This window comes from Pollicipes pollicipes, unplaced genomic scaffold (assembly GCF_011947565.3).
Source record: "Pollicipes pollicipes isolate AB1234 unplaced genomic scaffold, Ppol_2.1 Scaffold_7231;HRSCAF=8579_pilon_pilon_pilon, whole genome shotgun sequence".
Classification (NCBI taxonomy): domain Eukaryota; kingdom Metazoa; phylum Arthropoda; class Thecostraca; order Pollicipedomorpha; family Pollicipedidae; genus Pollicipes; species Pollicipes pollicipes.
This window is the reverse complement of record NW_023597034.1, coordinates 46656112-46727132: the sequence shown is the minus strand read 5'-3', so window position 1 is coordinate 46727132 and position 71021 is coordinate 46656112. Positions and strand designations below refer to the sequence as shown.

Below are 71021 nucleotides of genomic sequence, written 5' to 3'. Positions count from 1 at the left end.
ATCTAATAATCATTTAGCGATGACCTGCGCGTGCAATCCCGAACAGCATGGACGCATTTATTGCATTTTGAGTACTACACTCGCCTAGGCGTATAGCCTTCCACACTGCATAATTTCGGTATGCCTGCATCTTTCTAGCCTGAGTGAAGCCTAGAATAGCGCGGTTGATTATGTTATAATCATATTAGCAGTACTAATATCTACAGTTATATAACGATTTCCAGGGCCCAATACCGTGCGGACGGCGAAGACTGACCGGAAGTAACGGCCGCGGCGGACGACAGCCAGACGAGATACGAGCCGACGGTTTTCAAGGAAGGCTGTCTGCCGATGGACCCGAGACGCGCAAACATACGGATGAGTGGACGGATGCTGCGTAGATGAGAACATGTATTGGGGCTGGATGGAACTATACACATGGGGATTGCGGTGGGGATGGTCGGGCATGGAGTTGGACGCTAACTTCTAGCATCACCGTCTCCGTAGGGATGTCCCCGCTTCGAGCCCCAACGGAGGCAGGTTAGACTGATAGAAGAAGAGGGATGGTGGCATTAGCTTACCGGGAAGCAGGAAAGCCAACCACGCTCCGAAGCACGAAGCAATCTTTCCGAAAGAGAAACTGTTCCTGTGAAAATTGCTTACTTCCGGGAGCAGGCATCACGTTTACCTATCAATATATGTTAGAACACATTAGTTACCACGTTAGAACCACTCCGCTAGATCAGGCCCAACGCAAACGCTCACGTTAATATTTCAAGATGATCACGTTGCACCGCTGCGCTGCGCAAGACCCATGCTCATGTCGTGCCGACCTGTCTCACCTGTCGTCGACGCGCCAGCTGAGGAGGCTGGCGCCAGGGGTGAGCCCGCCACCGCGTGTCCCCGCCGACCGTCTGCGACCGCGCCAGGACCCGCCGACTGGCCGCGTCGCCCTGAACCGGCCAGAGCCCAGCGCGACCCCCCGCCGCCCCCCGGGGCGGGCCGTGGGGCGGTCAGCGTGCCAACGAACGACACAAAAGTAGCTGCAGCCCAGCCGCCGCCTCCCACGGTGTTTGAATGACAACGACCAGCGCGGCATAACGAGGTGGCTTTTGAGTCCAGCACGCGTTCCTGTCCCCATCAACGCGCTGGTTCGGAAAATGACAGAAATGGAGACAACTGGAGCACACAGCTTGAAGCAAGCAGTCAGTTCAGCCAAAAAACACTTTCGTTAATAATTTTTAACTAAATTTTTCCCACAGGAAAGCACACGTAACGTAAGTCGACTACAGATACCAGGTTGCGGATATTGACAGACGACCGATTTATATCTGTATTTACGCGCAAGTGAACCGCGGCAGACGGATGCTCGAACCGGAGGAAATCTTGCTCGACTCGAAATGCCTGATGGTAATTAAATCGATCTAGTATTGCTTTTATATTTTGCGATGTCTTTTTCTCTTTGTTTGTTATTCACATATGTGCCATGCGTTACAGAAGTATATGCGAGTTATAGCGACCAGCGGTGGTGTGCTCCTTCCTGAATGCACTAAAGCTGTCTCCAGAAACCTGCCCAAAGCTGATGTTTTGATAGCTATGACATCCTCCAATGTTAGCAGCTTTATTGCCATCGCTGGGTAGAGCAGTGAACCATCTAAACCAGAGAACCCATATGACCTTGTTGCCGGGTGCACTAATCATTGCCCCTTAACGCCAAATCAGAACTTGGAATGAGATAGTGAGCTTATTTAAGAGACCATGTTTTATGGGATAAAATCTACGAACCGGTGAAAACATAGACAGTGTTTTTGTTGTGCAACTTGTCAGCTAAGCATTCTTCTCACTACAATTACACAACTGCATCTGCAAATGAATGCCAGAAACAAGATTGCTTTTGTGAAGCAAACGTTCCACTTTGTTGAACTAAATGGTGCAAAAACATTTAAGACAAATCAGCTTTGCTCCAAATAGCATCAGCCAGCTGGTTTTGCACCTCATCTGAAAGCCACGGGCAGCTTATCACATTCCAACGATGTGAGCTAAGTCTCTACAAAATTAATGGTAGACACTAGGATCTAACCGAAGAGTTAACCATCACTCGAACGTATACTGCAGTTCCTGTGCTAGCACATATCACACAATCTTTACACAGCTCCGACGTGCTGTTTTGTCCGCCGCATGGCTCAGTCGGTCAAAGCGTCTGCCTTTAACCATACTCATGAATGGGCGTGCGTTCTCGAGTTGTCTGGGCGCTCGCTCTTTGCTCCTGGCTGAGATGTCCTGCTTGTGGTGGTAGCTGCCGCTCAAGACAGGCAGTTAAGTGCCCTTTCCAGTGTTCCGGTTGACCTGTTTGGCAGTGGTTTGTAACCAAAATGGGCGTATGTACACTACATATATTTCGTCACATTTTGGGTTGATTTTTTGGCGGAGGGAACAGCTCAAGGTAATGACCACTTTTGGGTTTTTCTCACTTCTTTATTTTGTATTCGTTTTCCTTTATTTTGCACACTTTCTTATCTAATCCTCACTGAATACCATGCGACTCATTACAAAGATAGAAGATGTTTACAAACTATTGTAACTAATCCACGCCAAACGCATGGGTTTTTACTATTTGTGCACACATGATATGGGCAATTGCGCGCAGGTTTGTGTGTTACTAAGAAACAAAAACATTTCAGGCAGACAAAAATCCGCCAAAACAGAAGCCGCATCCTATAACGTGACCTACATGTCCTGCCGAGGGCGTGACCACATGATACAGAGTAGCAAGGCCCAGCGAAACAGTACGCAGCTAATCCCGACAATGTAAACGAACGCTGCCAAATGGGATGCAGACAAGGCAGACAGACGCATCTAAACAGGGTGAGCTCAAAGGAAAGAACCTGAATGCATCGCAATTAAATACATCGCGGCTAAACACAATATATCTAGACAAGATGTGTACTATAAACAATTCGCAGCCAGATGCCCAGCCTCGCACAAAGTCCCATGCAACAACGCGCACCACCACGCCCTCCGCAACGTTCTGCCACACGCACTGGCCCCCGCGCTCCCTGAAAATGCAACAAAGCCACCAAGCAAATGTCAACGACAAAAAGTATGCTAACAACAAAACCTGACGACCATGAGTTTGTCTTAGGGCAACGTGCAACGCAAAGTGACACGACAAGCCCCAACAGTCATGGTGCATAATGACAACAAATCCAATGCAATCCAATGCCATTAGATCAGCGCTCATGCTTTGGAAAGCATAACGGTTTAGCTTTGTTCCTCAACGAAATGAAACCGCGATAGATGCATGAAAAATCCAAAGCTGGCAACTTCTTGGTAGTAAGATTTCGGTGTACCAATTAAGGATTATCTTGCACACAAGGCTGAAACAGTTAAATTTCGCCACGTCCTGACCACACAATTCCCTATTAAAAGGTGCTTCACAACGCCAGCGTAGTACCAGACGTCAACAAAATGCATATTATTGTGCTCCACCCTTCATTTTTCAATGGACCGAAATATATCCACCCATGGCCCACTCTTCAGTTCCTCCATGACTGAAAAATCCCTCCACGGCCCACCCTTAATTACCTCGAAGGACAGAATCACATCCCATGATGGGTCTACTTCACATCTTCCAGGGACTGCACTATGACTCTACTTTTACATATTTGCCAGTATTTCTTGTCTTTTTGTTTTTACGTAAGTCTCGTCTCTGAAAGCTAACCCAGCCATGCCATGTCCCTAAACGCGTCACCACCGCTTACTCAGGTGTCTGTTATCCAGAGCGGGTCATACCTGGCAATACCGGTCTAGGTTACGGTGTCGCTTACGACCCCAACGAAGTCGATGCCATGGACCAGAGGGACAGACACCGCCATTCGGGGCAAGAATTTTCTCAAGTCCGCCCCATACACTTCAACATGGTGTGTGCGGCAGGTACTGGTGACGGCGTACGGTAACGGTACGCAGCGCAGTACGTACGCAGTGTACGGTAACGCAGCGGTGAGCGTGCGAAACACTGTGCTAGGATCGGCCCCGTGGATGCCTCATCAATTTTATGAAATCGATCAGCAAGCGTATGCTTGAAGGACTGACGTCTCAGCATTAACACGCGTCCGGGTGGCCGGCTAGATGCCCTTCGATCGGGTGTGGGGGGGGGGGGTCAATTTGACCCCCATCTGAGATCTGGGGAGCTAAGAAAGCTAGAAACACAAAGTTTGGAGTGTGTTGAACTCTGCGTGAACTCGCTTAGGCCAAAGTTTGAGGTTCCTAGATCATGACCTTCAGGTCAAATAGGGTCAAGAAAGATAAAATTATAGGATGGTCTCCAAAGTACCCCCAGAACCTAGATAACCGTTTCTGAGCATAAGGTCACAAACTAATTTAAGGTCAGTGACGTTATTTGACCTTTTTAAGATCATAGTGACAAAATCATACAAGACTGCTCCGAGTTTTGCATTTGAATAAGCGACAAATATTACGCTAGGCAGCATGCTCCTAAAAACAGCATGTCAACCTCAGTCATCTTGGGTCAAAAACCTATTCTGACCTCTCACAAGTCATTGAAAGATTTTAATGCGGTTCCTGCTATCGATAAATTCAAAATGAGCACCAGAAACTGTCCCATGCCGCAAGCCCTAGAGTAATAAAGCAGGTTGGTTTTGACCTCGGTATGACCTTCATGCCTGACCTTAGGTCAACGCAATTTTATCATTCAATGCTTGTTTTGCCTAAGAAAGCATCTCAGGGATGTGTGGCTTCGCCAAACATCCCGTTGTTGCATCAGATTGAAAGATTCTCGAGAAATTGCCTTTGCTGAAATCATGGCCCGACTTTGACCTGTCATGGGTCAGCGACCTTAAAGGGTGCATCTAAATTTGTTGTGTCGAACGATCCGCTATTCAATTGTCCACAATATGCAAAATTTGGCACGGCTACGCGGCGCCGTTCGGAAACCATTTTGGAAAAACCTTTGCTCGAAGGTTCGCTTCGCTTCGCTTCCTTTGCTCCGGGTCGCTCGAAAAGCTACTACTACCATACTGAAACCTGACGCCGCAGCTGTGAAGGGACGTGCAGTCCAGTGTTCTGTGTTCAGTGTTCAGATTTTTGGTATTTTCAATGTGACGGAAGAGGCACTGCTTCTTTGCCAGCCCACGCACGGGGTTCTGAGACAGGACCCGGTCACCCACAGCCACTTGTATGCCAGACCGCTCTGAACTCTTAATTGAACGATCTGAGGTGGTGACTTCCGCAGTCGGGGTTCTGAGACACGAACCGGTCACCCACAGCCGCTTGTATGCCAGACCGCTCTGAACTCTTCATTGAACGATCTGAGGTGGTGACTTCCGCAGTCGCAGCTAAATGAATTTGAAGGGGGCTTCCGGGAACTAGCCTCTCACCAGGTCTACGTTATAGTATGGCCCAGATTGGAGCCATTCATCACACCACGGCGATTAAAACCTGCGCAGCTCAGTGCTGGAAATGATACTCGATGTCTGCACGCGAGTTGTCTCTAATACCTTTGCTCCCCGGAACAATATCATGTTGGTCTGAGTTGCCGGAGGTGCCGACAACGATCGCGATCTGCGAACAGTCATCTGATTCATATTCTGCCAGCGTGATGTACAGGATTGCAGATGTGCACAAAAGCTTTTTGGTCTCAAAGCCGAGAAGGCATACGCCACACAGCAACTTCCTCCAGTGAGCTCCAGAGCTATTTACGTTGCTTTTATTTTTCAGAAGGCGTACTAGATAATCGTTGCACTATTTTTGTGAACTGGATGCCCCCTAAACTGATAAGTGGCAAGTGTAGGTGTGATGCACTTAGTCTGGAGTCTGAAAATGTTAAAGTGCTAGTGTCCTTAGGCTACTAAAACACGAAACGATGTTGGTCCCGCGGTATGGTGATTCCATAAAATTTTTGTTCATTTAATGTGATATGATTTATAAGAGGATGAGCACTGTTTGATTTGAGCTTCATGCAAAGTTGCATCACCAGCAGGCAATAAGCTATGTTAAATATCTTGGCTCTTACTGGTTCACAACAACTCGTTGGATATTTTCCTGGATAGAAATTAGCGAACTGAAAGTTGAGACGCTTAAGTCGAACTCGACCGGATTGGCTTGGTTAATCTGGGAAAAGTGGATTGGCGAGTGAATTGGATCTGGACTAGCCGGACTAGACTGGACCGGATCATGACCATTCAGTCCGTAAAGCGATCTGCGACCTAGTGAGTTGCGATCTCGGGTCGATGCGGGCGGTGGGCGGCAACTGACGATGCCCTGAAGGCACCCGGCGGGCCGACATTGCTACATAATTGGAGCAATGCATCATAAATATGCGACCGAAACACATCGCAGAGTACACCATAGTATACAGCCATTGCATAAATGACACGCCTGAGTGGATTTTATGTCGCTGCAAGGCATACTTTCGTAGAACTAGGCCGTAAAGTTGAAACATGTGCGATTTTCAGGAACATTTGACCTTTGTCTAGCATAATGGGAGCAACGATTAAATTATGGACCTAGCGGCATACGACGCAATCAATTGCGAGATCTCGTTACGACCAAGCGACCGATCTGTTTGGCTATGCCTATCGTTCACAGTTTGGAAACGGCAGAGAGAGTTGCATCGACTCTCCATCAGTCTGCGCTGTGAAAAACGGCAATCGGGGCAAGGGTAAAAAACGTGCTTGGGTACGGGGAGGTGGAAATTGAACCCCCGAAGCTTTTACAAAGCAATTTTGTAACGGCGCAGTGTAGCAGCTTCAAACCTTGCACATATGCAGGAAATTAAAGATTTTGAGCTTTATGTAGAAAAATCATATGTACCTTGTGAGTTCACTGGCCCATGATAGGTGCAAGTTAGGCCGTGGCTGTCAGCAAAGGTAATTTTACGAAATCGTTTAATACGATGCGACGACCTGCTCGTTGGACGGAGCCAAACATCTCTGAGAAGGTTGCTTAGACAATCAAGCAATCAATTTAATTGGCCTAACATCAGGTGCAAGGTGAGACCGGTGTCAAAACCAACTTGTGTTGGAGAGCGTTCTATAGGGGTAGTTTCTTAAGCATATATATGATTCTTGATGACAGCGATCGCAACAGACACCTTCAAGAGACACCTTAAAGTTAAGAGTAGGTCACTGACTTAACAACCCAGTCAACCCTTGTTTCTGAGGAACGTAGCAGCCAGCGTAATCCATAACTCCTACTCAAATTGATAAATAAAAGCAGCCTCTTAGGTTTTTGGTCACCACGACCTTCTGATGGTCAAACAAGGGCACTGACCCAGAATGACCACCAGTGACCTTTTGCTTAGAACAGGTATTCAGGTTCAAGGCAGTTACATGGGAAGGCCTGGGGCCACATAAGACACCAATATTTTGTTTGACCTTGTTTGATTTTGCTTGACTTGACATAGGCTGGGACTTCATGGCCTAGGTATCTCAAGTTATGACGCAAGCGAATGAACGTGCAGGCCAATCCACATTGTCAGTTTGGTGTCTTTAGCCCCTCCAGGTTTTGACATCTTGGAGAGTCGAGTTTGTCCTCCACCCACACCCAAATGAAAGGTATATAGCTGACCACCTGGGCACGTCAACAGAACAGTACTAACGTTTATATTACTGGAACGATGCGCCGGAGTTACTAGAGATGGGACAGCCCCCTCAAAATCCTCCGAATTCTGTCGGCCAGATCAGCAACAGGTCAGCGAGTGGGCGACTTGAAAAATAGCACTCATGCTTCGCAGCTGTTGGCGCAGCATATACGTATGGGCTGGACCGTGGAGTTGTAATCTATCCAGGCTCCCAAGAGCGGGGAAGTGTTTCAAATCTGCACTCGCGAACATGCCTGGATTTTGATATTCGATCGTCGCAGGAAAGACGAGCTGTCTCGCCATCGAGGCCGAGCGATACTGTTCACTTCATTCCCGGGCTTTTCGTCGAGATGTTGATTCTCGCCTTCTATTTAAGAATAAGGCTCAGTTTTCAGGGCCATCTCGCGGCTAGTCAACCAGTTGATCCTGATGATACTGCTCCATCTACCGTGTTTCTTCTCTCTCTGCTGGTAAACACATAAGTAGCATGCTGAAAGCAGAGGAGCGGGCGCCACAACCCAAGCTGTGCACAGGCATGTATCCAAAAATATATGACAAAATTCGCCACATTTGGTACCATATTTTTCCCACATGTTTCGTGATGATTTTGCTGCTCATGACTTTTATGACAAAGACTGTTGGTTAGTTAAACTAGCCGAGCATTATGCTGGGTCATGCTTTCATAAGGCATGATACAAGTGGAGGTGAAACGGTGGAAAATTTGTCTTCCTGTTATTTTTTTCGCATGTCATGTAAAAAAGTGGTAATTTGCATGCAACGTTTGCTTCTTGTGTAGTTGCCTTGTCCTTTGCGTCACACCGTCATACTGACGTGTTAACTATAACTGAGGCGCACGAACCCGCACCTGACTGAGGGCCTACTGCCATGCACAAACAGATGGCGAAACGTAAATTGATTCCTCCGTCTAATTCACGAGCCATTAGTTCCAGGGCGAAGTGTTCAGTAAAGCTGCAAACATTCAACTGCTTTTATTGATATTTAATCATACCATAGCCTTAAAGGTCACAGCGGAATTGCTTCCAGCGATTGCACTTTGCCAGCACTGGCCTGATGGGGAAGACTTGACTAAAGCGTGCCGACTCTGAGTCGTGAAGCTGTGCTTTCTGTACCACTGTCAGTCAAACATGTTCTGGACATGTTCTTTATCTATCACATCTTAAAAAAACTTTCAAATGCATGGTGTTCACTCAAAATGCATCATTTCATAAAAACGGGGAATAATTTTTCGACCATTAGATCACTTGACCAGTACTAGAGTGATCACTTGAAATGCAACGGGGCTTTTAAGGACTGAAAAGTTGTCAACGTGTTCAAGGAAAAGGTTCTGAAAATGTTGCCACCCACATGCATCGTTTTATTTTCCAGCCACATTGGAAAACCCTGAGGGATTCATAGATGTCCTTCCCCCGGTTGGGTAGCGGTTAGAAATGTGCACCTACTTACACTGCGCAACAGGTTAGCATGCCTTTCGTTTTAATTTCTTTACATCGTAACATTTCGCTGAAATAATCCGAGGAGGATCCATCTCATCCATTTCTTTCTTATCTTCAAGCTCATAGGATGATGTGCCTGGTCGCGCAGAGGCTACGGGTACCGACCCCAGGGAGGCATCCAGTAGCGGAGTCACCAGGGGCAAGGGGGCAGCCGCGTCCCTGTCGTTTGCCAAGTAGAAACGTGTCTTTTAGGCCCCATAAGATTAAAAAACGGTTTGTCATACCGACAGCAGCCATGCCAGCAGTAGCCCACCATTGACCAGGACATACATTGTGCGCTTGGATGGCTTAGATTATTGTGTACACTGTGTTGAGAAGATCATTCGAGGTTGTGATAGGATATTCCAACCGGTGCTGCAGTGCGTGACACGGGGGAAAATTGCGTATAATGAGTATTTGCGGGAACGCAACTTACAAAACACATGATTTCCCACCCATTTTTGCTCAAGCATCGCAGTGAGGTGTGTTTGATCTGAAGTGTGTCCCTCTTCCTCACACACACATACCTTTAAAAAATAGTGGTGTTGCCTCTGCGATAGTGTATATTTAAAGATCAAACGACACGCGTGTATGCAAACGAATTCAAGCAAAAAGGAGCATCATGCATGCATGCAAACGATGCTAAATAAACACGAATCACTCATGCATGCAAATGATTTTAAGCTGGCACACAATACGCATTAAGGCACTATGCACCTTCACATAATCGGTCATGATGAGCCGATGGAAAGCCTGACAGGCTGAGTCTGACATTGCAACAGGACGTCACATCGGGTGCTTCGATTTTGACAATCGTACAGGGTGGCCCGTCGAGCGTTACGAGTGTGATACTGGTACAGGGCGGTACATCGGTCGCTACGAGTCTGACATTGTTATAAGCACATTTGATGCTATTGCTGGTGATGTAGCTGATATTACTATAAGGGTAGTACAGCAGATGTTACAAGTCCGATATTGCTACATGGAGCTGTACATCAGACACTACTAATCAGATATTGCTATGGAGCCCACATCGAGCGCTATCAGCCTGCCAAAGAGCGTACCACAGCTTTTGCGGCCCCAAGTGCCTGAGCCGTCTGGAGAAGGGCTGAGGTTACACACAGCTTGGGGAAAACCGAAAGGTGAATATGCTGCGAAAGCCATTGGTTACAAAACGAGCAGGGCAGTTCAAAATGGCCGCGGCAGAGAGTGCAAGTTCAAAAATAGCTTAGACCAAACTGTGTTTCTTCCACAAAGATGTCGCATGGTTCTTTAGAGAAGAGTAGCAAACAGATACTTTGCACCAACTTAACCATCGATAAGTAAAACCAAGGCCGTGTAATACAAGTAAAAACAACCGAGCCTGCAGTAGTAACACAAATCGAACTTCATTCGGCGTAGTTGAACAGAGTGGACCACAAGCAGGTATAACGCATGAATTTCATTTGCTCTGCTTGCACGTGGCATGCAAAAGCCACACGTCCTCATGGCTTTACATATTCCAGTGCAGTCGAGGGCAGCTGGAGGCCACCCGTGAGTCAGCTGCTGCCCGACTCTCGTCGCCACCGTCGCAGCTTCTGTATACACGGGTTGAGGGCCATGAAGGCTCTAGACCGTGTCTGATCCTACGGTAAACACTGCGAGCCGCCCTTGGCACGAGCGTCGCGTCGCGTCCGGCTCCAGTTGTGCCGCGTCCTCGGACCGTGCTGCACCATGCTGCTGCCGCTGCTGGTGACGCTGCTTCTCGGCCAGGCCTGGGCTGACCCGTCGCCCGCCCCGGCCACGGACAACACCTCGTTGGACCAGGTGATCGCAGAGCTGGCCATGTTCTACGAGTCCACCGTGAGAGCGGCCACGGCCGCGGCCCACCAGAGCTCGACCCAAGACATGAACCACATCAAGCAGACCCTGGTGGCCCTCGTCTCCCGGCTGGACTCCCTGCAAGAGGTCCAGAGCTCGGTCTCCTCAAGGCTGGACTCGGTACAAGAGGTCCAGAACTCGGTCTCCTCAAGGCTAGACTCCCTGCAGAAGGCCCAGAGCTCTGTTTCCTCAAGATTGGACTCCCTGCAAGAGGCCCAGAGCTCGGTCTCCTCAAAGCTGGACTCGGTGCAGGAGACCCAGAGCTCGGTCTCCTCAAGGCTGGACTCGGTGCAAGAGACCCAGAGCTCGGTCTCCTCAAGACTGGACTCGGTACAAGAGGTCCAGAGCTCGGTTTCCTCAAGGCTGGACTCGGTACAAGAGGTCCAGAGCTCGGTCTCCTCAAGGCTGGACTCGGTACAAGAGGTCCAGAGCTCGGTTTCCTCAAGGCTGGACTCGGTACAAGAGGTCCAGAGTTCAGTCTCCTCAAGGCTTGACTCGGTACAAGAGGTCCAGAGCTCGGTCTCCTCAAGGCTGGACTCCCTGCAGGAGGCCCAGAGCTCGGTCTCCTCAAGGCTGGACTCGGTGCAAGAGACCCAGAGTTCTGTGTCATCTCGACTTGGAGCTGTTCAGGTGTCACAAAATTCCGTCTTCACCCGGCTCGACGCCGTGCAGGGGTCTGTCTCAGCGGTATCCTGCAGGCCGGAGGCATTCTTGGACAGTCTGATGAACGTCCAAACCGCTGTCAACCGTCTGCCATGTGAGAGACGTCGAGCAACGGTTTGTATGCCTAATCGGCCAGGGAAATTTCAATGACTGGCTCTAATGAATATCGGTATGTGATTTAAGTTTAATTTTAACTAAAACATGCATAACAATGATCAATTCTGTGTGAGATTTTCTGAGACTATATTTTCTTCCTTTTGTCTAGAGGAAAGTTTACTAGCAGCTTCCGTTCGTTTCGTTTGTGGGGTCACACGGCCAGATCAAAACCCGTGTCAGGTCTTAATTTCTGGCGTTTAGTGTTGGAATGCCTAAGCCATGCTTTTGTCATTTTGCATTTGAACACACACACACACACGCACACACGCACGCACGCACGCACGCACGCACGCACGCACGCACGCACGCACACACACGCGCGCACGCACACACACACACACACACTCATATATATATATATATATATATATATATATATATATATATATATATATATATATGTGTGTGTGTGTGTGTGTGTGTGTGGGTGTGTGGGTGTGTGCATATGCGTATGTATATATAATATATGTACGTATATCATAATATGTACATGTACATAGATGGATAGATAGATCACGTTCTAAAAGGCTCTTTATTAGATCATATTCCAGCTACTACTTTGGCTAACTTATTGTTGAAGGATTTACAATGCTGCGTCTAATGGTTAATGTTCGAGCATATCATTACATTTTTGTGTGGTTTTGTAACGACCAAACCAACCAGTCGCAGTCGTTTTTGCTTTTGTTCTGTGTGGACAACGCCACACACCTCAGGCCAGCACGACCGAAAAGAGACCAAAAGCCCAAACTATTTCGATGAAATAGAAGTGACCTATCTGCTGCCACTTCAGGACTGCTTGCTGTTGGCAGGGAGGGTGCTGGGTGACGCGTGCGAGATCAACAGGGACTGCTTCAGGGCAGTACTCGGCTCAGAGTGTGGCGGCGATGGCGTCTGCACGTGCGCTGACGGCCTTAGGCAGATATCCAGCAGCGAGTGCCGAGCCCGTCTGCTGTCGGAGCCGTGCACGACAACCAGCGAGTGCCTGGTAAGCGGGGGCCGTGTGTGATGCCGGTCGTGGTGACGTAAACTGACCACTCCCACCGACCCGTTTTGACAGCGTATTTCTTACATGATGCGTAGAAACAATCGCCATCATTTCACTATACAGTAAAGGTGTTCCGCTGACGTGAAAACTCGGGCTGTTTGGCAGTTGACAAGCTGACAGCTGACAGCAACTGACCTTGAGATGACCTGAGCTAGCAATCTGTGAACTGAAGGTCTTTATAGTCGGCAGCAAGCAGCGTCCGTAGTGGTTGAAATCCTTCCCAAAGTTGACCTGTTAAACACGCATGCGTTGTCACGCTGCCATCCTTGGAGCGGTGGGCGACGCCCTAAACACATGACATGTCTGCATTTCGCACTCCTATACTGGTTGGGTATTTTGCATCACTGAGTGTTCCTAGCATGCGTTTCCCTCGAAATTTAACAGTGCATCCATTACAGGCTTTCCATTACAGACTGTTTTAGCTTCGAATACGTACAATAAAGAGCCATGACAGAATGTCAATGCATGGAGACATACACATATCATGCCTTATAGCACAGGTAGCATAAATAATGTTAGGTGAATGCTAAAGCATAATCAGTAAAGTAAGTATAAACGATGCTCTACGTAATGATGGGGCCATGCAGTACTGTCAATAATGGAAAACCAAACCATAATGTGAATAATGAAACGCTGACATATTCGCCATGTTGCAAAAATACTTCATTCTGCCTTAATCACTGCAGATAATAGGATATCATCATGTCGGACTTGTGCATTCCCACACGTTCGAGGAACTTTAGGTTATGTCCGGGTTGTTCTGGTCGTCTTTTCGTAAATTGTTTAATGCTGTATCTGTTGGTTACGTTCGTATCTATGTGGATATGTCGGTCCTGCAAGTGATTTTGTGTGCGACCTAAACGCGACGGCAAATAGAGCGCATGAAGCTGAGAGGACGCAGACCACTCAGTCGGCCTCCCTGATGTCCGCAAGTTAAGCTAATCAGCCCCAGCACTTGCCACGTCCTGCCAGTTCGTTGGAAGTATGGAGTGCCACTCTCTCATCCTACCGCTGAGTGTGCTTGTTTACCGTTGCAGAATGTGACGGCACATTCGCAGTGTACGAACGGCGCATGCGCCTGTGAGTCAGGATACTGGAACCGAAATAACGACGAATGCCGCCCAGGTTAGAGCCGAACGACCAACGGCGCCGCGGACACCAGTGTGGGACGCGCCGCGCGTGCTGGGCGTCTTGCGCACCTCCAGAAAACAGTTATTTTAAGCACGGCGTCAGAGGTCTTCCTAACCTAGGAACTAATGGACGGTTGGTCAGATCAGCTTGAAAGCATGAGCACAGTTCGCACCACTGGACTGAGATCACACTGAAGAATAATAATGAGGGCTTGGGATGCAGCACACCAAGGACTGAGACATTGGTTCCAATCCTGCGAATTGAGTAAATCCCCACATTTTCACAAAGCTTCCGAGATGCGTACGCGTGAAATGTCGTTATTAACCCACGACATTGAGAGGCGTGGTACTGATCCATATATCTTTACAGGTCTAAGCGCCGGCCAGGTATGCAGTTTCGATCAGGACTGCTCTACACTTCTCTCCAACTTTACGTGCAACATGGGCATATGCTCGGAACGCGTGTGTCCTGGCGTCGTGCGTGAAGGCTGTAAGTGGAAAACTATATGCGTAACGTTACGCCATGATGTACATAACCAATGGTAAAATTTATATTTGCAAGAGAAAAGCAACAGCTTTTCTCGCTCTTAAGGTAAAGATATAAACGATGCGAGTGAACTGCGCGGGATGACTTCAAGTTTTTGTCCTGCGTCCGGCCGGGGGTCTGACGCAAACGCGCCCGGCTGGGGGAGTTGACTCCCCTGGGATCTCCAACTTCCAGGCGACGTACGAGAAAGACAAATGTACCGTCGTAAAGGTGTCGTCAAATCATGAAGAATGCATACAAAATATTTAACCTTAAGTCAAATGTGAGGTTACCAGAGGCCAAGCAGGGTAAAGCACGGTCGTTCTGATAGTTGCAGTTCAAATACATGTTAGCACGCCAAGGCGGATATTGATGGTATAAGTAAGCATTAAAGGGAATGTTTTACAGCTGAAGGCATTAAAGCAAGCATCAGACATGATGAAATAAGCTCACTTATAACTTCTGGTATCCTTTAAGTGGAAAATAAAGTTCAAGAAAACTCAATTTCTCTGCTTATTAAATATGCTCCTCAATGCATCATTGTTTGATTACGCCACCATGCCCTGCACAACATTGGTTGAGCGCCAGCTGACGGCCGTTGTATCTGGAAATCGCGTCAGATGTTAACGACTCGACCACTATGTTTGTCTTGGCCTTGATCGGCGCATGGCTTATGAAATAGCAGAATCTAAATGACGTTATTATGACCTGACGTTTGCCAAGGTAACTTTGAAATACTGTCCCCGAAATATTATTCCATTTTCGCGGGTTTGTAGCTCAGAAACTAGAGGGGATTAGGTCTCAAGAAGGATACGGCTGTGAACTGCACCAAATGGGCCTCAAGTTGGCTATTCCAGCTCAAAACCCCCAAAAATGAGGAACACACCCGTTAAAGGAACTGTTCCACATTTGAAGGTCATGAAGCAAGCTTCACATGTGATGAAATAAGCTTACTTGTAACTATTGGCATATTTTAATGCGGAAAAGGCTGGTCAAGACAACACAGATCTCCGGTTGGTAAATATGCTTCATCAATGCGTCATTGTTTGATTACATTATCGTGCCTTGCACAACTCTGATTGAGAGCCAATTGACGATCACTATAAGTGGGAATCGTGCACACCAACGCCAGATGTAAACGACTCGATTATTATATTTGTATCGGCCTTGATTGCCGCATAGTTAATGAAATGGTAGGGTTTGAATGACGTCATTGTGGCATCATGGATTCCTTGGTGACCTGGAAATAGCCCCCTCCCCCCTGCCCCCAAATAGTCTGCACATCTTTTCGGGCGTGAAGTTCAGAATTGGAATGGCTTAGATCTTCAGAATCGCTGGGCTGTGAACTGCACCGAATGACCACCAAAATGGCTATTTCGATTCAAAACCACATAAAAATGCGGAACACTATCTTTAAGATTGTGGGGAGTCCATTCCAACCATTTTTGTTCACTCACAAGGGTCAGGAAAGGTCAGGTCACCGTTCAAGATTGGCCAGCCAGTAGCATATCTATTTCTGTGATCAGAAACAGTGTGATGTACATTTACAGGCGCTAAAGATCGCATGGCTTTTGTATGCAGTATACATAGCACCTTCGACGTTTAGCAACATAATTGCAACAAACTGAGAACAGGCACGTTGGTACATGAAATTATGCATCATCAGCTTCAAAAATACGATATGGGGGTGGTGATTCAAGTCGTACTCGTTCAAGCCTCTTTAGCACCGATGATAGAGGTTACTGACTTTGGATGACCTCATATGACTTTGTATGCCCTCATGTGACCGACCTATTCCTCATTTTGCTTTATAATAACATCACATGTTTCCGGCGGACTACTGGAATGAATTCTACGCTCAAAATTGCTTAAAGAAGCTGACGATTTTTAACTCGCCATGTTTCGCAGAAGGAACCAATAGAGGTAGGTCCTGACTTTGACCAAGGTCATGTGCTTGGCCCAAGTTAACGTGCGCCTGAGGACTCTCCGGTGGCCGAGCGTCAAGCCGAACGCACCTACGACGGAAAGTCGGCGAGACGCTGCCTGCAAAACTTCCTCTGTGTGTGTGTGTGTGTGTGTGTGTGTGTGTGTGTGTGTGCGTGCGTGCGTGCGTGCGTGCGTGCGTGCGTGCGTGCGTGCGTGCGTGCGTGCGTGCGTGCGTGCGTGCGTGCGTGCGTGCGTGTGTGTGTGTGTGTGTGTGTGTGTGTGTGCGTGCGTGCGTGCGTGCGTGCGTGCGTGCGTGCGTGCGTGCGTGCGTGTGTGTGTGTGTGTGTGTGTGTGTGTGTGTGTGTGTGTGTGTGTGTGTGTGTGTGTGTGTGTGTGTGTGTGTGTGTGTGTGTGTGTGTGTGTGTGTGTGTGTGTGTGTGTGTGTGTGTGTGTGTGTGTGTGTGAAATGGACTTATCCATGTGAACTTAACGTCATCGTTTGGACCCAACAGCCAGTGAGCGATCTCCCTGACTTTCTTCCTTTGTGGCCACGTATTTCACTTCTGCAGCAGGTGATCTAAAAAAGTCCATCAGCCGGAGCAATTATCCGGATTTTCAATAGTATGCTCACCGATTACACGTCTGCCGCGCTGCATTCGATGACTGCTACGACTAGCAGCCGATGCGTTCAAAACGGATTCCGCGTTTCCGCCATTCTATGAAAGCACGTGGGCTATGGGGTCTTGAGCTTTCAGCATTCTCGCCGCAAGCTTCACGTCAGAGCATTTCGTACAAGGCAGTCTGCGAGTGGGCGCTGTTCCACATATATTTTTTAATCGCTTACAAGCTTTCACTCGCTCCTGAAAAGCCTAAAAAAAACACTGACACCAATGATCGGCACGTTATGGCAGATTTATGTCTCTGAGTGTGTGCCTGTCCTTGTAAAAGCAGAACAGTCAGCTACACGTGACGTATATGATGAGAACCTGAAAATCCCTACGCAATGAGGGCTTTCATTAGTGAATATAAGAAAGAGAAGGCCATTGAACGGCGCCGTGCTTGCTCCCATCCAAAAGTGGAAATTCATGACACGTCATTACTGATGACCTTTCAGACGAGTACCGGCTGGCTGGAGGTGATTCCTGTAAGCAAGGTCGGGTTGAACTCAGGCCTGTCGGTGGTACCTGGGGCTATGTCTGTGACGACGACTGGCGGAATGTGGATGCCTCAGTTCTTTGCCGAACATTAGGATTTAGGTGCGTATTTTGGAGCGTTTTGTTGTCTAAGCTGCCGGCACGTTATAGACCTTTGTCTTGCAGAACTTTACGCTGCATGTAATGTCCATCGCTATTAAGCGTCGAAAACTTCGCTTCGATCACATCGGGGAGCAACGATGCCGCTGTCATTATTTCCATGCATTTGTTGTTACCAAGTTTTGAGAAGCATTGTGACGGGGGCAAACGCCTGTTTCCATGTAGTTTCGATAAACTTAAGATCCTCGCGGTAGGTTTTCTATCATTTTCAACATTGTGTTGAACAGGTTGTAAATCACCCATATCTATTGACTGATCTGAGTTAGAAACAATGCATTAACTATTCACGTCTTCAGATGTTCCATATACTCCACCTCTAAAATACATAACTCTGGCAATGTGTTTCCTCATCGCGAGGGCTTCTGGAATAAAAGATCACCAATGTGTTTTTTTCAGCGCTGGGAGAGCACAGTGCTGCTCCGCATACGGCGCTGGAGGACGCGAAAACTTCTACATGGATGACGTCAGCTGCCGTGGCTCCGAAAGCCATTTGAAGAGTTGCGGACACAACACCCAGGATAACTGCAGCCGAGGGGAGGTGGCGGCGGTGACCTGCGTCGATTGACAGCGCGATGGCCGAGCCTGAGGATAGAGGCTAAGGGCCATCATTACCGGCCTGGCGTGCGCCGGAATCAACAAGAAATATGTCTGATACTCATCTGACCAAGGCTGCTGCATCTGACAGCGAGCCCGGTGTCAGTCTGTAATTTGAAAGAGCGGTCAGGAGTGGGAGGAGTGGTCATCTATAATTTGAAAGAGTGGTCAGGAGTGGGAGGAGTGGTCATCTATAATTTGAAAGAGTGGTCAGGAGTGGGAGGAGTGGTCATCTATAATTTGAAAGAGCGGTCAGGAGTGGGGGGAGTGGTCATCTATAATTTGAAAGAGTGGTCAGGAGTGGGAGGAGTGGTCATCTATAATTTGAAAGAGCGGTAATGATCGGTAGTCATTCAGAATATTTGACCTGAGCCTGGCCGGGGTTCTGAGATAACCTCGCCAGGCGGGGGAACTTGATTTCCCCCTGGGATCTCCACCTTCCGAGCACTGTAAGAGAAAGGCAAAGATATCGTTGTGAAGGTTTCGTCAAGTCAGGAAGAATACACACCGCACTTGCTGCCCAGTTTTGTCCGTTTGAAAACTATCACCAGCCGGACAGTGGAGGTGAGACTCCGTGTTTGAGGGCGAACAAACCTGTACGGGAGACACCCGGTCATGGTGCCTAACCGGACCTACTATAATAATAGGTCCTACTATACTAGTAGATCCGGACCTAACCGGACCTACTGTTCGGCCGATAAGCCGGTCACCCGCTTCACCCCAGCCATATGGCTCACACGTTAGTGTTGATGTCGGGTGTACCAGAGTCACAACGTGCCGAGCCGTGCGCGTAGCATCATCTGGCTCGTATGCTGGCCTGTGGTCTTCTCGGTATAGAGTCGCTCTTGTGGGGAGGTGTAATGGCGGTAGCGTGCGCCGCACGCCATCCACCAGCGGCAGCCAGCGCAACGCACGTCCACCACCACCAGAACTCCCACCCCCCCCCCCCCCCCCCTCTCACGCACACTCCTATACTTCATAAGGGCATCAAAAATGTACAAATTTGAAACGCCAGCGGTGATCTCAGATGTGTTCAGAAGGAGCATGGAAGCGCAACTCATTGGCAGCAGTGAATGTCGCCCCAAAATATGGTGTTGTTATTGGGACTTTACGGTGCGCCCAGCTGCTGGGGCTTTACGGCGTCGCCTGCCTCTCACCCTGGCAGGAACGGCGGGCACCGCGGGCAATCGAACTCCGTGTCTCTGATTTCCCCGACGCGCAGTAGCTAACATAGACGCGCAACCACTGCACTACTGGCACCACTCGCCCTTAAATACAGGATGGGTCCGATGGTAAGTAAAAGCCCTTTTCCAGACATCCAAACGAACTTGAAACCTTCACAAGCAATCCAGATCAAGCGGCTAGTGGAGTTCAGGTGCCAGCAATGATCTATCCTCATCAGAGCTGGCAGCGTCAGCTGATGTGGAACACACGCTGGCACATCAACTCCCGCACGTGTGAACAGAGCGAGTTTACGCATGCTCACAACTGAAATGAATGAAATTAAACGACGGAATCCTGGTCTGAGACTAGGAACTGCGTTCAGAACCGCAGCTAAAAACTGAAACTCGTCAGCTCAGCGTGACTCGTCGGCCAAGTGATGTCGGACTTAGAGCGCTGACTGAAATACTAGACCAGCGTATCAGAAGGATGATGGCGGATAGAAGATCAGGTGAGTGTCTCAAGTTGTCAAATTTATGTCACCATAAAAGCTAGAACAAAAATTAATCTCAGCGTGCATTCAAACGCTGTGGTAGCGCATGACAATGCAGTTGTCGCGCCTGCGCGATTGGTATGCATGTAATCAGCTCCGAAGTTAAGAATTTGTTTGTAATGCACTTGTCCATGTTTTTCACTTAACTAACTTATATATATATATATATATATATATACAACTTATAAACACTTGTCCATGACAAGTGTTTATAATGCACTTGTCCATGTTCATGCGTAATCATTGCCGGGCTGGTCCGTCGCCAAGTTCGTGTCGATCGTCCCTGTCACTGTGCTACGCTGCTGGGTGAGATACGTCCCTGCACCGGCTCACCTGGCCAGGTATATCCCTGTTCTGTTCCGGCCCACCTGCCTGGACATGTCCCTGTACCGACTCACCTGGTGAAGTACGTCCCTGTGCCGTCTCACCTGGGAAGATGCGTTCCTGTCCCAGTTCACGTGATGAGACTCCCTATCGCCTCTGATGTGGTGAGGCTCGCCTCTGTCCCTGTTCACCTGGCGAAGTACGTCCCTGTCCTTGTCTCGGCCGCTTAGGCAAGGAATAGCTCTGTACCGATCCACCTGGTGAGGTATGCCCCTGTTCCCAATCACCTGGTAAGGCATGTCCCTGTCCTGATCTCCTGATAAGCGTAGGACTGCGTGCGGCGTCGCTCCTTTCGTTAGTCCCAGATCGGAGCCAGACGTGGGTGGCGCCCCGAGTTTGGGGCTGTCCTGAGTTTGAGATGTACTGAGTTTGAGAAGCCCTGATCTTGAGGCGCCCTTAGTTTGAGGCGCAGTGAGTTTGAGATGCCCTGAGTTCACCATGCTGTCACGGCGGGATGGCCCGCGGTTTGTTTGGCGAGTGCCGCGGGCGACCGGCAGCTTATCTTGCGGGCACCCAGGGACAATCTGCGGTTTGCTCGTCAGGCACAGTAGGGTGATCTGTAATAACATCGGCGAATGACCTGAGCTCTAGCAAGAACACTTTCATTTGTTATTCTCCACTTTTTCTTTCAAAGGGGAGCAATGCGAAAACACTGTGTTTTGGGGAAGGTTGCTGGCTGCATAGATAAAAATATGGTTTGGTCCGGATGAAGTGCCCTGGCTGCATGGATAAAAATATGGTTTGGTCCAGATGAGGTGCCAGGCTCCATTGATGCCTCGTTAATCCTGGTAGATTTCCTGAACCACTTGTAGACGGTGGTTTTACTATCATTTCACACTAGGCGTGTGGGTGTGGGTGGGGGGCGGGGACTGCAGGGCTGTCTGTTGGGGGTGCTTTGGCCGTTATGTATTGTTATGATAGCGATCGGTTGGGGTTTTCTCCGCTCGCCTAACTTTTCAACAATACATCAGAGAAGCACCTGAGCGATGCCAGCGTGCAGTCCGGTTTATTGTGGTCACAATGACACTGGTTGATCGCTACAGATCAGCTGGTGGCTCAAGTGGCAGTAAAGAGGGGAGCAGCTTCCCTCGGTTTCTATGGCGCATGAGGTACATAGGTGGCTTTCATCGTGAACTCCTATTGGAGTGTGCTGCACAAGATTTCCCGATGTCGGCCTGTCGAAGTGGTTGTCCCCTTGTGAACTGGTGCCCAAGTCACCGAATGACCAACGTTCTACAATCGCCAAAAATATGATCTGAAATCGATGACGTCACGTGACCATCAGAAGACGAGCTAATTGTTCAACTGTGACATTACTGCTGAGGTCATCACTGAAAACTCTACATCACACTTGAACAAAAATGGACCTGAGGGGATAATTTTCGGGGCTATTAGTGCCCTAGGTTGCAGCTATCTGGAAGCCTAGCTATTTTCCGACTACATAAATCGGTCACTTTGGCGACCTCGGCCTGTTCAATGAAATGCTCCTGCTGCTTAGGTATGCATATGCAACGTTGGATACCGATTAGGTCTACCGTTTTGACAATGTTTAGAAAGTACGTCGAATCGCAAGGGGATGGTGGCAACAACGGCCCATAACAACTCGTCTTGACAGGAATGGGCGATCGATGCGACGGCCCCAAAGGTTTTCTGACGATACCTCCCTGACATGTCGTGCAATTGCGCCCAAATTTTTAGCGGCCCCTGGGGCACTCATTGCACGTGTTACGACATAAAAACGTGCTCTTAGTACCTTTGCTTTCGGAGTAGCAGCCGTTTTGAGGGACACTGCACGGTGATCTACAGCCGGCGCGGGCAGCGGACAACCAACGATTCTACTGAACCCCGCGACGGGCCGACATTGTTCCATTAACGAAGCCATGCCAAATACATATATTCTCAAAGCACATAAAAGTACGTACCATTGTACTCAGAACTGAATGTGTAATACGTCAATTTAGGTTCTGTGTTGTTACGAGGCATGGTTTTGAATGTGTGAGCATGCAAATCTAGACAAGATCTATTTTTGGGAAAATTTGACCTTTTACATAGTATAATGCGGCCAATTATTGTCCCAACAATATACAGCGTATTATAAATCACAAGCCAAATCTTGTCGAGACTAATCCACATGGTCTTTTCTGAGCTTTAATTTCTAAGTTTGGAAACGGTATGGAAGGGGGTCGCAGCCTCCCTCCCCCTCCTCAGCACCTTTAAGGCCGTGTCTTGAAAAAGGCAAATCAGGGCGAGGGTTAAGGCCCTACATAACACGGAACGCATCACGTGTGGTCAGATACGAGCATTGAGGTAGGTTATCGAAGTCAAGGAGAGGTGGACTGCCGTCACGTCAAAATGCTGTTTGCTTACATCATAAATGCCCATAAGTTTCGACATTTCTAGCACGTGACGGTCATGAGACGGGACTCCAATTGTAATTATACGGTTATTCCCGCACTGTAGATTGTTTTTCCATCAGTGCACCCATGCCAGCAGTGGCCAGTGCAAAGCAGCGCCTGAAACGATGACGCGTTCCCGATGCTCAAAGCACCTCTCTGGTCAAATTGCACGCTGTCCACGGGTAAATCGGCAGCAAACGTGCGAGGCGACCACGGCTGCGGAGCCCAAACGCAGACCGGCGCCGGTTAGAACAGACAAGTCACCTCCACCTGTCGAGGCGACGCCGGTGCCGGCCGCCTTCTCCGACGAGGCTCCTCGCGCCGCAGGGTGGCGGCGGGCGGCGCCGCGCTGCCGACCTCGGACGGATCCGGCTCGGGCGGCGACTCGGTTCTGTCCAGAGGCACGTGGCGCCTGGTGGCGGCTGGAACAGGGGCGACCTCCTCAGTGGCCGCATGGGTCGCACGGCCGGCTCGCGCGCTCCTGCTGCGCGTCGACCGTACGAGAGCGATGTGTCCGCCTCGGTGCGGATGATGTCGCGGCCGGTGTTGCCTGTGGACGCAACCTGTGTGGCAGCCACCGACGTTAGCTACAACCAAAGACAAACAAGTACTGCACTTCGGCAGGTTCTAAGGTGGAAAAAGTTGCAAGCATGGTCTAACCTGTACTGACACCCGTCCGTAAAGCAACCGTCTTCACATCCGCCAAATTCAGCGAGCCGGTCGTGAACCGCCGGCACTGAGGCGTCAGTCCCGGCGTTCACTAGTTCAACAGTCATGCTTGCACGGTGTGTTTATTTGAACACTGAGAGAATTGCGGCCGAACTTCCCCAGCTCTGGCCACTGGGGCTCGAGTGCGAATATACAGAGCTGCTACGTCGTTCTAGAAGACGGCTCGGGGGTTCCCTGTCTATCGTCGGTGTGAAAACAAACGCCATAACCTAGGTAAACAAAACGTCGGGGCGCAGACCTCGCTTGGCATGTGGAACGCAGAGTTCACATCTCCTGCTGGAAAAAAAAACGCGGCATTCGCAAGGCGCTTAGTCCGGGACGAGCTGTTTGCTCTGAAGCCCTCCGGCATCGTCTGAACAGAGCAGCACAGGGATCGAGGGATATTCCGGATTGGGGGCTCGCGAAGAGAGACGTTTGTCCTTACACTCAAGCCTGAACAGCACCTTTGGAAACATGCTGAGCCTGTCTCGCTTTAGTTTGTTTTCTCGCGAGAAGTCTCCCAGAGGATTTTCCTTGGCCCCCGCAGGGGCCAAAGGGGCGTAACCACACGCTTGAGGCTGCTAAAGCCCATTCTGTCTTAAGGCTGTTGATATTGCCAAGCCACAAAAAAATCCCGGATTCTCTACTGCCGCTAGATTCAGGCCCCAACAACCCCGGTGTCAGTTGCACCCAAGTGCGGTGAGTCATTGTATGTCATGCAATATGCGTCGCCCTGTACGTCGCATAAAGGGCATGTCGTGCTGAGTCAACACTGGCACTTATTTCAGTCCTTTCTGTCAGTCGGTGGCATATTTGTTCCGATGTCTGGAAAACACCTTTTCCACTTTATATGACGGCGGCATTTGATTTCTATAGACAAATTGATAGGCTGGATTCTTGACGAGTGGTTTCAGGTCTTGTCAATTCAAGGTGGGCCCAATCTCTTGGTCAATTGCGCCGCTTGAAAAGGCGTTGTTGACGAGCAATTACTCGTGCCATTCAAGTTCGTGGTTCGTGCTGGACCAGCTGGAGCAATATTTTAGGGCACGTCGTACAAACGAATGGATGACAGCCGTGCGGTAACGCTCCGGTCATTCGCTAGCCGCGCTTCATACATTTGCCGGCTTCGGTAGGTTTACGGTAAACTTTCGTCATAAAGATCTATTTCTCGCATTCACATTGATGTCAAGAAATGGTAGAAGTGGTAAACGGTTGCCTATATTAAAAAAAGATTAAGGAGTGCTTCGGCTCTCGCAGCACCAAATGTGGCATCGACATATCCGTAGTACGTATGTGGGGTAAGGCTCAGATTTTTGAGGACATGGTTCCCAAGCCATGACATAAACGTATCCGCAAACAAGCATCCGGGCGGTGACTCCATTGCGACACGATCTATTTGCCGGTAGTTTTCCATTTGGACAGCGGCGGGGTGCCTCTGTGGTGCAGCATCGAAACTTTTTTCAGAGATGGATCGTGACAGTTTTAGTGGTGGCAGGGTACAGTGATTGTGGGTGTAGTACATCATAATCTGGATTACATCATTAACAGACACGTCTGCGAAAAATACCAGGCACGCAGGCACAGCCTTGGTAAAGGGGAGGGGGCACAGGGTTCACAAAGGGCCTCTGATAGTGAAGGCCCACCGCCCAAAAAATCGCTGGGTATGGCCCATTTGTTAATGAGGAAAACTTCGTTTTCGGTATGCTTTTCATTGCTGCCCTCGTTCATTGGGATTTAAGCCACAAGCTGCCGCGATAATAAGTTCTGCTAAATTTTGCAGTCATTTATTTGAACAAATCATGAGTTTAATGGTTGCATGCTTAAACGACCTTGAAGGACTTCGTCGGGACTCTTCATTTTACAATGGCCCAGCGGCCTCTTTCTAGACCGATAAAACTCAGAAGCTTTGTCAGAATTTATATCGAGGCTATAGCAAAATAATATACTTTCTAGACCGATAAAACTCAGAAGCTTTGTCAGAATTTATATCGAGGCTACAGCAAAATAATATAAGCCCCGCGAAAGTAGAATGCAAACCAAAATAAGTCCACAATTTGTATTCACGCGCTCACGTGGTGGTCAATTTGCCCCCCCCCCCGAAGTTTTTTCGGAATTTTTTCCGACCATCGCGGCGCAGCCGCGCCAAATTTTGCATAGACGTAGACAATTGAATAGCGGATCGTTTGATATAGAAAATAGGTATACCTTATAACGTCGCTGACCTCTGTTAGATCAAAATCAAGCCATGTTTTCAGCACAGTCAATTTGTAGGAAATCATTCAATTTAATACAACAGTGAATTGCTAGACGAAACAGTATATCTCTGAGATATTTTATTAGGCAACACAACAAATGAATGACCAAATTTCATTGATCTAGGGTCAGGTATGAACGTCAGACCAAGGTCACAATCAGCCTGTCCTAGTACTTTAGGGTTTGCTGTATGGGGTAGATTCTGGTGCTCATTTTGAATTGATTGCTAACAGGAACCGCATTTTACATGTTCCATGAACTTCTTAAAGGTCAAAACAGTTCACTGACCTAAAATGACCCAGGTTAACATTTTTGTTTTAGAAAAATGCCAGCAGGAGAGATCTTCGTTGCTTATTCAAATGCAAAACTTAAAGCAGTCTTGTATGATTTTGGTCATCATGACCTTCAAAAGGTCAAAAAAAATTCACTGATTTTAACTGAGCACGCGGCGACCTGCTAAGAATAGGTATGTAGGTTCTGAGAGCACTTTGGAGACCAGCCTGGAGTTCGGCCTTGTTTGATCTTATTTGTCCCAAAGGACATGGTCTAGGAACCTCAAACTTTGACCTAAGTGGGTCCACGTACAGACCAGCGCACACTATGAATTTGATGTCTCTAGCTCTCTTAGTTCCTGAGATCTCAGGCGGGGGGTCAAATTGACCCCCACCCGAGCGAAGGGTATCCAACCGGCTACCCGGTTGCGCGTTAGCATGGTTAAGGGCCTTGGGTTAAACCATGTTTGTCTGGAAATATTCAACACTCAGTCAGAATCGATAACTGATACGAATTATGTAACGCAGTTTTAAACATGCGTCCTCGTAAATCTTAGAAACAAAGACCTCAACGCCAGGTGTCGCAAACTCCATATGCCGCGCTGCGTCGGCGCCGCGGCTAACACTAAGCCGTGGCCAAGGGGTAAACAAAATTGATGGCGTATCTGACAAATTCTCTCTAAACGCTTTAGGACATTGCAAAATATCCCATCATTTTCGATGTTCTCATGCCATATTTGGCTACATGACGCCTTTTCAGAGAAAATGGAACTTGTCGCTGAATAAATTGCTGAATACATCGCCACAGTTCGAGACTTAGTTTGATCTTGAAGGATAATCTCGAGAGGCCAGGACTTTTTGACGGACGCTAGTTCTTTCTGCCATGATAATTCTAGGGCTTATAAGCAAAAAATGGGCGGTAATTTATTTGTATCATCGAGTTCTCCGCTTTTTCAGCTTAGTTTGACTTAAAAGGGTAACCACCAGAAGTAAGAAGCTTCAACACGTGCTCGGGTGGGGGTCAAATTATCTCCCCCACCCCCTCCTCCCGAGGATTTTTCCGCAGTGGTTTCCGCACAGAGCGGCAAAGTCGCGCCAAATTTTGCACAGCTATAGAAACTTCAATACCGGGTCGTGTGGTATCAAAAAAATAGTTGTACCTTATAAGGTCGGTGATCTTCGGCAAGTAAAAGTCAAGCCATGGATTCAGCAAAGCCAATTTCTAGGGAATCGTTCAATCTGGTGGATCCTTCGAGTATTAAACGGAACCAACATCTCTTAGATACTTTATTCGGCAATACAACACTCGAATGACCAAATTCCATTGACCTAGGATCAGGTATGAAGGTCAGACCAAGGTCAAAACCAACCTATTTTATTACTCTAGGGCTTGCTGTGTGGATAGTTTCTGGTGCTGATTTAGAATTTCTTGATAACAGCAGCCGCATCAGACATCTTCCAAGGAATTATTAAAGCTCAGGCTTGATCATTGATCTGATTTGACCCAGCGAACATTTCTGTTTTGAGAACGTATTACCTAGCGCAATATTTGGCTTATTCCACTGCAAAACTCAAAGCAGTTTTGTATGATTTGGGCCACAATGACCTTCGAAAATTCAAACAAGGTCGAGTGGTCTTAAATGAGCATGTGACCTTTTCCTTAGAACCAATATGTAGGTTCCTGGGACGCTGGAGACCAGCTTAAAGTTTAACCTTGCTTGGCCTTACTTGACCTGAAGGCTAAGGTATAAGAACCTCGAACTTCGAGCTAAGTGAGTTTGCGTACAGGCCAACACGCTCTGTGAGGTTGGTGTTTCTAGCTGAATTGGCTCCTGAGATCTCGGGGGGGTAAAATCTGTTCCCCACCCAAGCGAAGGGCATCCAACCGGCCACTCCGGGCGCGTGTTAAATGGACGGTAGTTCCTGCGCTTGTGAATATTTTGATGTCAAAAGATTCAAAATCGATCGGTAAGTTTTTGGTGATATCGAGTACCTCGTCTTTTGGCGCTGCTTTTGACCTTGAAGGTTGCATGATGTGCCGAATAAACAAATATTTTGATGTTCTGCCTTAATCGACCATGTGACGGGTTTTCAGAGAAATTGGAACTCGCCCCAGAATAAATTGCTGAATATGTCGTCAGAATGCAAGGCTTAGCTTGACCATGAAGGATAACAGCGAGAGGTCAGGACTTTAAGACAGACGCTGGTTCTTTTTGTGATGAATATTCTGGTGTTTGCAAGTTTAAAATCAGGCGGTAGTTGTTAGGTGGTTTTAGTTCTCCGTCCTTATCCTGCTTTTTACTTTGAAGGTCATATGATTTTGCGCTACTAACATCATATTCGATGTTTTCGTGCCATAAGTGACCATATGGCGCATTTTTAAAATGAAATCAGAGCTCGTCGCTGAGTAGATTGATGAATAAATCGTCGAACTTTGCCGCTTAATTCAACCTTGAAGGATAACCTGGAAAGGTCGGAATTTTTGACGGACGCTACGGACGTCTTTGACGAACGTCTTCGTATCTAGTATGTTCTGGTGCTTGCAAATTAAAATCGACCGGAATTTTTAAATGATAGCGAGTTCCCTGCCGTTTGAGCCTGAGTTTTACCTTGTGAGGTCACCTGGGGAGGACAGCACTTTTTGACCGTCGCTAATTCGTCGAGTGGTGAACATTTTGATCCTCGGAAGCTTAACATCGGCCGTTAGCTTTTTGGTGGTGTGGAGTTACCCGTGCTTTGAGCCCTAGTCTGACCTTGAAAGGTAACCTTGAGAGGTCAAGACTTCTTGACGGAAGCTTGCTCTTGCTCTTGTGACTATTTTGATATTTGCAAATCTGAAGTTTACCTTTTTCGTTGCATATTTTAGTGATATTATCCCTCGTCCTTTGAGGCAGAGTATGATTTTGAAGCGTGACCCTTAGAGATCAATACTTTTTGACGGGCACTAGTCATTTTGCTTGTAAGCATTTTGACATTTGCAAATTTAGAATCGGCGGGTAGTTTTTGGTGATATAAAATTTTTCGTCCGTTGATTTCACCTTGAAACCTACTTGATATTGCAAAATTAACGTCATTTTTGATGATCTCGTGCCACGACTAACGATACAACTCGTTTTTAGAGAAATCAGAACTCGTGTTGAATAAATTGCAGAATAAATTGCCCTTTTCACAGACATATCATGGTCTGGTGAAAATGATCGTGCTCCATGCATGTGCATGCGTAGGCTGTCTCGTTCTCTAGGCCTGCGCACAAGATAATGTATTCACGTACAGAAAATAACACACAGAAGAATCTTAAAATGCAATGCAACGATCTTTTGGAGCGGGTTCCCTACTCCAGGGAGCGACAAAGTTGCACGTCCGTCAATCTAGCAGCAGATTGACTAGATTGACGGACGTCAAAGTTGCGTGCCTCCCGCTCGACGAAATCCTGGATCCACCAGTCATTCTCACTTACTGCTAGCTTCGCGACCGTGCCTCAAAAGTCCCTAAAATTGGTAAAATCGGTTTTTGGGTCTATAATTATTAAACTGCATGTCCTCATCAAATTTCAAGGAGATACAGTGATATCCTCCGGTTAAACTGCCGTGGAAGGACTTATGCCTAGCATCAAAATTTGTGGCAGTAATTCAACACGGTTGTTTGATGGAAAATGTCTCCGGCTCGCCGCAATTCGGCATAACAAACCAATGCGTGGCATATTTATGCGGATTTGTAATGTTAAACTCTGCATCTATTTTACTGAGTCCGTAGCGCTGCAGAGAGGGTGCTAAAATCACACCCCGAAATATTTAGTGTAAGCCACAGCTCGGGGACTGTCCGTTTTTCAGTGAGTGTACCAGCCTGCCCAGAAAGTGAAGTGGAATTGCCTGGTAGGAACTGGCTTTTTGAATACTTCTTATCTGAGAAATTTGACGGATTTTTTTGCAGGAGCAGGTTTGGTATCAGGGTCCTTGTGAGGCATAGGTTTACTAAAGAAATCCAACCAAACCACCCTTTGAGAGTGGTGTCAGTTTGGTGATGGCAGTTCATGGTCCACATTGGTAACTTCCACTGCAATATGGTTCATCAACTGATTCTGTAAGGATGTCAGAGACTATAAGTTCTCTTCTTCTGGCAGGATTATTTGAGGGATATTTATTGCCACCTTCAAAATAATATCATTAGGATATTTTGAGGGCAGATTTTGGCCAAATGCTGGTTTGTCACACTGATGGAATGAGTGCTAATGGAAACATCCATCCTTCCTATCCTCTATCTTGCGTCATCCTGCATCCTCGCAACAGCCGCTTGTCCGGGGCCGGCTGCGTGCGTCAGCCACGAGTGGGCCGAGAGGGCCGAGAGCCCAGTGGGAAGAGGGACCCTGGACAGGTATGCAGGCATGAGGGGTTAAAGCTCAGCAGTTGGCCCCCAGGCGCATACATGTCTGTCCCATTGTTAACCATTTTCCTTCATCCCATAGCCCTGGAATGATCATGTTTGGCTGAAAGGGGCTATAACGCAAAAACCAGAGTGCTAATGGAATGATGGGTTGCAGGGAGGAGGGGAGGTGTGGTAATGCTGGTTAGTTTAATAAAGGGTGGGGTGAGGTGATGTGAGGTGAGGTGGGCTGAGGTTAAGGTTAGGTTATGTAAAGTTAGCTTGTAGCCATTCCTCCTTCTTTTTGAAAAAGGCATTCACATGGAGAAGGTGCAGGTTGACAAGGTCATGGCAATGGCACAGGGCTGGTAGTGGGTTGGAAGGGTTGTGTCTCTGGAGCATTCAGATGTTCACTTTTATGATAGGTAAAGTTGAAAGGTAAGAGTGAAGCTCTATCTGTTTTATGATCATGTATAAAATATGCTGCCTAAAAGAAGACCCCTTATGCACAGTGCTCTACAGTAATATAAGGTCCCCACATTTACCTACACTGTCTCAGTGAATTCCTTGGAAGCCAGGGCATGGTGACCAGTAATCATCCAGTCTGCAACAGATGGCAGACTGGTTAGGATATGTGGAGCATGTGTGATCCCGCTTCAAGTGAGGCAGCCAACTTCTCTGCTTAGGGTGTGGGCCAAGTATTTAATGTACTTGGGTACAGGTCTCCAAGATTCACCATTTTCCTGACTGCCTTAGTGTTTACGCCCCAGACTGCAAACAGTAACAGGTTAAGACAAGATGTTGGGACATAGATGAGGTTCAGCTTCAACTTTTGGGTAGCATATACAAGTAATGAAGCAGGAGTTAGTGAATTTTTTTATTAAGAGAATTGTAATAAGTTCTTTATTATCTTTGAAATTGAGAACATCTTGGAAAATGGCCTAATGTGATGGCAAGTAATGCTTTGATGCATGTGAGGTCAACAAAATTTCCTCTTAATGGGGTAGTTTACTATGCTACTTGATGCAGGATTGTCTGCTTCAAACATCTTGTTGGCATGTTTGCTGTGGTTCACAGACTGGTTTACACATACTGGCTACTGTTTACTGGCTACCTGTGCTGCTGTGCTAAAGCTAGGTCACTACCAGACAAAATTTACTAACCAATGTTTCTGCATAATATCTTAGTGCTGCAAAAAGTTATGGCATCTAAAAATGCATCTCATGTTTCACAATGTAAAAAAATGAAATATTACTTCAGTCAGCCACTATGCTGACACTGGATTATCTGACAGGCTGTTGTTTGCAGCTGCCCTTTGCAGTTGCTTTACTTATGAAGCACAAGCAGCATAAGCTGGCTTATGGGGCTTATGCAATGCTTTTTGTCTGAACATCAATCAAATTGCTTTATCTGTCTGCAGAGTGTATGGGTTTTTTAAGATCTGCTGCATCCATGATAGGACAGGGTAACAAGGCAGGGTAGAAACAGCATCTAACCAACCAAATCAACCAAGTTGATGTTTGATATGCTAAGTGAGGAATGATTGCCCAAAGCTTCTGAAATTTGCCCTTACTATCAATTTTTGCCCAAACTGTGCCCCAACAACATATTATCAAAATCCACCATGTTTTGCAGGCTGGATGATCACACACGACCTGTGATGTCTTCCAATGTAAGCTAGTTGATCTGAAGCAGTGAGAAATGATCTGCATATATCTCATCATAAGCACAGGAACAATTTCACCATTAACACCTAGTGTCTTTTGAACAGTGAGAGTATCTTTGCTTACAGGCATTCAATGATTGTGCTTTCCTGTTGATTTTTCTGCTGATGTGGTAGAACTAAGGCCAGAAAATTGTCCAGTCACTCATTTAAATGAAGCAAAACTGCTTGTGAAAATATGCTATTCAGCTTGAGATGCTTCTGTTGAAGTTGGTATTTGATCTCTGAATAATATATGAATGGCACCACTTGAGAAATTTTAAGAAAAAAAAGATAAAAGCTTTGACTGATCATGGGAGTCTTTGTATTGCAGGTTGAACTAATGTTATTTATCAATGAAAGCAGCAGGATGGGCCTAACAACACTTGTTTTATGCCACTACTTGCCAGTCCTGGTAGGATAATGATATGGCTGCTATTTGCCCTGACTGGTATAGTCTGCAGCCAGAAGCAGCTGCCCCACCAAAATGGCAGATGATATTGCAGATAGGTCATGCTCTACCAAGTGTTCTGACATGTACTAACTTGCGCCTCAAAGTTCAGTAGATGGTGTGGAATTTCACAATTGGGTGGTCAGGTTTTTCTTGACATGGGTTCTGATCCAGAAATGCATCCAATCAAGTGGCTTGACTTTCATTTTGAAATTGGAAACTGTTGCCACTATTGGATAGTCCTTGGATGCTGGGTACAAACTTTCAAGCAGCACTACTACTTAAACCACAAGTTACACTTCTACTACTGCATACTTTCATGTCAGTTTTAGTTGGGGTACAAAGTAGGTTCCATCAATATGAAAGAGTTGTCAGGTCTCAGCAAAGTCCACATTGTTTTTCAGTCATGACATGATTTGTTTGATAAATGGCATTGCAGGCTTTACATGGGCCAGCACAGCACTATGGATGGCATGGTCTTGACATGGGATAGCCTGTTCAAGCATTCCTAAGCAGTGAATAGATTTGATGTCATTCCATTGTGAACTTGCTTTTTGGGATATTTTAAATCAGGTTTGAATGTGGCTTTAAGCCATTTTTTGGCACTTTCAGACAATTTTCAAAGAAGCCTGAGTACATTTCAAAAGAAGTTTGAAACTGATGTTTTCATGCTGTCCATATGCAATTTGGCTACATAATACATTTGCCACATTATTATGCATAACCATTGTGCTTAGACAGCACATTATAAATGGCACATTTCTTTAAGCATTTTTACCCTTGTGTGCAGCACCAACTATTGAGTGGAAAAGTAACCTTAGTACCAAGGGTGTTTTCCTTGTTGGTAGGCCAGCAGATCAACTCTGCATGACTAAAGAGAACACTAGCAGGTCAACCTCATAGGCAAATGGTTGGAAGTGGTTGGGGAGGTCTGTGCCCCATGAATGGTACTGCATTAGGCTGATCTGACTATCCAACAAATATTGAATTTCAAATGCCTGCTGCACAGTGCACATTTCAACTGATCTCAGAAGAAAGGCTTGAATGTGTGAAGTGGTTATGGTTCAGCGATATAGATGGATAGAGCTGTTCTGAATGTGCTAGCTTTGATTATTTTGAGCAGATAAGAGCTGAGCTCTGTTAATTGGCATTCACACAATTAGAGAATGACGGTGGCCAAGCAAAATGTCTTTGCAGCCACAGTGTGTTTGTGGCGCGTCAAACTGAGCCCCATCTAAAGTCTCGAGTTATCCGCCCTTTTTTCCTCCTTGCTTCATCCTGCGTCCTCGCGACGGCCCACTTCTCAGGGGGCAGGTTACACGTGCCAGCCACGAGTGGGCAGAGGTGCTCCCTGGTGGAGTCCCGTCTGAGCGCCGAGCACGTGCCGCGTATTGGGATCAGTGTGCAGGCTAAGTCCCGGCGGATGGACCTCAGGCGCCCAGGCGTAGTATTGCCCCACCATTGTCTGTTCTCCATTTCACAGCTCTGAAGTGGTCATTACTGAGGGGAGGAGCTTTAGCCCAAGCCAAATAAAAAGGCCATAACAGCAAATCTTGTTTCCCCCATTCATGCTTCATCCTCAATCCTCGCATGTCTCCGCGCTGAGTAGCGTGCATCAGCCATGAGCGGGCTTAAGCGGCGCTCCCAGCTCTGGCGGCGGCTCCGTCTGACTGCCGCTGAAGCGGCAGCAGTGCCCAGCTACGCACCCCTCTGCTCTATCCCACAGCCCTGAAAGGGGCAGTTATGGCCGAGACAGATTTAATGCCGAAGAAATGTAAAAGACGGCATTGTTGAAAGCGAAACATTCGCCAAATGCGAATACCAGCCTAGAAGGCCACTTGCACATGGGTTCGCGCGCACTCGAATGAGTGTGGAATCCCCCCCCCCCCCCCCCTCCCCCGGGGGTTTTCCCAGAATGATTTCTGAATGGCGCGGCGTGGCGACGCCAAACTTTGCATAGTTGTAGAGCATTGAATAGCGGATCCTTTGATGTAAAAAGATGTACCTTTTAAGGTAGGTAACCTATGGCAGGTCAAAGTCAGGCTATGGCTGTCAGCAAAAGGCAGTGCAAGGGAATCGTTCAATGTGATGAAACAGCGGAGTGCGAGACATAGCCATACATATCTGAGAAAGTTTCTTATGTAATTATCCGCATGAATTTGGAATTACAACCACTTCAACGGACCTAGGGTCAGGCATGAAAGTCAAGACGAGGTCAAAACTAACCTCTTTTTCCTCGAGAGCTTGGTTTTGTGGAGTAGTTTCCGGTGCTCATTTCGAGTTTGTTATGGCCGAAACTGCAACAGACATGTCCATGAGCTTGTTAAAGCTCTGAGCAGATCACTGACGTAAAATGACCCAGGCCAGCATTTTGTTTTTTTAGGAACATACCGCCTAGCGTAGTCCCTGACGCCTACTCGAATGGTAAAATAGGAGCAGCCTGATAGGTATTTGGCACCTTGACCTTGTAAAGGTGAAACAAGGTCACTGATCTCATTAACCTTTTGCTCAGAGCAGGCATCTAGCTTCACGGCGGCTGCATGAGGAAGTCTGGGAGCAAATGACCCCGGAAGTGGGCGCGCCTTAAAACCCCAATTACCATCATCAAGTCTGGAAGCACTTGAGACACCAATCTAAAGTTTGACCTTGTTTGATCCTACTTGATCCCACGGTCATGACCTAGGAACCTCAGATTGCGGCACGAGTGAATTCACGTATAGGCCAGTCTACCTGCTCAATTTGGTGTCTTCAGCTGTCTTGGTTCTCGAGATATCAGGGGGTTAACTTGACCCGCACCTGAGCAAAGGGTACCCAACCAGCCACCGGGGCGCGTGTTAAAAGTGACCAGCATGCGATTTCGGCAAGACAGCATCGGTAACGTCAACAACGACGATTGGTAACACGTGCGTGTCCCAAATAGCAACACAACAATCAAAAGCGAAGCCCTGCGTCGACTTATGCACGGGCATGATTGGGCATTGTCGCATGTTTGCGAGTAAATACCCTTAGGGGTGTGCCCAGACGAGGTCCACCGCTGCAGGCCTCGTCTGCGTGACGCGCCGCTTTCATATTTATCCGAGGTTTTATATTTACATGCATTCGCATACTCCGTTATGCAAATTTCTGAAATTATTCGATTCCCGGTCTTATTTCGGCCTTAACTCATGTCACTGCCCATATTCTTGCAATTTGTAACACACAACGTGATTGGTCTTCGAATCTTGCTCTGATCGCATTGTAGTGATTGGTGGCCAGCTGGCGCCCCTTGGTGCCAGAAATCGTGCTGACGCACGATTGACACCAGACACCAACAATGTTATGAGGCTATTTGTATTGACCTTATACGTTACCTGGCGAATGAGGTGGCAGTTTTCGCGTGACTTTTCCATGACGTAAAGGATGTCTGGGTAACCCAGAGATAGTCTGCTCGAAGTAGTCTGCACAAGTTCGTGGGTGTCCAGCTCAGAAAGAGGAGGGTTTTAAGTCTTAAAAAGGACGTGGCTATGGACTGCACTGAACGATTTCAAATGGCTATCTCAGTCCAAAACCCCACACAAATGTGGAGCACTCCCTTTGATACATTCACAGTTAGCACGGTATAATTCCTCTAGCAACGCTATCAAGACACTTCATCTATGTTATTAAACACATGGTACCTGTGCGTTCGTAAACACGTGGTACCTGGCTGTATGGCTATCTAAGTATGGGCTGAAGAAAAAATCGAGTAAATGACATCCAGATCAGCAGGATAATAATCATGGCCAGAAATCTTGTGTGAGTGAGCCCTGTACTTTAGTTATTATGTGGCAAAAGGGATGACAGGATAAACATCATATAATTATTTGGTGATGGTAGCCGAGATCAGATTGTGGTCAGAATGGACTGTCAGTGGTGGGTCCAGGGCTGGCTAAGCGAAGTGACAATCCCATCACATCCTGATTACATGTGGTATTTATTCTGTACCACGTGTATCATCTTCCATGCGGTTGGTACTCATGTTTTGTGCTTGAAGTTTTATGTCGTGGCGTGCTCTCCTATGTAGCTTTTATGCCAAGCAGTGTATTTTCTGGGAACATTTTGCCTTTGGTATTTTTCAAACAATATTTATCCTGCAGTTGCATATACCAGCGCCAACATGACTGGTATTTTCCGTATCACATCGGTGCTGATCTGTACATGGTTCGGGAGCTGAGCAATCCTCCATCATAGCCGCGCCAGAGAGCTGTGGCGTGCTGACGACTGTCTGTAGTTTCAGCCCGCTGAGCGAGCAGCATATGGCCATGCAGTCCGTACTGAACACGGTCCGGAGGGCCGCCCTGGGCGTGGCTGATCAGCTGATTCCTCTGCCGGGGGTGAGTGATAACTCCGACTGCGCACACGGCCTACGGCCAGAGCATTTCCATTGGGCGCCCTGTTGCCATTCAGCTATCAGTGACGGGCAACTTTGTCTCTCCGTGGTAAAACGTTCGAACGAGTCGTGGTCACGAGGGCCCCTCCTCAAGAGTCGGCTCCTCGTCGGGGGAAAACACGGACATCCTCGTTTCGGAGAGCATTCGCCATGGCATGGTCGGCGAGGGCATTCCCACGATGTCCATCCTCCACAACGCTTTCTCACGCCTTGTTGGTGTTATAATTGACAAAGCGTGTGGAGGGGTGCTCCCGCGTCGTGAACTCGTGTCCGTGACGTCACCTCACGGCCGCAGGAATCCTGCTTCCGAGAGCGTGGCATGCTGACGCCGGACGAATTTGTCGAGTGCGGCGACCAGCTGGTGCACAGCTGCCCCACCTGGTCCTGGGCGTCAGGCGAGGCGGCGCACGCCAGACCCTACCTGCCGGCCGACAAGCAGTTCCTCATCACTCGCAACGTGCCCTGTCACCGCCGCTGCAAGCAGGTACCGTCCGGGGCCGCGGGCAGCTGGCCGGCTGGCGAGCCTGGCGGCTGGCTGTCAGTCACCGGCCGCGCCCCGTCAGCGCCGTCGGGGCGGGATCCGGAGCCGGCCGCGCAGCAGATGGCGCTGGGGTGGGAGGTGACGGGCCAGACGGGGGCTCGGCCGCGCCGGGCTACGTCGTGTACGGCCTTGGGACGGATCTATCCGTGCTGCGGCACTGCTCGCCACTTGCGCCTCCGTGTTTCGGCGCTGTTGCGCTGCGCAGTAGTGTCGGCGCCGGCCGTGTGCTGACGGGCGGCCTCCGCCTGGTCGCCGTGCGGTAGTGTCGGCATTGTCCGTGTGTTGACGGGCGGCCTCCGCCTGGTCGCCGTGCGGTAGTGTCGGCATTGTCCGTGTGTTGACGGGTGGCCTCCGCCTGGCCGCCGCGCAGCTGGACCACGACGAGGCGCAGGAGCGGCTGATCGCGCCGCTCGACGGCGAGGACGAGGGCTGGGTGGACACGCACCACTTCAGCACGGCCGCTGCGGGCGAGGAGCGCGCCGCGCGCAGCATGGAGGCCCCCAGCGCGCCGCCGCCGCCCGCGCCCGCCGCTGACGACGACGACGACGGCGAGGACGGCGAGCCGGGCGACATGGAGGAGTTCGAGGAGAGCGCGCTGGATGACGCGGTGGGTGGGCGCGGTCGGACGCTGCTCGGTGCCGTTAGGGCCGGCGTCGGACAGCGGTCCGCTGCACAAGCGATGACGTTAAGTCAGGTGTGAGCTTCGGTAGTGCAGGGAACGCGCTGATAAAGGTTCGCGTTCTAATGGTATTCGTGTTTTTCGCCATGTGCTCGCGATGATGCAAATGCCCCGCTTATGTCATTTTGATCCCAGGGTGCATGGACGCCAACCACTAGGAAGGTTATCTACTTCGCTTCTTGATGTCAGCTACGCAAGCCGGCATAGACCATGCGCTTCGCCAGTTATCCGTGGAACGGGACGATGTTTGAAAAATAATGATACGAATTTGTTCATTGCCGTGGAAACAACTTCCAGCTGGGGCGATGCGTGTGAGTCGTTATGAGGACGGGTAGACGCCAGCAAAGTGCGCCTACAAGTCGTGTCTGGTGTGGCTTGTGCCCGTCCCTCGCCATCGGCGGGTGTGACGCTGGCGCTCTCCGGCCTGTGCGGGCAGGATGACGCCGTGGTGCGGACGGTGCCGGTCACCAGCCGGGCGGCCGCCGGCGCCGCCTGCGCCGCCGCCGACGACGCCGACATTGTGCGGACGCGCACGTATCACCTGAACATCACCTATGACAGATACTACCGCACGCCGCGTCTCTGGCTGCAGGGGTTCGACGAGGTCGGTGGGCGAGACGTCGGGCAGCGCCAGCGCTGCGTGGCGCCGGTGGATCAGTCACGTGGCGAGAGCTTATCGGCCGAGGCTGTGTTCGCCCCGCTGGAAGCAGCCACCACTTTGTGCCGCAGGGAGCAGCCAGTGATTTGTGCCGGAGAAAGCAGCCGATAATGTGTGCGCTAATCACGATGCGTTCGAGATTACTGTCATTTAGCGTCTCTGTCCGTCACGGGGAATGCCGGGAAATGCGAAATACTGGGAGTCGGGCTCAAACCTGCCGCTTGCCGCCTGCGGCAGAATTGGATGCTCTAGTGGCGGCTGCTTTCCACGCGGTTCAAGACCGACGTGGAGAGCAGCTGGTGTACTGTTGACGTGAAGGTTTCCAATATGTTGCTGTCGCGCCAGACGCTGAGAGCTGGATTTCTGGCGTCTTCCGTATTTCAAAATAGACAAATCATTCATCCAGCCAATAAATCAAAATCAATTAAATCAATAATCAATGTCGTGCTATCGGTATTATGCCGGTAGTGTCCTATCTGCAGATTTGCCGTGTGCTGCTCGGTCGCTGTCGCGCTGCTCCGGCGCTGTTGTGCTGTCATGTAGACGTCAGCCCTGCTCCGTCGGCGCCGGCGCTGGGGCTGAGCCGCCGCCTCCGCAACTGACGCGCGCTCCACCCGTGGCAGAACCGCCAGCCGCTGACGGCCGAGCAGATGTACGAGGACTTCAGCCAGGACCACGCGCACAAGACCATCACTATGGAGGCGCACCCGCACCTGGTGGGGCCGCCGCAGGCATCCATCCACCCGTGCAAGTGAGCGGCGCCCGCCCACGTCCCGTGCTGAAGTCGCTAGGCCGCTGCCGTGATGTGGGGGCCCCGATTTAAAGTCGGTTCGTCTGATAGAATGTCGGTCGGGCAGGCGTGTTGTGAGGATAGAGCACAAACAGGGCATCAGTCTGTCAGAAAATGAAGTGGTGGTGGTTTGCCAACAGGCATCGAAAATGCCTAGGTAAATATTTAAAGAAGCATTGAAGGGCACGATGTTGTATGTGAGTGTTGTAACGCTCACGGTTTGTCGGGCTCATGCCATTTTCAGGTGGTTGTGGACGTGAAGGTAGCTGATCGCCACATGAACTCGGGATCATCTTGAAACAACACAGATTGACATGGCCAACATTCACCGCAATTCATGTGAAGATATAAGAAGCCTTTTGAGCACAAAGTATCCCCCGTCATTGTTTGCTGTTTGCTCAGTTACGGTGTTTGTAGGATTGTTGCATAATCTTGCGCGTATCGCTCGTTTGAATTAGTATTGTGCTTGCTTGCATGCATGTATTGGTACGGCATACCCGTGGGCCGCGTAATCCCTCGGCAATCTGACCGTTTCGGACTGCCAGATGTGGGTGATACCATTCCCGTCGGCAGGCACGCCGACACCATGAAGAGGCTCGTGGAGACAGCTGAGGAGGGCGGCCGCCAGATCTCCGTCCAGAAGTATCTCATCGTCTTCCTCAAGTTCATGCAAGCCATCATTCCGACCATTGAGTACGACTTCACGCAGAACATCCAGTTGTGAGGCGCGAACGCTGCGGTGGCGCGCGCGGCGTGGTCGGACCTCAGGGGTCTTCGGGGGACGCTGACGGACGGGCGGCGCCGGCGCCGCTGACGGACCCCCTAAGGCCGCGAGGTGGCGCTGGCAGACCGCGGAGGCGGCAGCGCAGCGATGCGGGGCGGACGCGGAAAGCGTTGGAGGGTGCGGAGACCTCGGCCCCCGGGAACGGACTGGCGGAGACGGTCGGCGGGCTGCTCCCTGTGCTCGCGCGTCGCTGGCTGGGTGCGGCCGGGCTCGTGAGCGCCGGCGGCCACCAAGCCCCGCCCGACGTCTGGGGAACGCGTCGCTGCCGTCATAATGCACGGCCACAATGGATGCTGCCGACAGATGCCTCCAGGTCTGCAGTGTCAACGGTATGCAAGTGTTGCTCGTTGTGGTTCTTCCCGCCGATGTTTGGGCCAGCTGCTGTTGTGCTAAGCTTTGATGACAGCACATTTCAGTTACGTGTGGGGGTTTATGAGACCTCGGCCGCACTGGTGTCTTGGGGTGTCGGAGCGTGTCTGAAGGTGGCCCGGCGCCCAGCCGTGTCCTCTCTGCCGTCCGTTGCGGCCTGCTTTACCGCTACGCCAGGGGAGCCTGCGACCGGGTGCTTCACGCCGCCGGGGGAGGGGAGGGAGCGGGCGGCGACCGCCATTCGATTGCGAGGCCCGGTGGGTCGGTCTGTGCTCTGGAGGCCCTCTGACGCCCACTGGTTCTCCATAACGTGGTATCGTGGCTTCCGGCGATTCAGCCCGCTCTGGCCCGCCCGGCTGAGCCGGCGCGCTGCTGGGCCGCGCCGCTCTGCCTGCTCCGACTGTGATGATTCAGAGCGACAAGGTCTGCTACCGAAATACAGCTTGCATGATTTTGTCCGGATCGTTGTGTGTGTGTCTGTGTGTCGGGCGGTGGTGCCTGACCATGGCGGGGCCTCCCAGTGTTTCAAGGCGCGCTTTTACAAGGTTCCATCATAGTCAGGATTTTCACGGATTATAATCGCGGCAATCACAGGGTTATGTTAACTCAAATGCCAACCGATAAAAGGAGTGCTTTTACTCGCGGCTGGTAGTTAAGCCTGTTCCAAATTGGTTTCTTTCAACCTCTGGTGTGCGTGCTGAAACTGGCAACACGGGCATAAGCTGACAAAAACTCTGAATATCATGATCCCCTTCAAAATTGTAGGCATTTCACTGAATTGGGATCTCAATACCTTCAGTTCAGTGGGTGTAATAACGTGCCACTCTGTTTTCTGAGCAGGAATTTGTCCTTAAGATGTTGGAGAATCGCTAAAGATAATTATTTCACCACCCTGTTAAAAACGACATATTCGGAGTTGCGTCTGACGTAGCATAAGGGTTAGCATCGGACCCCACATACCCGCACCCACGCACGCACGCACGCAAGCGCGCATGCACAAAACAGGCGGAAAACATCAGTGGTATATGCTTTATTGTCACGGATTGCGATTACATGATTGTGCTCGAGACACGCCACCTTCCTTGGTGCGGGCACCCATTCAGCGACAGTGTCAGCTGGCGCCGCCTCTCACATCCCACCATACAGCTGCGGCCGGCACAGACTTGGTGGCGCCCACCTCCCCGACAGGTGGCGCGCCCTACCAAACGCCCTGGCGCCCGTCTGCCACGGCCGGCAGCTGACACAGATTGCATCGCTCTCGGCTCAAAGGTTGCGGTGCTAATGCTGTACCTGTTTGAATGTAGCGCTGCGGCTTGGGCGATGCCCACGCCGGGGTAGACTTTCTTTCTGAAAGCTTGAGAGACGAAGCGCAGTGTTTGCAAGAAGGCAACATGGGTATTGAATTAATATAGTGCGGCGCAGCTTTCATTTCCAGAATTGGGTACGCTTGCCAGCGACGAAGATACGATAAGCCGCCGCCCAGCTCGTCAACTGCACTCAGTATAAGCAGCTGACTACCACTGGTGCGCACCGGTGCGGCCGACGACAAAGAGCCAGTCGCCGCCGGTGAGCCTATTCCTGTGTCATCAGTGAAAAATGTTCGCTGTCCGACACTCACACGCTAGTTACGAACAGGCATTCCGCTCACGCAGGCACTCACCACGGATCATCACGCTCCGAAGGCACCAGTTTATAAAAATAAGGACCACGAGGGCGCGTTGCTGATAACAAGACGCGAGTGAAGGCACCCTAAACTGTGGTCAAGCGAGGTCTGGCGCGTGTGACGGACACGACCTGATGCTCGCTCCCTACCGCGTTTGTGGATTATGAGGCACGAGTGTGTGCATATCAGTCAGGCACTGCACACAGCTACGACACTGCACCATGTGACAATCTCGCACATAGCAGTGTTCGCGTTATCCGACGATGCATCGGACTGCAAATGTCATATCAGAGTCGAAGACGACCATTCCACGACACAAAACGCTCAGTAAACTGCCACACTGCCACACTCGCCACACTGCCACTGCCACACTCGCAAGACCGGCGCACCACGAGGACCAGCCTGCCTACGCGAGCTCCTCGCGCGTCCAGCTGACCTGGGTCGCGTCATCCAGTCGAGGCGCAGCGCTGAACCGAGCTACCTCCACGACGCACGCCTGGCTGAGCGGCAGGAGAGGCAGCCGGAGGCGCGGGCCTGGGCCGAGCCGCTCTACGTCGGACGCCTGACGACGCGGCGAGAGGGGCAGCCGGGGGCGCGGGCCTGGTTAAGTGTAACACCGATCGTTCCTTGCGCGGTGCCGCGGCGCCGCCTGCTCGCGGTCTGGGCCGCCCGCGCCCTCTGCTGGGACCGCGGAGCCGGCGCCGGCCCTCGCCTCCCGCGTGGCCTCAGCGCCGTCTGCTCCGGCACATCGAGCCGCGCTAGACGGGCACCAGCTCCGCGTGCTCCGCCTGCGTCGCCGAGCCTCGGTCCTCGGCCTGCTCTGCCCTGTAGGCGCGTCCGACGCGGCCGCACGGGCTGGTGTACTGCCAGGGCACCACCATCACCAGCCCGGCGGCCATCAGTAGCACGCCGGACAGGTAGAAGCTGTAGTCGTATACCAACATGTAGTCGAACAGCATTCCTGTGACAGAAACCGGTCGGGCTTCTGTCAGAGGGCCGCGGCGCCAGCAGATTATCCTACACATGCCCCTGAGTTTCGAGAGCATGACAGGGGCGAGGGTGGAAGCACTTGTCAAAACCGAAGGCCGTGCTGCACGATGTGGGGTACCACATGGAGTAGTGAAGGCTGGTGCCAAGTCATGCAGAAGTTAAGGGCGATGTGTGTAACGTACGTGCGGCTTTTAGAAGAAAACTTGTGCGATCAGTGGGATTCGTGCTTTAATAACCCCACACCTGATACCACGGGCTGCAAAACCTACGAAGTTGGTGAAAGTTGCGCAAAAATCTATACATATCAAGAAAAGACGAAGAAATCATAGTCCGTTCTAATTCCAGGTTTTGACATTACTCTTCAGCAGCATACGTGGAAGCAGCCGTCGCTCCAGCCTGGAGGTTGGAGCAGTTGCACCCAATACGGCGATACAGTGGTCGACCACCCACCGGCAACGGGTCCTCCTAGCATAGAGCCGGCGCCTTCGAACAGCAGGAGAAAGCCGTAGCCAATGCCGAGGCGCTGGTCACCCACTAGTCGGATGATGATGTCAGGAAGGAGGGCACCCAGACATGAGCTGCAGAAGCCGAACACGCTGGCACACACGCAGAGCGCTGCCGAACACAGAACACAACGGTCAGGGGACAGGGTCCAAAATGCAGCAGAACACAGAACTCAGCAGTCGGGGGATGGCGGTGCCGCCGCCGCCGAACATAAGCACAGACGTCAGGAGAAAGAACCGATCACGCTCCCGAGCATAGATCACAACACAACAGCTTTGTTCCGTTTTGCAGAACACGCACAAACTTGTGAAGCACGATTGACACGCTGCCGAACACTGGGTAAACTGGTCAGGAGACGGCAACGACAACCCCTCCGAACGCATTTATCAAAAAGTTATAAGACAAGAGCTAAAATTCTGCGTCACAACGAGCACAGTGATCAGGAGACTTAGAACTGATCGCACTGCCAAATACAAAACGCGGCGGTCGGGAGTGGGGTAGTTCATGGCATGCGTCGGGGTGGGAGAGAATCCGTCGAAGAACGCAAAGCCTTTTTGCTGCTTCAGTGCTGTTAGCGCCTTTTTTGGTAGTGGTCAGAGCAGACGGCTAAGTACCAAACGCAGAGGTCAGCAACGAACATAGTACGATACAACAAAGGGAAATGGAGAATTCCCCTTTCGCTAATCATAAGACAATGATAGCCCTATTCTTATTATGTGCCCATATCATGCGGCAGCCAGGGACTTACCAGAAGCCCGCTCGGCTACCTAATTGCGCTTAAATTAAGATTGCGTGTAGAATACTAGGGCCTCTCACGATGTTTTTTTCAAGAGTGACCATCCGGTATCTCCGGCAGCCCTTCCAAATATCGCTGACCAGGGCCGATCGGAATGAGGGCTCACCGATGACGCTGTTGGAGGCGGGCATGAGCAGGGTAGCGATGCCGGACCCCACGCTGGACACCATGTAGACGAGAATGGTGGTCATGCGTGGGAAATGACAGACCACACCGTGCAGGACCCGGCCCACCTGCCGGCCGGTAACAGCTGTCAGCCCAGAGGCCGCGACCAGCGCACATCCGAGCTGGCACCCAGAGCGCCGCGCTCTGCGCGCACTGTCGAGCGAGCAGGCCGGCAGGCTGAAGCTCTGCGGTCACTTTCAGGCGAACAGGCCGGCAGGCTGAAGCTCTGCGGTCACTGTCCGGCGAACAGGACGGCAGGCTGAAGCTCTGCGGTCACTGTCCAGCGAACAAGACGACAGGCTGAAGCTTTGCGGTCACTGTCGGGCGAACAGGTCGGCAAAATGAAGCACACACTGCTGTTGATGCCTTGCATTAGGGTTTGCCTTGTGCGTGTGAGGCTGAGCTTACATTTGAACAATACTGCGTGTGTGTGTGTGTGTGTATGTGTGTGTGTGTGTGTGTGTGTGTGTGTGTGTGTGTGTGTGTGTGTGTGTGTGTGTGTGTGTGTGTGTGTGTGTGTGTGTGTGTGTGTGTGTGTGTGTGTGTGTGTGTGTGTGTATGTGTGTGTGTGTGTGTGTGTGTGTGCACTTTTGTTAGCATATTTCCTATGGCATCCTCTGCCCCTCGCGATACAATTGGAGCGATTCCTACTCGGAATGGCAACTAGGACGCTGCCTGGAAGGCAGCCAGCCAGCAACGGGTCAGCAGGTTTACATGGCGTTTGCGCACGTAGACTGGGGCAGAAAAGCGGCTCAGGGTCCTTTAGAGCGACATGTCAAAAGTGCAAAGAGAATATCGATAAAAAAATCATTTAGGGGAAAAGCGCCTGCGCGGAAGAAAAACAAGTGATCCTTTAAGACTGCATCTTATGTTCAAAGTGCCACGACAATGTTCAAAACAAGGCCGTTAAGGGGCAAGGCGTCCGGGTGGAAGGGCAGCACATGGCCCTTTGTCATAACATCTCACGTTAAAAGCGCGAAGAGACTGTTCAAAACAAAGCGTACACCTCCACTTGCATGGCTCCAGCCACGCTGTGCCCTAGGACTAACCAACTTCAATATGCACGGCCCGGGATCTGGGCAAGTCTGGGGCTGTGGCCGTACATATACTAAATGTGGTGGCAAATCAGGACCACACACAGCCATGCTGAGTCTGCCGGGGCAAAAGGCGCCGGCAGATGTACACCTGGCTACCCACTGTTGAGCGCCATTCTCCCGATCCCTCCATGGATAAAACCCGATATGATGTGCCGCTACCGATGACTTCTTGGCAGACATCTGTAAGTGGGCTAGCTTTGGCATGCCCCGCGGGGACTCACCAGGTTGGAGACGCCGACGATGGAGAAGATCAGGCCCGAGTTGGTCTCGCTGAAGAGACCTGACGAGATGGCCAGCGCACCGAGATGGACGTACACGATCACCAAGCCAAAGCAGTAGAGGAAGTTGTTGGAGCACAACGTCAAGAATGGAACTGACTTCATGATTCCCAGGTTCTCCTTTAGCTCGATGAGGTAACCCTCTGGAACATTGTACCGAGTCTGTTACGCTGGAATTGAAAACAGCGAATGAAAGCCAACATTGATAGGTGGCTCCACACATCAAGAAAGCCAGCGCCACGGTTTAGAGACCGCGTTTACATAGCACATACGAAATACTGCCAGATGGGCATGAAACTTTGCTAAGGTAACCAGACGTGTTGCCCGACGTTAGCTTGCCTTGAGTGGGACGATGTGTTTCTGGACCGCATAGCTTCAGTAACACATCGTCGCGCACTTTGAAAGCACCCTTGCCGTTTCTCGATACTTTGATAAGCAACACCTTTTTAACAACAGCTTTTCCCACCAATGGCACCATCAATCGGATACACTGACAGTAGCTGCACAGGCGTCCGCCCGCCCTGCGCGAGGTCTGTAAGGTTTACAGTTCGAAAATAACGCGCATGCGTGCTCCCCGACTTTGCGTCCGAGGCAACCAATCAACCTTTATTTGACAGTATCACTAAATCTGCCGACCAATCCGCGTTGAGCAAAGCCAATTTCAACACAGCTCGATGCGTTTCGAGCTTCGTCTCACGTATTTCGTGGTTTGGCTGCCATGCATTGCCGTATGTGAAGGGAGATTATCATTAACGTAAGTAACGACATTGATAGTCGATGATTACTAGTTCCATAGTAACAGCGTTGCGATTGCCAATCACGAATAACACAGTACCAGCGTACCATCTTTACGCACCAAAGATACCGTGAGAACAGTGCAGAAAAGGTTGCCCACTGTGCTTTGGCTATACATACAACGAACAAGACAAAGAGAGTGTCCCCATTTGTGTGGGGTTTCGAACTGAAGAAACCATCTTGAGATCATTCGATATAGCGTACAGCCCTGCCCTTTTCAACCTATGCCCGGTCGGTGGTGCCCGGTGGAATATTGGAATTCTGCGTCAAAAATGCCCATTCAAACCGACTATTTTGAGCTCAGAATGTGTTTTGCAGAAGACACACATAAAGGTAGGTTATAACCTAGGCCAATGTCATGTGCCCTGAGTTCGTATTATAACTTTGCATGTGAGTCAGTAATTTTTACCTAATATATTGACACCAAAACCACACAAAAATATGTATACCATTGCATTGCTTATGAAAAATGGCAGAAAATAGCCTGCGATTCGGTGACTGACCGTATTTTCCGTGAAATCTGAAGAAATTCAAACTGTAGGTACCACTGTATTCTATAACGGTAGCAAATTTGAGCGATGACAAATAACATTCAAAAAAGCTACCTGCGGTTAAAGCTTGTTAGAGGTTGATCTATTTGACTCCGACCTAGGTCACTGATGTTAGTAGATCAGAGCTTGATCTTTACATAGAGGATGCTGAATTGATGTTTGAAAAGGTGCTTACAATTTCGTGCTGCTGTGATTCTTGGCGTTTGACTTATGCTCGAAAAACCATAAATGACAAAAACCGAAAAGTGCGGAAGTCGGCTTCTCGCCGGCCGGGCGGCGTCAAGAACTAAATCATTTTAGTTTTCTAGCATCACACCCGCAAAAAATGTGAAGGCTTATTCGGAGAGACTTTTTAAGGTCACCCAAGCATCCATGACGTCAGACAAATGCTGCCATTCCACTTGCCATGCGGCGATCAAGGCCAAAAAATATAATTGTCGAGCCTTTCATGTCTGGTGTTCGTGAGCACGATATCTAGATGTAGCGGTCGTCAATTGGCTATTAATCAATGTTGTGCAAGCTGCATGACACAATCGAACAATGACATATTGAGGAAAAGCATTACTAAACAGAGAAATTGTGCTGCCTAGACCAGCCTTTTCCACATAAAAGCATGCCAGCTGCTATAAGTGAGGTTATTTCATCCTATCTGATGCTTGCTTCATTATCTTCAAATGTGGAGCATTGCGCGTTAGACTGGGAAAACAATAAAGGAAGCTTCTTGCATAGACCCCGCTACCCCATCATTTGATGCCTACTTATCTACATTTCAATTATATCATAAGTCCTGCGCGATTATGCTTAATGCATCACACCCACATAGCATTTGTATGTATGCATATATATATATATATATATATATATATATATATATATATATATATATGTGTGTGTGTATATATATGCATGTTTTTTATCGCTTCCAAAGATTCGGAACTGATGTTATAATTCATGAAATGTCATGATTCAACGTGTTCCCACGTTCTCTTACTCTGGAAGGCACTGGCATTCCTTTTCTCGATGGGCTTCATCAGGGCTCCACAGACAGTCAGAGTTCCCAGCACGATGCTCGCGATGATGAGCAACACCATCCTCCACGTGTACACCTCCATCAGGGCCCTGAAGAAAGGTGGTCCCAAACAGAACTAGATAACGCTGCAATATACGGAATAAATATGTTGACCAAAGTACCTAATATGTACCGGAAATTGAATCTCACTGGATTTGGCAGGATTTTGAGAAAAAAACAAAGCAGTTAATGCACTTTAACGGGAACGGGATTGATAAGACCTCGCTGGTATGATGATGGATGGCGAGAGGCTGCTGCGCTGATGATGAATGGTAAGACACGACGGACTTGATCATGGATGATAAGACACCACTGGCCTGATGTTGAATGAAAAGACATCACTGGCCTGGTGGTGGATGGGGGACACTACCAGCCTGATGATAGATGGTGAGACACTTCCGGAATGATCATGGGTGGGGAGGCACTACTGGCCTGACGACGGATGGAACGATGGTAATGAGTTCATGCCAGGTGAGACAACGTCAATGCCTGATGGAAGGACGAGAAGACGACGCCGCCGCTGCGGATCCCGGAGTCGTACATGCTTTACGACGCGGGAGGGAGGGCACCGACCTGATGACGGGCGGGAAGACGAAGCCGCCGAGGCCGACGCCAGAGACAGCCAGGCCGAGCGCGATGGTCCGCCGCTGCTCGAAGTACTCGCTGACGATGACCACTGTCGGGATGTAGGCCAGGCCGAGGCCGATCCCTGCAACACGCCGCAGTCACCGCGTGACCTCGCCAAGCCGGTGGCTTTCGCGGAGCTCATGCGGTTCCAAGGCTCGGCAAATCCGCTGCACACGGCAGACGGCGTGGTCTCGCCGGAAATTCCTCGGAAGCATGCTTGAGAACATGTGCACAAAATCAGGACGCATGCTTGAGGACAGCTGCACCATATTGGGTGATATCACGCCGACACGGTGGCAGGGCTCTCCATCGAGGTATGCTCAGCTTCAGGCCAACCAGGATCAGCAATGGGTTCGTCTGAAATAACAATCATTCGGCGTGTATGCCAAGATTGGGCGTGATAAATGAGTCCCGAAATGCCTTAGGACTTGCGGTGAGCTCTAAAGAGATCACGCTCTAAAAATCTTACATGCGGATTTAAAGATCACGCTTTAAAGCGCATGACAGAAAAGGGCTTCAAGTGATAGTCAACCGTATCTAACACGCGTCTATGCATTTATCCGTGCAGCACGTCAAAGGACGCGTGCACCTGCACCAAACCCGGCGTCAGTGGCAGCCGCCAAAACTGGTGCACACCGGATCATCTCCCCATCCAAGCACATCAGTGCTGGCGCTGCACAGGAATTGAATAACGGCCGTCTCTGGTGGCGGCTGGCTGATTGGCAGTGAATCACTTGCCCGGAAGAGGTCAATTATTGTCGTTGTCGACGGCTGGGTGCCTGGTGCCGACTGAGGGCGTGGCGGTATTTCAAGCAGGCCAGTGAGCAGCTGAAGTAGTGCCGGACAAAATCGGTTGCTACTTAATTCTTTGTGCATGTGGACTTGATAAGCTTCCGTGAAACATATGCTCTCAGTATGAATGATCTCAGGCCCACCGTAACACGCTAACTGGAGGGGCGGGGCGAACACTACTTTAGCCTCTCCCAATGTTGGTTTGACCCAGTTTGACATTTTTACCCATTCTGCTGGTAGGAGAGTCGCCACAGGTTTTCAGCTGGCGGGGGGGGGGGGAGGGGACAGGGTCTTCCATGGGTCTCACCGGTGGCCTCCAGCGAAGCACTGTATTCAAGAGTGAGGGGCACTGAAGATGTGTGCCCCGTTATTAAATTGTTGCATTATCATACTCAAGCAAGTAAATGTCGACAGTCAAAAATATAGGTTGTGGATCTTCTAATTACTCGACAAAGGGCTTCGTTAAGCTAAAACAGGGCCTCCTGCTACAGAAAAGAGCCTCCCTAAGCAAAGATGGCCCTACTAATCCGGGACAAGAGGCTCACGATTCCCCCAGGGGCCTCCAGATCTAGCCAAGAAACCTCGACAGCCCGAAACGGGACATCCTGATCCCAATCGACGGCCAGCTGATGTTGGAAGGGCATCCTGTCCCAGAAGTGAACCCCCTGAATGTAGAGGGTGCGTCCCCAACCAGAACAGGGGCCTCCCAAGTTGTAACGGGGGCCTCCCGAGCCAGCAAAGTGGCCTCCTTAATTCAACAGTTGGCCTCCTGATCTAGAGTACTGGCTACCTTATTCACAAAGGTGACTTCAGGACCTAGGAGATCGGTCTCTTGATGTAACAAAAGGCCTTCTAAGCCTGATTTATTACTCTGTATTTCAGTATTTTAGCAATGAGGCCTCCTGAATCTAAATTTGGTTATTCTTTCTCATGGTTGCAATGCCCTTCGTTGGAGAAAAGGAGAATCCCGAAACATTTGGCAACCGAAGCATTCTCTGCCCCCTCTGCCCCTCCCCCTGCTGCGCTACCCCTGCCTGCTGATGTATAACGGTTGGATGCGGTACGCAGCGCGACGAATCCAGCCTGTTTAAAGCACGGGTCGTGGGCTGCGTAAGCGCGCATGCGGAGTGTGTACCCGTGGCTCAATCAGCTGGAGCGCCTGCCTCTGAGCCTACCGTGGCGGGGTCGGCGAGGTCGGGTCGCTTCAGTGCTTGCCTGGTATGTGGCCAGTGGCAGCAGCCGCTCAAGATCAGATGAGGTCAAACGGCGGAGTAGACCGGGCCGGACATTGGGGCAGTTCGCTATTGGGGCCAGTTAAATTTTCGCTACAAAAACCGGCCGCTGAGCTGGAATATCATGATCGGATGGTGGGGCGAGGGCTCACGCAACAAGCTGCGCTTAGCTTGGGAGCTGATTCCAGAGATATGTTCGATCGAAATGTTTGGGTTATTTTTGTTTAAAGCTTACCAAACTTAACAAGCGCACGGGTGGGGAAGGGATCACTTTGACCCCTCACCCCAGAAAGTGTTTCTAAAATGCCACGGGCTAGCCGCGCGTAACTTTGCATAGTTGTAGGCAATGGACTGGCGAATCTTTTGGTATAAAACTTGGATGTAACTTGCAACGCTGGCCTATCGGAGGTCAAAATCAGGCTGTTGCTGTCAGCGAAGGCCGTTCTGAGGAAATCGTTTAAAGCCGTATATATCTGGTATGTTTTCTCTGGCAAAACTCTAACTGAATGCAGAATCACAACGGATTCCATGGATCTAGGGTCAGGTATGAAGGTTAGACCGAGGTCAACATCAACCTGCTTTTACACTGAATCTTGCTTAACCGGGTAGTCTCTGGTACTAATTTTAGAGTTATTAACACAGGGACCACAACAGATATGTTCCATGGACTTTATAAACGTCAGAATAGGTCACTGAACTAAAAGGACCCAGACAAACATTTCGATAATAGGAGCATACCGTCCAGCGTAACCCCTGACGCTTATTTGAATGTCAAAATAGTAGCAGTTTTTGTATTTTTGGTCATCTTGACCTCCAAATGGTCAAAGAAGACCAATGGTCTTAGATGAACACCATTGACCTTGTTCTTACAATACGCATCTAGGTTCACAGCGCTTGCGGGAGGAGGTGTGGAACACTTTGGACACCAGTCTGGAATTTGACCTTGTCTGACCTTATTTGGCCCCAAATTTATCACCTAGGAACCTCACATTTTGATTACAGCGAGCTCACATACGGGGGGGGGGGCAACCTACCCCGTGAATTTGGTGTCCCTAGCTAATTAAGTTTCCGAGATCTCGGTGGGTCAAACCGACCCCCGATCCGAGCGAAGGATATTCAACTGGACACCCGGGCGCGTGTTAAGAACGTCACAGGTGCAGTCAGTTTATCATATCTAGGTGTCCTCTCCAGTTTACTCAGTCATCCCCTTCCTGGTTTAGCCGCCAGCTGATCGCCGAAAGGAGTCTGACATTTCAGATGAGAAGGAAAAATATAATCGGTCGCCCGGCGCTGGCAGGTACTACCGCTTCACATTAACGGAGCCCCGATAGTTTTTTTCAGGAAAAAGAAATGTCCGCCACCTGCAGCCGCATCGCAATAAACAGCTAGCGTGAATTATATTAACGGGCTTTGAATGCTTGCCAAATTCGACCAGTTTTTTAACTAATTTGCGCCGCAAATTCTTCCCAAATGAATGCATGTTTGCAAGATTTTTCAGCGCAAGTTTTGGGTGTCAACCCTAATGCAAATATTCAGCGTTGAATGTGCCTTAAACTAGTTTCGGGATCAACATTAAAGCCCGCCAGCTCCATCAGACTCTAGTTTATTTCTAGCAGAATTCGAAGCGCCTCTGTGGTGCAGAACAGGTTGACCTGCTCCAGGCACCTCATTGTACTTATGTAGTCGGAAGACGGGGACATACTATTAATGTGTCCCAAAGGTACCATTGTAGGGCAATTATAAGATCTTTGTACAGCACAATGTGAATAACTAAAAGACGCATTGTGTGGAAATGAAAGATACATTGTGACATGCTCACTCTTCAAGGCTACTCTGGCGCCCGGAGTACAACGGACAAATGACTATTGAAGCTATTTCTAGCGCACTAGCAATAGCTGATAATATTAATTTGTCATGACGGATGATGCTACAGCGGTCATTTTAAGTGGCAAAATCTGTTCCATTGATTTTGATACCTCAGAGAAGATGGAATTTGGCAGAGGGGTGGGCATGGATCGTTGCATACCACTTATACAAGTATACATCATCATGGCGTGAATTTCAATCAGGGACTCAGCAGACTTTCGCAAATCGTCACGGAGGCAATAGTTCCACGGCGCTCTATTTCCTGGGCCTACCGAATGCTTGGCACCGACATTTGCCTGTGTTTCGTACTGCTCGAAAAAACAAACCAGGGAGTGCTCTTGAACCCGATCCGCGGATTCATCCGTACTTTCCGATGCCGATCCCGCCAGGCCCTGACCGCCCTCTGCCGACAGCTCCCCAGCAGCCGCGCCGCGGGCGCCGGCCGGCGCTGCGACAGGAACGACGACCGCGGCGCGCCCGCGGCCCGGCTGCGGCGCGTGGCACGCGCGGGCGCCATTGACCGCCCCCCCCCCCCCGATCAGTCCGGTCATAACATATGAAGCGGCCGCTGTGTGCGGCGCCCGCCGCCCCGCCCCCTCCCTCCGGCCCTGACAACAACAGGCCGCCCGAACCGACCGTGGCCACGCGCACAGCGCTCGATACCAGTCGCTTGGCGACCAATGGCAGCCTTTGGAATGCACGCACCACAAAGCAGGTGCCGGAATAGGGTACACACATACAGCAGTTGTCACGCCAAGAATTTGTTGACATGAGCATGAAGTACGCTTTCCATTCAGAATATTTGTTTTGGCTATTGTTTCTGGCAACCTTCTCCCGGCTGCGTCCACCACTGAGCATCACAGATACATATGTATGGTTTTGCAATGCCAGGTGAGAGGATGACACGTAGATTTGAAAGGCGTGCTCACTCATCAATGAGGAACTTTTTGACAACCGTGAAAAGGTGCAGCTCGCATATTTTTGTTCAGTTCTTGCGGCTGGCCATGGGTGCCACTGTTCAAGGGACGCTGTGTGTGTCTATGTATAAAATGGCGGCACACGAGCTCTTTAACTTGATTGTTTCTGGTTGTTGTGAGTGGAAGCGCACTGATGTTGAGACACTTGTGGACATTGTTCTGGCGGCACAAATGCAGGTTTCTGCAGGAACAAAGACCAGTTGCATGGGAACTCGCGCCAACTTTTGCTTACAAACAACAAGACTTTCAAATAATTCAAGTGGCGATGGATATGGCCAGGGTTTGAGTTTTGATCAAGGAAATCACTACGTTTTGACTAATCTGCGTTTCCTGTGATTGTGGGTAGATTTCACAAAATGGACATTGTTGGTGAAAATTGAAATTAATGGACGTCAACGATCACTGGGCTGATCACTGGCCATTCATGGTGTCGCCCTTTCTTGGTCAGGCACTAGAAACTTGATCCCCCGATCGGTTTTAAAAAGGGGGCATTGACCAATTCACGCTTTATCGCTGTCATTCTTTTTGATTGAATGGTGCTGATCTGCTTGCTGAGTCATATGCGGTATGTTTGTTCACACAATAAGAATGGTTCTAGCTCTGCACCTACGCTGGTTGCCAAGACCTGGCGTCATTGCCAACACCAGCCTCTGACCAGTGGAGCTATGGCCGCGCTTTGGTTCTAGCTCTGTACCTGCGCTGGTTGCCAATACCTGACGTCATTGCCAACACCAGACTCCGACCAATGGAGCTATGGCTTGCGCTCAAGGGTGTCTGACTTGCCGCATACAGTGGGACGCACTGATGCCATTCCCAATCCCCGCATGTCCTAGGAAAACTGTGCTGATCCTGCGTCGCCGCGAACTTGGGCTGTTCACATCTGGCCCGGTAGTGGTCAGTGCTGTGGATATTTTCGCCCACCATGTGCAAACGTTGGCTTTCGCATGTCAATTGCATGCCGCATGTCGCATTGAATTCAGAAAACAGTACATATCAGCAATGACAGGGGATTTGTGATCATAATTTTCACCAAAGTACAGATGTCCAGCAATGAACACATGATATTTTCTTTTGGTGGTTCAATGGCATCTGTCATCTTTATTTTTGCGTTGGGGGCATCATGCTTATCGGTTGAATTCTCAGCTTGTTTATTCGCTTCGTCTATAGTCATTGGCGTGTTTAACTGATCGGTCCAGGAGGAAAGTCGATAGCCTGTTCACAGCAGGATTAGTAGAACACCTTAAATGGTGAATGAGCGAAATCCAACTGAATTTTAACGCACGCCCGGATGGCCGCTGTAACACCGCTCAAGTGAGGGAGGGGTCAATAAATTCCCCCTAAATCTCAGAGATAAGAGAGCTGAAGATACCACATGGATAGGGTAAATGGGCCTACATGTCACATCATTTCTGTAATTTTTGAGATCCGCAAGTTATGACCTTTGTGTCAAATAAGGTTAAACAAGGCCAAACACCAGATCGGTATCTGAAGCTCCCTTAGACCTCTGCATGCAGCCTCCTTTTACCTAAATACCTTGACTAAGCAAAAGACTACTGGCGCCCATTTCAGGTCGTCGACCTTATTTGACCTTCACAAGGTCATGGTGACCAAAGACCTTCAAAACTGTTCTGATCTCTTACTTGAAACAGGCGTCAAGGATTACACAAGGTGGTATGCTCTTAAAAAAAGGTTGATGGGGGTCATTTTGTGCCTCTGGACACATCCGACCCATATGAAGCCCAAACGACACGTCCGTTGGCGTACCTGTGATCAAGAAACAAGAGATATTCATCAAAAATTACGTCATAAATCGCTAGTTCCAGTAAAAAATGTACCGGATTTTGGCCTGGGTCTGACATCCTTCTGATCAAGGTCAACGAAATAAGTCGAAACCCTAAACTGAATTGTCCAACCGTCTTAGAAACTGTCCTAAAACTCTTTGGGTTTGTCTGAAACTCCCACGCCGCATCAGATTCAACAATTCCCTCGGGATTGCCTTCGCTGACAGCTATGACCTAACGCTGATCTGGCGTAGGTCAACGACCTTGCTAGGCACGTCTAAAATGCATGTCACAATCTGCTGTTGAACTGGCTACAGCTGTGCAAGGATTGACGTGGCCACGGTGCGCCGTTCGGAAGCTTTTTAGACAAGTCTTCATGGGTTAAAACCCACCTCCAGTGTTAAAGTTGATTCTTACGTTGCATCACGCTAGCTCCAATGCTCCACCTTCTCTAAACGCTGGTGGGATATTCCCCTCCCCCAGCCCTCTGCTCTTGCGCCGATGGATTGGGTTTCAGCCTGGCTTAACAAATGTCGCGTCGCTTGCCGATGTGACGTCACTCTGGCGGGCTGCCGACGTGACGTCACTGATATGCTGCCGGTGTCGATGCTTACTTACCACCAAGCAGGGAAAACGTCAGGTAGAGGACGTACAGCTGCTGATGAGCCAGCACCGAGAGCGCGATGCCAGCTGAGGCCATAACGCCGCCGGAGAGGAGCACCGGCCGGCAGCCGTAGCGCTGCACCAGCGGTGACGAGATCACACCTGCGGCAGCACGGTGCGGTTCTCAGGGGCAGCCGCAGGGACGGGCCAGCGGAGGGTGCAAAACGAGGGAACCGTCGAGAGTGAAGGAGCGAGGGAGGGGGAGGCAGAGAGAGAGAGAGAGGTAAAGAGAGAGAGAGAGAGAGAGAGAGAGAGAGAGAGAGAGAGAGAGAGAGAGAGAGAGAGAGAGAGAGAGAGAGAGAGAGAGAGAGAGAGAGAGAGAGAGAGAGAGAGAGAGGTAAAGAAAGAGAGAGAGAGGGAGAGAGAGAGGGAGGTAAAGAGAAGGAGGGAGAAAGAGAGGGAAGCGGGGTACTAGGGAGCTGAGCGAGATAAGAATCAAAATGCTGTTTAAAAACACTGCAAGAAGAAAATTACGTGTGATCAAACCGACGAAGTAGGTTTATCAGATAAATGTTCACCCACCTGATGAAAACATCATCGCATTCAATAACGAGCCGACCCATGCGGTGGCAGTTTTTGATTGCTGGAACTCCGCCAAGAAGATGACGTTGAAGATACCGACTGACCACGAGACGCCATATATGACCACGTGGGCCTGTAAAACACGCAACGAGCACGCATGAAAAACATCTCAATGTGTTGAGCTGCCGCAAGGGTTTCTGGTTTGCGCAGCTTGGCTGGAAGAAAAGGAGTTATGCATCATTATTTTCTCAATGATCATACGTTGCGAATATAACAAAGACGAGAACGACAAAGCTCGGCGACAGCGTGATGCAGTATAGTTGCAAAGTAAGCAAATTGAGAAAAACGTGGGTAAAGCAGGTTTCAGTATCTGAGCATTGCTGACCGGCGTGTCATTACCGTGACACATAGCCGATGCAATGATTATAGAGTTTGCGGGCTTATATATTGTTGTAATGTTATGCTATTTCATGTTAACCTGTTTGATGATTAACTCCACTTAAATAGTTATTCTCGTATTAATTTACGAGGCGTATTGGCTGTGTGCGTACTTAAAAGTATGGCATCCTCATACTGTTTCAACTTTAACGTTGCACCACTCGGACATCTGCTGTACTAATCGGGAGACATGGAGCAAGGTGAAAGATGTCTGCTGTCAACCAATGTTTGGGTTCTCAATGAAGAGAAGGCACACAGAAAAAAAAACGAAAGAAAATCCGAAAGACGCCTGCAACCAATGATCATTTGGGTTCGCCATGAATGAAAAAAGAAATGTGATAAAAACACAAGGCTTTTCACGGGCAATGAGCTTCACTAACAGTCCGAGCAAAGAGAGCTGCTGCCAAAACCTATTCACGTCCAGTGACTTGCCAAGAACGAAGCGAACACGATGACCCAGCCGTAGCCCCCATCCGGCTTCGATTGTGGCGCAATTTCTGTCAACTCCTGTTGGGCCTTGGCTTGGCTCGGGTCGTTTGTGCACGGCGTGGTTTCGGCGGGGCAATCTGAAACAATTCAACACCTGTAACACCCATCACAACCGCTCTGTTGGCCGCAATCGCGTGGCGTAATCTTAGGCCGAACGACCACCTCTGCTTATGTTTTGTTTGGCTCGTCACGTTGACCGGCCGCGGCCTTGGCCATCCAGGAACCCGGTAAAACCGCACGCAGCGCTCGGACCGATCCGCCAGGGAACGTCGTCTTCATTGTTGGAGGGAAGTGCTGACTCATCTCGTTGGCTTCGTGTGAAGGAACGGAGTGGTAGAGATGAGCGAAGGGCTGTAAGGACGTAAGGGCGCGAGCAGTGGGCTCGTGTTAATCCATGAGCGTACACTAGCTCTTCGATTACACGAGTCCGCTGAATGCCCAAGACCACGAAATCTCTTATCGATGTCGATATTGATATCGATGTCATTGTTCATATCGCCGTCGACATCCATATTGATGTCCACATCTCAAACGATGTCGATTTGAAATAGGTGTGCATATGCACTGTGTGCATAGGACGTGTCCATCCGCGTTCAGAGCAGGCCAGGCGCCGAAGCAGCCGGGAGGGACGAGGTCCACGGCCGGCGTTGTTGTCTTAGCAGGCGGACAGGTGCTCTCAGAGAGTCCGCGCTGCTCGCTGCCCAGCTGCTGTCCGACACGTGTGCGCGAGTGCAGCTGGCGGGCTGCCGCGCAGCATGCGGCCCGCCGTTCGGGGTCACGGCCGGAGTTCAGTCACCTCCCCTGTGGCCGCGCGGCCGGCCAGGCGCGCTTGGCAGCTCGCGCAGAAGAGCTCGAGTCAGGCTCCAGTGGGATTTTGCTTCGTTGTGGACTGAGAGCATCGTCACCTGCAACGCTATTGGTCTAACCATGTCAAGGGGTCGTAAAGGTCAGTAACCAAAATACCGTACCGGGGACATACAGGCCAATACGAGAAGCCTCAGAAAATTGATCACTGGCGTTTTTATGAAACCGATGAAAAGATGCAGGCCTTTGGTGTATATTTTGCGCTTTTTTGAATACACATAAATCTATATTGAAAAAGACGACGCCAACTGGAAGGCGTGGGGTCAAAACATCCCTCAAAAGAGATGATAGGTCTCATATATCCTCATAAGTAATGAACGGTTCAAGTATCATTACATAGAAGCTCACCTTTGCAGCGTCCTAAACACAATCTTAACACGTACACGGGTGGGGGCGCCAGTTTTGTCTCCAAGGACATTCCAAAATAACTCCTAAGCAGCGTGGCACAGCCGCGCCAGACTTTTGCATGGCTCTAGGCAATTGAATAGCTCATCTTCCAGTATAAAAATTCATTTACCTTTTTAGGTCAACAACATATGGCAAGTCAATATCAGGCTACGGCTGCCAGGGAAGGTAATTCTAAGGGCATTGTTCAACATGATGATACAGTGTAGCATTAGATGAAAGTATGCAAATCTCAACTGGCTTATTAGGCAATCATACTGTTGGAATTAGGATTAAGACTTATTTCATTGAAGTGAAAAAGCATGGATGGCATTTCGGGGTCCAAACCAAAGCGCTTTATTGCTGGAAAATTTGCCCTATGAGTAGCTGACTTTATGACGGTATGTTGACTTTATGAAGGTCACTTACCTAAAATGACCTCGATCAACCTTGTGCTTTGAGGAGCACGCCTCATAGAATAGCAATTGGCGCCGATCGTAAATTTAAATACCCCAAAAATTCCAAAGACTTCTGGTTATTCTTAACTTTTAAAGGTCAAATAGGGACACTGACGAGATATAAACGCCAGCGAAATTTTAATTTTAAGTGGTATCTAAACTAAGCTAGTTGTGTGATAAGACCTGAGGCTACTTCGGACACCGATCACGTAAGGGTGCTTGACCTCATTTGGCCCGAAGGCCACCCCCTGCGGACCCTAAGACATAGCACCATTGAGACCACATAGGGACCTGCCGACCTCGTGAATTTGATGTCTGCAGCCTGTCAAGCATGTAAGATATCAGGAGGGTTAAATTCTCCCTCCACATCCGAGCGCGGCGCATTTAACCTGCCAGCCCGGTGCGCTTTAATTGAGGCGAATTGACCCTAATTGCTACCCCATCACACTACGCAGGGCTGAAGATACGCGAAGTTTATTGGTGGGGCCAAAAGCCAATTATGATCATACGATTTTTCAGAGATTTTATCGTTGTAGACAGCTTTTCTTTTATGGATGTCATGGTAGAGTCGAAACCAACATTTGATCGGTAATGCAATGGCAAATAAAATCTGTCGGTGTCAGCATGATCCCGTTAACCCATGTCAAGTGATGAGCGCGCTGTAGGCACTGCAAGCTGCAAGCCGTTCAGCCTCCGACGAGAGTTCATTGAGGACGGGGTGTGTCGCTGAGCCGCGGCGCCATCCGCGATGCTTGTTTGTGTGTGCCAGCAGCCCATCAGCTAACGAGCGACGGCCTCGCCGAAGCCGACGAGGCGCCTTGCCAACGGAGCCGGTTATACCGGTTCTGTCCGGACTGAGCCGTACCGAACCGGCCGCTACAGGCGCGGCCCGCCCTGCTGTCCAGCTCCCTCCCCCCAGAGCGGTATGAGCCATGTAGCTGGTGATTCAGCTACTGATTAGCTGGTGATCCAGGACAGGAGATAGGTGTGTTTGTTTGTCAGAAAAGCATGCTGAGGGACTGGTGGAATGTGTGAGAAGGTGTTGGATAATAACCAGCTCGTGATTCACTTCTTACTAGGCGACGCAATGCAGCTAATCGTGCTTTTCTGCGTTCTTTTTTCGTCTTCTCAAAACTGTTGCACCTCTGTCACTTCTACGTAGGCTGCTGAATCCCTAGATAAACCAAACCAAGCACAATGTCCAAAGTTCAGTCTCTGAATGAGTTGTAGGTTTGTGTAAAACGACCTTGCCCCCGTTCAGAGCTCATCCAGTGTTTGAATTGTTCCTTTCGTCCACATCGTGGTAAGAATTAGAGGTGCGATTCGCCCTACGAGCCTGGCACTAGTAATAAACCGGCACCAACCTGGATACCCGGATATCGGCCCAGAGCCGGCAACGTGTGGCTGTCATCAGTATCGTTCGCTGTTTCCAATGCACTCAAGATAATTCAGCATTTCTCGGTACTGGCGTGGCCTCGGCACCGCCAGTCCAGGAGCTGACCGAGCACCGACGGTACTGATGCAGTCCAGGCAACGCTCATGTACCAAAGGTACTGGCCTATTTCTGGTACCGCTCCAGAGGCGACGGTACTGACGCAGTCTAGACGCCGATTCAGTACCGATGGTACTGACTCTGTCCAGGCACCACTTCAGTAACGAGCGACAGTGCTGACTCAGTCCAGGCACCGCTCGAGTACCGACGATACTGACTCAGTCCAGGCACCGCTCGAGTACCAACGATACTGACTCAGTCCAGGCACCGCTCAAGTACCGACGATGCTGACTCAGTCCAGGCATCGCCCGAGTACCAACGATGCTGACTCAGCCCAGGCACCGCTCGAGTACCGACGATACTGACTCAGTCCAGGCACCGCTCGAGTACCAACGATACTGACTCAGTCCAGGCACCGCTCAAGTACCGACGGTACTGACTCAGTCCGGGCACCGCTCGAGTACCGACGATGCTGACTCAGTCCAGGCATCGCCCGAGTACCAACGATACTGACTCAGCCCAGGCATCGCTCAAGCACCGACGACACTGACTCAGTCCAGGCACAGCTCGAGTGCCGACGGTGCTGACATTTTTCAGGCGCCGCTCCAGTAACGACGGCCTTGACGCACTATACGGCGTGCCAAGACATACTTTGCGTCTCTTCTGGTGACATAGATGACGGGAAAACGTCTGCAGCTGCGAAAACAGCCTGGTAATTTACTTGGCTTTAGTTCCGTCTCGCGCCACCTATCCAGTGCCCTCACCTAGGTGGTGAGCGCTCGTATCCTGCCGGACTGGCGCACTTGGCCCACGGCGAGCGCTGATTCTGGGAACTCCTTTGTGAAGAAACTGCCGGACATTCTAGGAAGTCTAAGCTCTATCGAGATTCCAGAAATGAACGTCATCCGCGTTGCGTATACCAGGCCATTTGTGCAGAAAAAAATTGTCTGTTAGCTTGCTGTGAGGTAGATCTCCTGTGATTTCTGATGACTTATGACTGAGGCTGACACGGATGTGCACATGGGAAGGAAGAAGCGAGGTCCCCCTCGAGAGATTGCCGTCCAGCTCTCCAACCTTTCTTGTAAACGGAATTGCAGTCCGATCTCCGATATTCCTTGGGATGCAATCCAGATCTCATCGCATCAAATAACAGCTTTCTACCTAATCCACGATTCACACTTCAAAAAGTGAATCCTAAACACATCCCTCGTACAATCCTAGAAAATCACATGCAATCTTAAAAAGATTGCAGCACATATTTTGCCAGCCATCCGTACATTTTCTCACCCTGCTTGTGGGATGACACCCACAACGCGTCAAAAGCACATGTTTGTTTCGCAAATTTCATTGAATAAAGAAGACACGTCAGGATTTTCAACTGCGCTAGATGATCATTTGCTATTCTCAAAGTCGCCTTGACATCTCGGCATTTTTTTTGGCACAATGTATACAGAAGCAGGAGGCAAGGTTATATGTGCCTGCAGATAATGGTCATTAAACGAAACACCTCAGGAATATCAGAAGCAAAGTTGGAATATCAAAAACAAGGTGGAGGTGGAAAACAAGCCTAACTGCAAACACTATCGTAATGCATATCTCACTTCAAGTATGTGGCCGCGGCCTTGAGTGCAGAAGTTCGCGGATAATCAATATGGGAGCTAATGCTTTTGCATCTGCCACCAATTGCAGGACGGAGCTCGGAAACGAGCCAAGACGTTAGTTAGACGTTAGACGTTAGACGTTAGAGCCAAAGCCAAAACGTTAGTTCGGTGAAAAGGTAGCCCTGATGAATATTGCGTTTTATGTTACCACCTGCTCAGACCTTAGTATATGATAGATCTGTTAAATCGTTTAGTTCACGGTTTACCCCGAGATACACGCCCCTCCCCCTTCCTCTCACTTTCCAACTTTATGAAATATGTTAATGCCCACGCACGTGGTCAGTTACTGAGAGTTTGAGATTTTAGGTAGTGGTGCAGAATAAAAAGATCGAGAACTTTGCAATTCTTTGTTATAACACTAGAAAGAAACGCCATTAGTGCACTAAACACGGTTTTCATTTATTATTTAGTTCTGCTTCTGTCGTGAAATTTTGAATCAACCTTCGTCCTATTTTAGGGGTACATTGCTAAGAAAATGGAGCTTTGCCATTTGGAGAGGTATCAAAATGCCGATATGATCAAACCAATTTTTCCGCACCACTATTGCAAAAAGTACATCCTTTGATTCGGTGGGGCCGATTTACAGGTAAACACCCACTGAAGATGTCGGTCATAGTCATCGTGGCCCACGTGTCAACGGAGCTCAAAATTGTCTTCCCTTGGGTTATGACACCCAAAATTTTACTTGTTCGAAGCACAAAATACGCCAAAATGAACGCATCGCAGTAGGTTTACCGAATGCAAACGGGGAAGGCCGGCGTTGAGCTTACATTAAGTGACATGATGGTCAGCAGGGATCAAGATGGTCCGTTTTGGCTGCTGATGCGCCCAATACACCTGCCTTCAGCCCGATTGCAATAAAAGCTTACCATTCGACGCGGTGTAGTCGATGTGGCGGATGTCAACAGGTTTGGGGCATATGGGTCGTAAGGACGGTGACGGATCTGGAGGGGGACCGCGGTGTCATGGGGCCTCTGGCTACGAGCAGGCCCATAGCCGGCCAAACCAATGCAGGCTTTTACGTAAAGCGCAAATATTGACGTCTTTGGCCGGACTTGCAGGCGGTCAAAGGCCAAGAGCGGTGTTGGTGAGCCCATGAGCAGACAAAGAGGACTCAGTCCTGACTCTAATGATCGTGATTGAAGACGGTTTAGGCCTCATGATGCTGTCCAGCGACCCTCTGGCATTGCCGGAAGCCTATGTTCACTCACCGGGCAGCCCCGGTTGCTGAAGGACCACCACCTTTGTTCCATTGGCTCGGAAGACTGAATCGCTCAGTGGCCTTTCACATTGGTCTTGGCTTGAGCCCCGCTATTTACTTGGAAGGTTCTACGCTGTTGTCGGCGCCCCACGTGCTAACCTGGTGTGGCGCTCCCGACCGCTCAGAGGACGTTTACCTGCGTCCTTGGCTCTTTTCTGTTCGTGTCATGTGGGATTCGTGGCTCGAGCGTACACCTGTGCTCAGGGGGGCAGTTGACCCCCAAAATCTCCAACTTCTATACACCGTATGGGGAAAAACAAAGATAATATTGTGCAAGTCTCGTCAAATCATGGAGAACGTACATCCAAATATTTGACTTTAGGTCAAATGTATGGTCACCACAGGTCACAAGAAGTCCAAAACAGTCGTTCTGAAAGGTGCAGTTAAAACCTATGTTTACACGCCAGGATGGCCATTGAGGGCACGGAAATAACCATTAAAACCGTGGGGAGTCTGTCCAGGCTATTTTTCTCTCCCACAATGACCAGGTCAGATCAGGTCACCGTTAAAAATTGATTTGCCACAAGCCTACAAGAACGATGTGTTTTCGCATCGTGTTTGCGACTAAGCATATGCCATTCGTGCGGCTGTGGGACAAAAATACTCTACACACAGAAAAAAACACTAGACGTCACTTCAGGCTAAGTAAGATAGAATTTATAAACCAACCGAATGGAAACATAGAGTTTTTACCGAGCATATGTGATCAGTGCAAATTTTCTGTGGCTAGAAACAGTGTATTGTACATGTGCAGGTACCCAAGGGCGTATTGCTGTTAAGTACATAATACATGTTCCCTTCGACGCTTGACGATGTATTTGTAATAAACTGAAACCATGCACGTTCTTACATGAAGTTATACGCCATCAGCTTCACAAACACGATAAGGAGGTGGTTATATGCGTCGCACTCCTTCGTCCAGCTTCTCCGCTACTGATAACATAGACCATTCACCGTGGATAAAAAACTGACCTGCCTGATTTCAGGTCACTGGCCTCGCCAGTTTCGAAAAATTGAAAGAAACAAACTGTAGGTATTATCACGTTACATTACAATATCAGGCTTGAATAATGGCAATTATTTTAGCAGCTGGCCTCTTTGACCCGCCCTAGGTCACTGATCTTGGTAGATAAGTTCTTCAAATACGCACAAAGGACGCCAACTTGATATATGAACAGAGACTGCTAAATTTCGTGTCGCTGCGAGCGTTCCTGTTTGACCTGTGCTTGAAAACCGTAGTGAAAAGGAAACTTTCCCCGGCCAGGCGCGGGTTAAGTTTTGCAGCGGAAGCAGATCGCTTAGCTTGCACTGCACTGCTTTAGCAGATTTCAGTTCCTGGCAAAATCATCGATCGTTTTATTATCAATGCCGGGTCAAAAGTTAGAGTGCTCCACATAAGCATCCCACCTAAATCACCCATTTTGCTTCCGGCCATCACCGTTTGCATGGAGAAGCGGGCAGGGGAAGTGTAGTTAAGCGACGCAACCTGCAACCACTTGGAAGATTAAAGGTCAGACCCTCTAGCGTAGCTCTCAACCCACTGTAGTTAGACCCTTAAATGTGGGTGAAAGATTAGTTACATTGTTACGAGTACATCTTGATCACCTCTAAAGTGTCGGTTGATGAAAAAGTATCAATTTTATATTTTACCGCACCAGTTCTCGGTGGCTACCGTCTGCCTGGTCAGAGAACCGATGTATGACATCTCGTGACGTCATATGTCCGAGATATATGCATGAATGAATACAGAGCACCTCCAGCAGTGGTACTTTGAAGCTCACTTCTTTATTTTGCCTCTCCTCGATGCAATTCATCAACCGCTTCGACCTCGTGACAGCCCAGGCAGCAGCCATGGAAATCGGATTACACATTGCCAGCATACGGCTAAGAACAATGACCACGTGATGTCAAAGCCAAGGTGCCAAACCCAAACGATGGTTAGTTGCACTGAATTACCCACTGAGCCAAACAACGATTTCAAAGAAGTGCATACTGGTCGTGATGGGTAACACACATCACTTGACTCGGAAAAGTTGTACGTTAAATGGTCTGAACCAACTTGACTTGACCTAGATTTTATCCATCGTTAACGTCATAGTGGTGATCTACGTGCACGAAGAAAATTTGTCGCGTGATGCTTTTCGTAAACCTCTGAAGCGTTGACTGATGCCGAGGCGGCTTCGGCGGTGAAACCTCGACGACGTTTTAGGAAGACTTTTGCATTGCCTATCATATCATAAGTAACGTTTCCAATTTTGAGTGTCACCTTGCATAGGAAACATACCAGAGATATCAAATTTATTTCAATTTGACTAATCCAGCTGACAAACCATGGAATAGGACGGAGTCCCACCTTGCTAACTAAAGATGCATTATCCGTTGCATTACATAGCCGAGGCTGATTTATCTCCAGAAAAAGCCGACACGTCCCGTTTGAAGCCGTTCGTTGTCAGCTCGGTCCCAGCTGTGGTCACGAGCACGGCCTGCCAGCCGAGCGCCACGCTGCTTCAGCCGCCGCAGACGTCCAGCCCAAACCTCATGGTCACCACGTGCGGGTCAGCCGGGAGCTCGGGCACACCGGAAGCGTCTGGGGGTCACCGGGCCGACCGGTGGCGCCTTGCGGAGGACATGTGTGGGAGCGGTGTCGGCAAAATGCGCTGAGACAGACCAGGCTCGCGCGAGCGCGCGCCCAACTCAGCTACGCCAATAAACAGCGGCCGATCCAAGGGTCGGACAGCTGACCACAGCCGGCATCTACTGATCTACCGGCATGGCAGCCAACGCGTCTACTGGTCTATCGGCGCGACAGGCCGGTTGGTCAACGGAAGTCCACGGTCGTTCCCAAAGCGTGACGCCCGACAGGCGGTAGTGGAGCCACTGCGTGCCCGTCCGGACGAGCCGGCGCCACAAGGGCACCCCAGCCGGGTGGCCGCGGGAAGGCGCCGCGGCCCCGCCAGCTCGCTGGAGACGGCCCTCCCCGTGCCTCTCTCCACGCAGGACAGGCGTGAACTGAGCTGTGTGCGTGACGTCACTGTGGTACCGACAATACGCACCGCAGACGTGGTCCGACCGGGCACAGACGTCGGAGAAGGCTGTGACGTGACGCCAGGCGTGACGAAATCGCTTCAAAGTTAAGGCGCTGCGAGTGCAGGCGCCGCGACAGCGGACACACCGGCGTTGTCAGGTCAAACGTTTGCAAGGTTGTGAATTCGGAGTTTGAGCCTTGAAAACCGTAAGAATCGGAGCCGTTGGTCCTCAACTATTAAAGTTCTCCAGCACGTTTGCAAACCCGCTGACTCCAATGCGGCTAGTCTAGTGTGTCCTGCGGCATGCAGAGTGGATGCCTCTCGGAGAGTTTGTGACGTCAGCGTGCACCCCGGAGGCACTCGCTGAAGACGTGGTCGGAAGTGTTTGTCACCAGTTGACTGGCAGGCGTAGGTCATGGCGTCCTGACCGCACGCTTTACATACGTCCAACAGAGCGGTTTTAAATCATCATACTACCCATGACCCTCGACGAAAACACATTTCGTCAATCATCTGTTCGCTGTTGTTTATTTAGGAACTTCTGGATATGACCCATACCCCTGTCTCCCAAAACAACAATGCTCCAGACGGCGTCTGACGTATCATCGTTAACCATGCTGGCAAGCGTACATGATCGCGGTCTGTTGCAGGGGATCCCACCAACACGATCCGTCGTGCACTTTGCACTGCTGGAAAACTATTCATTTTGGAGCTCTAGAACAACCCCTCTCGTGCTACTCTTGCTACATTGCAATGACTATGTCGATGATGAACCGTCTTGTTGATCAGAGTTGCCAGTTATTTTTTAGGACGGGAGGCGGTGCGTGTCAGCAGAGCGAAGTCGCCATATTGGCATGATCGCTGACATTGACCGGAGGTTACCGCAAATACCTGTTCCCGGAGCGGTCCCTCCGCATATTATGTATCTACAATTCTAACAAAGCACGTAAAAATTCGCTTGGCAAAAGTTAGAAACATTGCAGCGCCCTGCTTCAAACCGTTCAAAGAAATCTGCAAAAAGCTGCGGGCTGGAAACCCTTCTTTTGGCCGAAATAGATTCGAATGATTATGAAAAACAGTCCGGTGCGGCATCGTCACGGCGGTTGTCAATTTGAGCGATGCGGCTTGATTGGTACAGGCTTATCTACGTTTATAGACAAAATACCTGCATAGGCTCGCTGAGGCTCAATCAAACCCAAATCTGGAATAAGTAAAACCCACTTAGATCCACACCGTCCCAGTCAACCCCTATAAAATCCAATCAAACCAAGCAAACCAGGTTCAGGGCTCAGCCAATCAATTTATCGCATCGAACAGATCGCTAACAATCGCAATGCCGCGGGGCCCGCAGTACCTGGCTGCAGTGCGGCACAGCATCACTCACGTAAAGGCGGCCGGGGAGCCGCGCAGGCTATCTACGACGGCTCCATCAATACTAATTTTGGAACGAACCTACCGCACACGACTTAACGAACTGCGATGAAACGGACTTACCTCAAGCTGCTCACTTCCTAGCAGGTTTTGGTTTAATGCGAAAGCGTCTCTAGCTAATATGCCTGCCTTGTCACGCGAAAGCCGCGGCGGACGAGGAACACGGGTTTGTTCAGTAACTATGAGTATATATGATATTATTGGTGATAGAGCGCCGTAATGTATCTGCCCTCCCGACAATGTCGAACTTGTTACATAAGAACATTATTAAAGCCGAATGGATTGCGCCAAGTTTTATGAAATCTAACGCACAGGCTTTTAGTTCAGAATGGAAAGCTAATGGTATGAAGTCCAATCCATTGACTGTTCATTTGACCAGGCAAATAAACAGACTGTTTTAAGAGAATTGAATGGTTTTGGGACCTTTCCCATGATAATGTTTCCGCAATTTTGAGCTTTGTATGCCTACTAAAACTCATAACTCTGCCACCGGAATTCGTGAAAAGTCAATCGGGCGTTATCAGAGTCTGTGGGCTCAAAGACTCAACCTTATTTGCTATCCGCCCCTATAGACTTGCTAAGCAAGCAAGCAGGCACTGCTGTCCCTGCGCTTTTGCTCCACCTCCCGTCACCTGGCGCTTTCCACGTGAGTTTGACGTACATCGCCACCACCAAAAGCCAGTACTTACGCCTCTGACGGCGCCCCTGTCGCGCCAAGCCAACCACCCAGCTCTTGATCCGCTCCATGCTGACGGTGAGTAGTGGGTGCGCGTCAGTCGGGGGGCCACCGCTGCGCGTGCACGTGCCGCGAGCTGCTCCCCTTCCGTCTGATCGGCGCCGACCCGGAGCTCGCACTGCCGGACGGCGCCTCGTCGCCGCTGATTTATACCGGCGAGCGTCGGCCGCCGCCGCCGACGGCCGGCCAGCGCCGAGCGCCGCCGGCGGCGGGGCCACAGCGCGGAACGGAGCGGTTAGAGGCGCCTTTTGGCTGCGCCGGCTCACGCCTGGGCGGTACCAGTCCGAGCTGGAACAGTTGCGCAACGGCGTGGCACCAGACCCGGCTTTTATGCGAGTCTCGACCTCTGGAGGTCGGACTGCGGTACTGGGAAAGAGCCTGACTCGATCTTGGCGGAAGTAAGTAAGGTGTCGATGTGCCGCACGTCAAGTCGGCTTATCAGTTGCGTAGGTTTTGCCGCTATTCATAGAAGCATAAGTCTGATGAGCAAAATATATCACGACGGAACGTATCTTGAATCCTTGAATCAGTGAGCAGATTTCCAGGTTGTTTCCACGGCACCCAGATGGGCCCGAAAACCAAAGCATTCAACTACAAGCACCAGGCTCGGTCCGTTTAAAGATTATTTGCCAGCAGGCGTGTGGACTGAGGGACCGAAACCCGTCGGGGATCGCAGCCAAGGGTTTTACCACGGCCTTGCTGGAAGAAAATGTATTCCTATTTTGCGAAATTATAAATAACGTCAGCTGGCGTTGCGTGCAAAAAAAACCTTAAAAGCGCCCACCATAAGAGCTCTCGATGTAGAAGTATGCTGTAGATGGTCTATTGCGATTTTGTACTCGGTCCAATGAAGTAGATATAAGAACTGCTTTTGAAGCGTGTGAAGCACCCGACTATTGCGACCGCCAGCAAGACCTCAGGCTACTTAAGCCGGTTATTCTCGCGAAGCACGATCACAGAACGCGATAGTTGGCGAGACAGCCGTCAGCGTTAGGCCATCGCGTCGGCACCTCTTTCCAGGTTTATCTGGGAACCAGCGCTTCTGCACATGATGCATCATGGCACAGATGCATCATGCCCTCAACCACCACATCAGCCCTCAATCACCGCATCTGCTGAGGAACATGCCCGAGCCCTCAACCACCACATCTGCTGAGGGACATGCCCGAGCCCTTAACCACCTCACCCACTGACGAGCATGCCCGAGCCCTCAACCACCACATCTGCTGAGGGACATGCCCGAGCCCTCAACCACCTCACCCACTGACGAGCATGCCCGAGCCACAACCACTACATCTGCTGAGGGACATGCCCGAGCCCTCAACCACCACATGTGCTGAGCAACATGCCCCACCGCTCGACTTGTGTACAGCTCCCGCACACCACGCACCGTTCAATAGGCTGCTCCACAGCCGATAGCTATGGAAGAGCACTGTATGCAATTAAGGTCACGCGATCGTACTAAAAAATTGTCGCCACGGAGAAAGCAGCAAACGGCGTCACGTCAGGCGACGACCATCAGCTAAACAGGCTTTGTCCTTGCACTGTGGAGCCAAGCTAAGGCGATATCGGTGTCGTGCTATCGGTGAGACGTTGGCCGTGTTGTGCTATCGGCGGCCCGCAGGGGTGATGGATTGCCCCATGAGCACACTGTAGATGG

At 49.8% G+C, this 71021-nt stretch overlaps 3 protein-coding genes across 5 annotated transcripts; 2 read left to right on the top strand and 1 right to left on the bottom strand.

Annotated features, from left to right (window-relative positions):
- The first annotated feature begins 10769 nt into the window (after positions 1-10769).
- On the top strand, positions 10770-19043 carry LOC119110312 (uncharacterized). The gene is made up of 6 exons (XM_037234088.1): positions 10770-11689; positions 12561-12736; positions 13834-13921; positions 14297-14416; positions 17493-17634; positions 18088-19043. Exons 1-6 carry the CDS (start codon positions 10786-10788, stop codon positions 18254-18256), a joined length of 1599 nt encoding a protein of 532 aa, XP_037089983.1. The 5' UTR covers positions 10770-10785; the 3' UTR covers positions 18257-19043.
- Positions 19044-29684: 10641 nt separating this feature from the next.
- LOC119110356 (ubiquitin-like-conjugating enzyme ATG3) lies at positions 29685-41209 on the top strand. Of its 3 annotated transcripts, none has more exons than XM_037234148.1 (7): positions 29685-29808; positions 36774-36876; positions 37228-37416; positions 37844-38080; positions 38589-38756; positions 39434-39561; positions 40174-41209. In XM_037234148.1, the coding sequence occupies exons 2-7, from the start codon at positions 36799-36801 to the stop codon at positions 40322-40324; spliced, it is 951 nt and encodes a 316-aa protein (XP_037090043.1). In that variant the 5' UTR covers positions 29685-29808; positions 36774-36798; the 3' UTR covers positions 40325-41209. The 3 variants fall into 3 exon arrangements, with proteins under 3 accessions (XP_037090043.1, XP_037090041.1, XP_037090042.1); XM_037234146.1 differs by having other exon boundaries at positions 29685-29841; XM_037234147.1 differs by having other exon boundaries at positions 29685-29884.
- A 568-nt stretch (positions 41210-41777) lies between these two features.
- LOC119110596 (monocarboxylate transporter 14) lies at positions 41778-69467 on the bottom strand. The gene is made up of 10 exons (XM_037234473.1): positions 69315-69467; positions 57992-58125; positions 57122-57254; positions 56555-56701; positions 49235-49370; positions 48584-48711; positions 46190-46389; positions 44813-44939; positions 43857-44021; positions 41778-43377 (listed from the first exon to the last, which is right to left on the bottom strand). Exons 1-10 carry the CDS (start codon positions 69370-69372, stop codon positions 43175-43177), a joined length of 1431 nt encoding a protein of 476 aa, XP_037090368.1. The 5' UTR covers positions 69373-69467; the 3' UTR covers positions 41778-43174.
- Positions 69468-71021: the final 1554 nt, after the last annotated feature.

Coding starts and splice junctions, on each gene's coding strand:
- LOC119110356 (XM_037234148.1), top strand. CDS start 36,799: ATGGCCATGCAGTCCGTACTGAACACGGTCCGGAGGGCCGCCCTGGGC. Junction 36,877..37,227: donor AGCTGATTCCTCTGCCGGGG/GTGAGTGATAAC, acceptor TCACGGCCGCAG/GAATCCTGCTTCCGAGAGCG. Junction 38,757..39,433: donor GGCTGCAGGGGTTCGACGAG/GTCGGTGGGCGA, acceptor CACCCGTGGCAG/AACCGCCAGCCGCTGACGGC.
- LOC119110312 (XM_037234088.1), top strand. CDS start 10,786: ATGCTGCTGCCGCTGCTGGTGACGCTGCTTCTCGGCCAGGCCTGGGCT. Junction 11,690..12,560: donor CGCTGTCAACCGTCTGCCAT/GTGAGAGACGTC, acceptor TGCTGTTGGCAG/GGAGGGTGCTGGGTGACGCG. Junction 13,922..14,296: donor TAACGACGAATGCCGCCCAG/GTTAGAGCCGAA, acceptor ATATCTTTACAG/GTCTAAGCGCCGGCCAGGTA.
- LOC119110596 (XM_037234473.1), bottom strand. CDS start 69,372: ATGGAGCGGATCAAGAGCTGGGTGGTTGGCTTGGCGCGACAGGGGCGC. Junction 56,702..57,121: donor TGCGATGATGTTTTCATCAG/GTGGGTGAACAT, acceptor GTGCTGCCGCAG/GTGTGATCTCGTCACCGCTG. Junction 49,371..56,554: donor GACGTTTTCCCTGCTTGGTG/GTAAGTAAGCAT, acceptor GGCGTGTTGCAG/GGATCGGCCTCGGCCTGGCC.